The sequence below is a fragment of the Dermochelys coriacea genome, chromosome 10, assembly GCF_009764565.3.
Source record: "Dermochelys coriacea isolate rDerCor1 chromosome 10, rDerCor1.pri.v4, whole genome shotgun sequence".
Taxonomy (NCBI): Eukaryota; Metazoa; Chordata; order Testudines; family Dermochelyidae; genus Dermochelys; species Dermochelys coriacea.
In genome coordinates this window covers 30,672,888-30,728,227 of record NC_050077.1, presented here as the reverse complement: position 1 = coordinate 30,728,227, position 55,340 = coordinate 30,672,888, and the positions used below count along the sequence as shown (strand labels likewise).

The 55,340-nt window shown below is 52.5% G+C and overlaps 1 protein-coding gene across 3 annotated transcripts; it reads left to right on the top strand.

Annotated features, from left to right (window-relative positions):
• Positions 1 to 33,653: 33,653 nt before the first annotated feature.
• LOC119862265 (galanin receptor 2b-like) lies at positions 33,654 to 52,265 on the top strand. Of its 3 annotated transcripts, none has more exons than XM_038418661.2 (3): positions 33,654 to 33,784; positions 44,157 to 44,557; positions 50,213 to 52,265. In XM_038418661.2, exons 2-3 carry the CDS (start codon positions 44,184 to 44,186, stop codon positions 50,961 to 50,963), a joined length of 1,125 nt encoding a protein of 374 aa, XP_038274589.1. In that variant the 5' UTR covers positions 33,654 to 33,784; positions 44,157 to 44,183; the 3' UTR covers positions 50,964 to 52,265. The 3 variants fall into 3 exon arrangements, with proteins under 3 accessions (XP_038274589.1, XP_043349400.1, XP_043349401.1); XM_043493465.1 differs by lacking the exon at positions 33,654 to 33,784 and adding an exon at positions 40,506 to 40,559; XM_043493466.1 differs by lacking the exon at positions 33,654 to 33,784 and adding an exon at positions 40,527 to 40,562.
• Positions 52,266 to 55,340: the final 3,075 nt, after the last annotated feature.

The following is a 55,340-nucleotide window of genomic DNA, read 5'->3' as shown; positions in this document are numbered from 1 at the left end:
GCAGAGCGCTTCAGCAGCGGGGGATGGGGGGTGAGTTCTGCTCCAGCTAGACCCATGGCTGCCCCCACTCCAGCCTGGCTATAGGGGCTGGTGGTGCCCCACTCGCTTCCTGGCACGGTCTGCCCATGTTCCCGGCCGTCCCAGGGGGTCAGCTCCTGGACCCCCTCCTGGGGAGGCTTCCAACAATGCACCGATTGCGGGCCGCACGCCCACCTACACCGATAGCGGAGGACGCAGGCTGCCCTGTCTCCGAGGTGAATCAGCCCCCATGGCGCACAGTCCCAGAAGGGTTTAGGGGGAGCAGAGATCTGAGTGCAATAGGGAGAGAGAAGACGGGCTCGGCTCGACAAGGCAGGTATTTTCCAGCTCCAGAGCCCACAGGTCGAAGATCACCTAGCATTTCTTGACCTCCTCCACCCCCATCAGGGAGGGACCCGTTCTCAGCTCGGGCCCATCCTCTGCAGCCAGACTGGAGTAGGACTGGCCTTACTGCCCCAGAGCCAGAATCAGTTACAGGGCCTGACCTGGGGCAGCCATGGGAAGAGAGATGTTAATCAGGGATTCCCAACATCCCCCTCTCTGGAATCCCGGAGGGGGATTTTTGGGGTAACCCACAGTTTGGGAATTCTCCTCCCAGCATAGCTGCTGCAGGAGCTGACAGCAAACCAGAAATGAGGGATGTCGGGGTGACAAGCTTTTGCCGCACCCTGGGGATTTACAACACCCCACTAGCCTCTCACTGCATAGAGCATGGGGTGCAGTGGGGTGGGGAACAGCAAGGGCATTCTTCCATGCTCCGCCCACGAACAAAGCTCCCCCCACAGTAGATTGTGAAGGTGCTCAAAATAGGATTGAGGATGCTCTACCAGGCTCCCTGGGCACAGCTACCATTTGGGGGGGGGAGGGCTCCACAGCATCACTCCACTCTGCTAGGCTCCTTGGGTATAGCTCTTCTTCACTGGGTCTCGGACGCCCTTCCAGGATCTGCTGGGCTCCTGGGGCTTGGCTTTTCCTGGGTGAGCCTCAGCAGCGCACTTCCCAACAGAGCACCTAGCAGACAAGTCGGCTTCTTCTGCCCGACAGCCCCCACATCTGCGGCTTGGGGCAGTTCTGGAGAGTTGCTGGCTCAAGGAGGTGGCGCTAGCACAGGCCTACGGGCGGGCGCATCATTCTCCTTCTCTCTCTTTGCCTGTGGACCGGTCTCTCTCAGAGCCCTGGAAGGGCTCCCTCTCCCTTCGATTAGCCAAAGGAATATTGCCATCGACCACAAAAAGCCGAAGCCTGGCCAGGTCCGCCAGGGACCCTAGCACATGACTCCACACCGGGCTCAAGTGAGGTGGCCCGCGCTAGGCTAACGAGGGCTGCTGCTGCCAGCAGGAATCAGTGCCTGCCTCCTGCGGCTCCCCAGAGCTACAGCAAAGGCACTGTGAGTGTGTGTCCGGCAGGGAAAGGGTTAGCTCTCCTGCCGGCTTGCGGCTTGTGTGGCGTCTGTTGGTGAGGGGGTTCACAGCCAATGTGGGAGGGGCAGCGAAATCCCTTCTCCAAACACAAGATCCCCCTGCAGAGGCTTTCCCCAAACTACCCAGCTTGACACCTTTTAATTTAGTGGCTCAGTTGAAAGTAAACAGCCAGGGGCTTAAATGGATTCTGGGGCCCCTCCCACACTGGGGCGGGAGGTGAGGCCCCATTCCACAGGGAGTGGAGCTGTGGGACCGGGGGCTTTTTGTAGGGAGGGAAAAAGCTTCAAACTTGTCAAAACTGACCCTTTTGTACACAAAAAAGTCTGGGTTTCCTATCTGAAATGACTTTTCATCTCATAATTTAAAAGGGTCTTGTCCCCAGAATACAAGGAAAGCTCTGTCTGGAGAGCAATGCCCCACTCTGCCTCCGAGTGGAGGCTGTGAGCCCTCCTACGGCCTGCCCGCCGAACGGATCTGCTGGCTGGGCCACCTTCTCCCTGAGCACATCCCAGCTCAGCGAACACACTGATTCCAGGTTCACACTGTTGTCATGAATCCAGCCTGCTCCTCTGATAGGGTGAAGTCCAGATACCCAGAACCTCTTATTAACTCCAGAGGTGTCTAAGCCCTTGAGGGTCTTCTGGACACTCGTTTCATGAGCTGCCAGTTTTCAGCAGAGCGCTCTGTTGGGGGGCTCCCTGGTTTTCCCTCCATCCTCATCTCCTCTAATCCAATAGATAATTAACTTGATTTTTTCTTGCCTGAAAAGACTGGAGAAGGTGACTGTGAGAACACAACTAATGCCCCAGGAAAGGGCGAGGGGGCAGGTAGGGAGGGCCCCAACCAGCTGTGCATTGATGAAGTAACAAGGACTCAAAGGACCCCCAGAACAGTACAACGGCACTCACAGAAACGTGGCCTCTGGGCAGATGCAGCATTCCCTTTTCTAATTTGTTAAGCACCAGCAGTGTGCTTGGCCCTGTACGTACGATACAGACAGTCTCTGCCCCAAGGAGCTTACATGGGAACGTGAGATCTTGGTGGGACCTAGGAGGTGGATGCAGAGGGAGCAGGAAGCACAAGGAGGACAAATGACTTGCTGCTTGTTTGGATTTGTTCAAGCACAGGAGACTCGCTCCTTGCAGCTGATGCAGAAGCAGTGAGATCATTGGAGGGATCTGAGTGAGGTGAGGAGGATGGCTTGGTGGGTAAGGTGAGCAGACTCTGCAACTGTGGTCTCAGCATGAAACGCTGGGGGACAGAGGTGGTGGGAGGGGAGATGGGTCCATGAGAAGGCTTCTCTTACCAAGCTAAAGGGTCAGCAAACCCTGGCTGTAGGTTTTGCTGGGCACCGACGTGCACCACAGTCCCTCTCTCAATAAGTGGGGCCTGTCCCACAAGGTGCTGTTTACATCTGGTCGAGTTTTATATTTCACCTCATTACAACTTACTGCAATGGTGCCTGCTGCTCTGCTCTCTGGTGTCTCTGCAAAGGACACTTACAACATTTAAAGAGCCCACAATCAACAGGAAAGTATAGAGCAGGATTTAAGTCTCAAATCTCCTTCGTTAGCATAGGGCCTGCCCAGCCCTGGATGGCCAGGAGTACTGGTTGCTATGGGACTGCAGCCTTCAGCCCTATTCCTGTCTGGTCACCATGGCTTTTGTTGGCAGGAACAAAGCAGCCCATTCTCTCAGCGCAGACACTGCTTCCCCACCTGAGCTGGGGTAAGGTAGCAGAGCAGATGTCCTCTGAAGGCGTGTAGGAGAGGCCAGGGACACCTGCCATGGAGCAGCAGACAACCCCCCAGGTCACTCTCTGAAGTAGCTCTGCCTGATAACATGGCCTCTGCCACCCGCTCACCAAGAACTGCAGCTCATGAGGCAAATTCCGCTCTAGCCCTGGCAGCAAGCCATGGTAATGCCAGCCAAGAGCAGGATTTGGACCTGTATGTTTAGCCTGAGAAAGGGACAGCAGGGGGGAGTTTTGATTTGAGTTCCTAGAAGATGGGGCCTCTCTTCAAGTCATGATGGAAGAGCAGTCTGGAGAAAGCCACACTAGGCAGTGTTCCCTCTAAGGCAGATTTTGGGTGGTTGGTAGAATGGCAGAGGGAAGGCCAGTTACAGGGGACAGAAGATCTTGTATTAGGGATCAGTATGACATACCCTTCTCTTCTAAGGGGTGCCAGGACTTTCTGTCTTTAACCATTTCCCAGGATATTCATTCAAATCCAAAAAAATGCCCATTGGCTTTGGCTGGCTGCACAGCCACATTTGCATTTACCTCCTGCCAGCTTTCTAGCAAACCAGCATTCTGGCAGAAATGCTACAGCAACATCAGCAAACAGTCCCAGACAGATGATTTTGGACTCCAGCATGCGTATCAGCACCAGAGAACAGGGTGTAAGCAACACACCACATGACCCACGAGTCCAGCCAGAACAGCTCATGCATGCTCACACGCCACTTCTAGATAGACGCTCAGTCTCTGGTCACTGATCTTGTTCAGCAGCTAATTCTCAATGATAAACAGGTTAGAGGCAGTCCTGCACTGATGGGAGACTGTTCGGAAAGAGGGTGGAACAAAGGAACATAGACTCAGCGAGGAGGGGCAATTCAGCTCAGCTATCGCGCAGATAGGAGCAGGACCATTAATGGGGCAAGGTCTGAAGACCAGGAAGAGTAAATTTCCTCAATCCCAGCCTTGCTTTTTCCACCAGTGTTACAGTCCCAACAGATGCCCACTGCCTTCCACTGGGAGGGCAACTGTGGTTTGGACTTTACTCTTCCCTGGTAGTTTTCAAGGCCCATCTGCTTCTTTCCTAACTGAACCATGGCTCCTCCTGCTAGCCTTACCAAGCCAGCAGGAAGCTGGATCCTTACTCAGCCTTGGGCATCTTCCTCCAAAAATTCTTTGCAGACAGTTTGGTACTGACCACAATGCAAGAGGCAGAAAAATAGCCCGATTTTTCCATCCCAGGTGGAGTTGGCAGCGTCTTTTGCCTCATAAGCTGCAGCCCATTGTCTGGGACTCACTGAAGGAGGGGGGAAGAATCCTGCAAAGTCTTTTTAATGAGCCACTTTCCCCGGCTGCTTTGATTTTCAGCCCTGTTTTGTCCTTCCATGGCCCGTCACCAAATACCTTTCAGACTGGGAAGATTTGTCCTCTTTACCAACAGTGCTTCATTCCCAATTCCTTTGCTTCATGCTCCCACGCGATCGCCTGTTCAAAGGAGGAAGGCTCTGCATCAAGGCCAGGAAGGATTGTCTTGGGCAACACAACCCCAGCATAGCCATCTGTCTGCCTGGAAGGAGCATTTCCAATGGCCAGACAAGCCAGCCTCAGAACGAGGGGTCTCTCCTCCAGCTGCCAGCACAGGTCAGCCAGGAATTTCCTATATAGCTCCTGCCACTCAAAGAGCAGGGCCAGCTAGACATGCCCCTCTCACACAGAAGAGAAAATAGGGGCTCATTGGCTAAAGATCTCCTTCCCCTTCTGCCCCATCAATAGCAGAGGATTTCTCTGCAGGAAACCAGTTACTGATCAATAGCAAAACCATCCCTGATGTTAACGCACGAGGGGTAGGCTGAAAAGTCTAGATAAAGCTAGAGATGTGAGATGCCCGGGGGGGGCTCAAATGAAGTGGGAGAGGTGATGGACCAGCTGTTTGTCTGGGTTCATTCTATTTGCATTTTGCTTTGACTCCGCACCTTGGAGGGACAACTCCACGGAAGCTACCAGCGTCGGCAGTGGCTTCCACCCCAGACCATACGTGCACAGGCCCAGCTTCTCAAATCAATGGGAGTTAGGCACCCAGCTATCTTTGAAGATCTAGGCCTTATCCCATCGATAGGTCTCCATGATGGGCACGTATCGTTGCCCACACTTTACAGGTGCAGGAACAGAGGCACAGGGAGGGGAAGTGATTTGGCCAAGGTGGGACTAGAAGCCAGGTCTCCTGGTTCCCCGCCCATTGGATCACGTTGCCAGTCTAGTCATCGCAGCTTCAGAACCAGCTCCAGAGCCAGGCAACACCTGCCCGGGTTCAGGTGTGCTAGTAGGTTCCACACAGCTCAACCCAAACGCTTGCCCCTTTGCGGGTCCTGGGGCTGAAATACACCCCCACCTTCAGGGCAGAAGAAAACTACCAGCACACCTGCACTCCGAGCTGAATGGCGGAGCATCAGTGGCCATATCCCCACAGCTGGGAGAGAAGAGACTAGCCCATCTGCAAGCATTTAATGCCATCCCAGCCTTCCTCTTGTCTTGTTCCCTCAACAGCAGAGACCAGGAGCAGAGGGAAACATCGAGTGAGGAGGGGGAGGAGCGGCTCCGGGCCCAGCATCAGAGCGACCAGAGGCTGCACACTCCCATTTGGATAGGAAGAGTCTGTTGAGCTCATCATCCCGTTGGCAGGAGAGTCTCAGACGAGTGGCAGGCTGGCTCAGGGCTGAGGAGAAGGCAGGCTCCGTCACTGTGAGCAAGGCGGTAGAGCAGCAGTGTGAAGGCCAGTATGGACAGGACCATACCTGGGCCCCAAGCGCTAACTGAGCGGGTGCCCCGAAGCCCCAACATGATCTGGAAAAGCCCAGAAGGCCTCTCTGAGCTGATCTCTGGTGATTCCCCCTCTCCACCAACTTTAAGGGGAAAACACCCCGTGTTGACTACATACTGTTGAAAGAGGCCTGCGTGACAGCCCTGAAGCACGCCGGCCGGAAGCCAGCACAGCCCTATTGACTCGTTGACAGATTCCCCCACCAGGCTTCTGCACTGTGGCTCTGGAGCCAGGGACTTCTATCAACCTGGGGAACTCCTGGCCGCTCCGCACGCCAGCTCCACCGTTAACCATGGCTGGTGAAGCCCTGTTCCAGGGATTCCAGAGACCACCAGGCTCTAAGTCACTGAGACTGCGTTCCCCTCCTCCCCCCTGCCCCGGGAAGGGTGGGAGCGTGAAGCAATTAAGCCAGGTCTCTTCCTTAGTATCTGTTAACATACCCAGCTCCAGGGGATGGCAGCTGCACCAGCTGCAGGAAGCCAAAGGACAGCAGGGGGAACTGCTACTAGTTCACATTGCCCCCTGTTGGCAGAAGTGAGAACTTCCCAACAGGAAGAACTTTCAGGAGATTCAGCCAGGGCCCTGTTTGCTGTGAGGGTGAATTGCCTGGTAGCTGCCCAGCAGCGCACTTTGCGAGGGGTGTCCAGCTCCAGTGCATTCCTCAGGACAGGCAGCAGCTGCCCACCCTGCTCGCTGATAGGAATACCCAGGCCGTGTTCATGTGGAGAGGGAGAGCTCACGAAAGTGGCAGCAGCCAAGTGCCCTGCTCATTACGAGCCGATGCCTGGGTCGGCTTTGTCCTGCACTCCTGAAGTGCTGCCATGCAGAGAGAAGTTTGGAAGCAGCATGGAAAGATGGCTTGAGATCCCCCTCATCCCAGGGGAGCTTTGAACTGGATAGTCCTCTCACTCGGCCCTCCTTCTCCCTTTGGTCTGGAGCTGGAGGTGTGTAGTGATCTCACCGGGGAGTAGAGCTCAGACCCACAAGGCACATGGGGAGGGGCGGTAGAGATACCCTGGTCGATTGATCCCAGATCCCACTCTTTGCTGGTGTAAGCACATTAAATACAGGCTGACTCCCCATCCTCCCTTGTCAACTCTCCTGACATCAGAGCCCAGGCTGTTGCCTTATCCTAAGGCCAGCAGGGACCTCTTGGAGGATAGCAAGGCCAGAGTGCGGAAATGGAGCTGCACCCAAGGTTTCAGACTGCTGCCGACTGGGACAGAGCCACACCACCCACAGGCGCCTTCAGCAAGTCAAGGGAGCTATACTAGCATGGGCCAGCTGAACATCTGGATGGTTTGGGGGATTGCTCTCTGGACAGAGAACAGTTCCCATTTAGGGCATCAGTTTGGCCAGCTCAGGCCATCTGCAGGCCCCATAAAGCACCCTAGCCCAGTGGGGTTGGTGGGAGGAGTCTGGCAGTCATGGACAGAGCTCAGTCCGGTTACAGAGAAGAGGTCTCCATGTTCCTATTCTCCACTTCCCAGAGGCCAAGGACCAAGTGGGCCATGAGGCCTGAACAACCCTGTCCCAATAGGTGGTTCCCTCCGGCTGGCCTCTGCAGCAGGGGCTGGTAGCAGTTTGGTGGGGAGCTAGGCAGCTCTGGGCTCCAGGCTGGCACCTTTGCCAGCGCCACATGGGCCTCTTCCACTGAATCACTGCAGGAGGCAGGATGCTTTTCCACAGCCTGGCAGTGTGCATGACACCCCTCCTGGGACTGGGTCTTTGGGGAGCTAGGGGGCTCCGAGGTCTCCTGGGGTGACACTGCTGGAGGCCCCCTGCCCAGCTCCCCAGCGGCTAGCGCTGCGTCCCATGCCCTAGCGTCAGGTGGCTGCTGTGCTCCTCCTGCCAATGCCCTGTCTGATTCAGAGAGCCACACAAAGCAGCCTCTGCCTCTAAAGCCAGAGGCTCTCTCCAGGAAGTGCCTTCTGCCACTGTAGAGCCTCTGGACAGCTCCCCCGGCCCACGCACAGCCGCCAGCTCCACACAATTTGACACCACATGTCTGCACCGAGGCCACCCTGCCTCTGCTGGGTTATGGACACAGCCATGAACAGGGGCACAGGGACAGCTGGTAACAACCCTCTAAAGCCAGTCTGTCAACCACGCCACCAGCATGGGGCTCTTTCCTGGGCACATGTCACTGGGGCACAGAGGGGCGGATTGCGACACAGAGAGGGACCCTGCCACGGGGGAGTTTCCAGGGCAAGGCAAAGAGACTTGCTCCAGCCATAGATCCTGGAGACTGAGAGCCGTCCCCACACACACATGAAAATAAACCTTGTTATTTCCCATAAAACTGCAGCTCATCAGATACACTAGGGGGGCTCTCTCACCATGGCATTCGCCCTGTAGTTCGCAGGGAAGCTAGGAAGTGGCACTGCAAGACAGCTGACTGGCTGGGGAGGCACTGGAACTACTTTGCTCCACTGGGACCCCCAGTGATTAGTGTTGTGTTGGGCCAGGCCCCTGCTCCCCTGAGCAGAGTCCCCCGGACTCCCAACTGTTCCATGGCAGGTTTGGGAAGCCCAGCTGAGGCCAAACTCAGGCAGCATTAATGGGATATGGAAACCACTGCCCCAGTGCAGGCTACCGATGGGGCTCAGCAGGGAGATGGAGGGGCTTGGCCCTGGGCTGGTCTCCCACTCCCTCTCTCTGACTCAGGGGAGGTGGAGATGCAGCCTCTGGAGGGCATGGAAGCCTGCCTTCCCCTCACACCTCTGCAGGGCCCTCCCAGCCCCCACTGGGAGCAGGCAAGCAGCCCCGGGGGGCCAAGCAAGACCAGGGTACTCACTCTCACCCTTCAATAACAAATGGCCCACTGTGGGGCATCTCTGGAGGGCACAGGGCATGCCCTGATCAGAGGGCCATGCTGGCCTGGGAGCTGACAGCAGCCAGGCTCCTGTATGAGGGAAGAATTAGAAGTTGGCCCAATAAAACCCTTAGTGTTTAATTTGTAATGAAAGAGGTGCCGGGGCTCAAGGAATTTTTTTTACATTCATAACTGATGCAGCAAGCCTAGAGGTGCTGGGGCTACAAACTGCCAGTCCCGGAGGTGCCGGGGCTATGAACTGGCACAAATTAAGCACTGAAAACCTCCTGATGCAACACGTGCCATGGAAGCAGGGGCAGCTTCAGGAGAAGAGGGAGGCGCATTGGCTGGGCTCGGGGAGGACTGGAATGGCAGGGGGTGCTGCGGTGAGGACTGAGGGGCACTGGCAGCACGGTTGGGGGAAGGGGCAGGATGGGGGTAGTGGGAGTCTCTAGATAAGGACCCAGATGCATTAACCACACTGGTCTGGGAAGCAAGACAGCAGAACCAGGGGCTGTTGTGGTTCATAAGGACAGGGCTGGATGGAGCATTTGTATGGGGGTTGGGGAGGGGGGGCAGAGAAAGCACACGTTTGACCAGGCAAGTGCTGCCTTGCACTGGCATATTTGCTACTCAAAGGCTCGGCACCTCCTTTGCTTCCTAGAGCTCTCTCCTGGGCACACGTCCCTGAGGGGCACAGCAAGGGGCAGATTGCGACACAGAGAGGGAGCCTGCCACCCTCCAAAGCAAACCAATCCCAGCACTTGTGCAGCACTTCGGGAACCGATGGTGCTGAGTGCGTGAAAGTTAGAGATTATGCTTTCTTCTCCCCAGTTCTATGGCATATTCTTTTGGGGAACAGCCTTTGGCTAAGCTCTTCACTCTATCTGAGCTCTGCTCAGCCCAGGGGGATGGGCAGGATGGCAGCAGGGAGCCAGCTGCTGCTCCGTGATCCTGGGGGCCCATCTGGGCGGGTTCAGCTCAGGCACAAGTTACAGCAGCCTGTGGGTTGCTCTAATTTATGTCACTGGTTTAAGGTTCCTAAAAGATCCTACAGCAGTGGAGGATCAGCATAGCAAAGCTCGGACACACTCTCTGCACCAGTGGGTGTATGGGTATGGGGCAGATGACATAGATGGTAGCTCTGTGAGCTTGATGGAGAAAGTTTCCCTCCACCAAAGGGAGCCCCTCTTTGCACCCCCTGAGCAGTGCAGAGGGGCCAGATCATAATGAAAAACTGGACTCCTGGTTAGAGGCAAAAAGAAAAAGCAGCTACAAGCAGAGGGTTAAACAAATGCCTAGAAACCGATTCATCTTGAGGGATATGTCCTTGTAGCTGGTGCTGAAGGGCTCTCAGCTTTCTGACTGCTGCTGGGAGTGAACACTGCTTCTCCTTCCGAGGGTTTCCAGGCTCCACAGAGCGCTGAAAAAGGAGCCTTGACCCTCAAGGCTGTTGGGTGGCTAAAATAAGCTGCTTTGAAAATCTCTACAAGATGCTCATAATGCTGAATGCACTAGGGCACATGGCAGGGATATAATGAACAATGAGAATAGGTGCAAGAGGCTACAAACCATCTCACAGCATGGCCAAGATATCCTGGGTAGAATCCAGGCTGGGACTTTGGAGCAACTGAGCCATGCCTCTACCAATAAAAAGTCTGGTGCAAGCTAAGCTGTGCTGTGTGCAGAGATAAGCCGAGTGTTTGCTGCAGGTTGCTGCCAGCAATGTGAATTTCATTCCTGTAGCAGACAGACAAGCACTTGACAGTTTGTATCAGTTACCAGAAAATAAAATTATAGGGCTAGACCCTGGTGTAAAGCCGCACTACTCCACTGAAGTCCAGTCAGGTAGATTATTAGGTCAAATGTACATCCCAGCGAACGTGTGGTTTTCCTGCAATCCCTCCAGGCCGGCTAACAGAGACAGGCCAGGAGCCAGCGTGGAGGTTCAGGTCAATGACTATTTAGCAATGCCTAGCAAGTCCTTAGCATAACTAGATAAACAGCTGAGGGAGAAGTTCCAGCTTGGTGAGCACCACCGCTCATGGCAGGCAAGTGAGCCCAGGTATACTCCAGTCCAACCCACGGGGCAGCCGCTGCGTCCATCCCACTCGCCACCCAGCCAGGGCTTCGGCTGTCCGAGGATGCCTAGGGTTCTGCCAAGCTGCCCATTCTGGGCCACCAGAGGGAAAGCGAGCTCTGCTATGTGCTAGGGGAGGAGTTGTCCTGTGTGAGAGCCGAGACTGTCTAGGGCAGGAAACATAGTAGCAGCCGTGTTAGTCTGTATTCGCAAAAAGGAAAGGAGGACTTGTGGCACCTTAGAAACTAACAAATTTATTAGAGCATAAGCTTTCGTGAGCTACAGCTCACTTCATCGGATGCAACCGATGCCAGCCCTCAGAAGTAATGATGTGGGCTATTGAAGGATGGGTGGACAGGAGGATCCTGGGTAGGGGGGCTGAAGGATAGGGCTCCCCCACAACTGGAGACACTGACGCCCTCTGCCAAGCATGACATACCAAGGCTCCCACATAGACAGATTCCCCCAGAATTAGAGACAGCCAAGCCCTTTTCTCCTGCTTTGAGACACCTGCCTCCATGCGCTTCCTGAATTAACCTCCCATATGAACGATTAAAACAAATTCCAATTGCCCCAATGGGCACTGAACACACACCCAGCAAGATACAGGTCCTGTCCCGGACAGCTTACATCCTACCCAACCAAGGCCAAATTCCCACCCCCACTACCCACCTGGGGCACTGAGAGACCAAAAGTGACTTGGCCAAGGCCACACAGGGAGTCTGTGGCAGAGCCAGGAACTGAACCCAGAACTCCTGACCTTCACCTTAGCTCCCTGGCACTTTGTGGAGAACCAGTGTGCTCTCCTTGGTGCCCCCGGCTGTAGAAAGGCGGGACCCACTGCTGAAACAGATTATTTCAAATTAAAGTAAGGGAGGGGCCCTCCCAGATATTTTAAAAGCAAAATTAGGAGCATGTTTCCAGCAAAGATAGGCAAGGTCAGACTCCCTGGCTTTCATTTTAGGCCTTTTTACCTCGAGGGCCACTTTGCTTCAACCGGTGGCAATGGGCCATGAATCAGATGGAAAGGAGAGTTCAGTATAAATAGCTGCATAGCAGCCATAAACTCGCCTCTTGCCATTGCAAGCCTGAGCCAATAAAGACTAAAGCCTGCTGGCACCTGCCCCCCAGGACAGCGGTTTGACCAACAGGGTGGGATGGCTTTTATCCCCATGTCCCAGCCCTGGGACCAGCTCGGTCCTTCATGTGCATTGCCAGCTGCTCTCAGCGTTCCTCCTTGTTCCCGTGATTCCAACAGATTGCACCATTCCTGGCCCCATGCTATGACAGAGGGAATCAGTGAGTCCTTGTATCCCCAGCAAAGTAACTGTATTGCATGCACAATGACGGGGAGATAATTTTAACAAGCTGAAATGACCAGCAAGTCCCCATTAACGAGGCTGTTAAGTCAGTTAGCCGATAATTACAGCTCTGCTGCAGCCAGAACTGGAGTGACTTTGAGAACTCATTTGTCTCCCTCAGTAATGAGATCAGAGAGCAGGGGAGAGGGGGTGTTAAAAGTTTTTTTTCCCCTCACACAGTGATAGAGATCTCCAGTTCGGGCTGGAGCAACACAATCTTCATTAGCCCTTATGGGGATGCTCCAGACTTCCTCTCCCACCGAAAGACTGTGTTGGGGAGACTGGATTGGTCCTTGGAAGAGAGAGCCTTTCCTATCCTTCCCACCTGGGGTTGGAATTAAGGTATTGGCCAGAGATCTGGGTTCAATTCCGGCTCTGCCACAGACTCCCTGGGTGACGCTGGCCAAGTCATTTGTGGGCCAGATTCACAATAGACATAGACCAGGGTTGGCAACCTATGGCACACGTGCCAAAGGTGGTACGTGAGCTGATTTACAGTGGCACTCTGCTGCCAACCTGGGGTCCCAGCCGCCAGCCCCGCTCAGCCCGCTGCCAGCAGATGGATGGGCTGGCAGTGGGCTGAGCAGGACTGGCAGCCGGCTGAGCAGGACTGGCAGCCGGCTGAGCAGGACTGGCAGCCAGGACTGCAGCTGTCAGGGGCCGGTGAACAGAACCCAAGACCAGCAGCTGACTGAGTGGCTCAACCCACTGCCGGTTTGGGACTCCGTCCGCCACCCCCACTGCCGGTCTGGGGTTCTGTCCGCTGGCCCGTATAAATGAAAAATGTATTACTGGCACTCAAAACCTTAAATTACAGTGAATAAATGAAGCCTTGGCACACCACTTCTGAAAGGTTGCCAACCCCTGACATAGACATTGCAACACCTGACCCCTGGGCACCCAGGGAAAGTCTCAGTGCCAAGTTAAGTGCCCCAAACAATGACTGGGCAGAGTTCAGTACCTAAGAATGGGATCCTCAGAAGCCAGTAAGCTGAGTGGGGAACTGCATTGCCCCTCCATCTCTCAGCAACCCGCATCAGGCCTCCTGCCATAGGTGTGTTCAGAACATGTCTGCAGGATTGGGCCCCGTTGATGAGACAGGCTAGGGCCATGTAGTTTGGGCTGCAGCTTGTGCTGGGGCACTGAGCAGCTCATTAGTGGTAGCAGCAGGGTTTAAGCAGCATTGTGCATGCCCACTAGCAGAAACTTGGACCCCATGGGGCCTTGGGTGCCCCTGGGTCAGGCAGTGGCTGAGCAGTGGTGTTTGAGAATTTCAGTAGTGCCAAAATGTTGGACTTTAGGTTCCAAAGTATCTTTGTGAATCTGGCCCTTGGTCACTCTGTGCCTCAGTTTCCCCTCCCTTTGTCTATTCTAAGCTCTTTGGGGTAGTCCTAGCTCTTACTATGTGTATGTACAGCACCTAGCACCATGGAGGACAAGTGTAGAATTATTGACCTAACTCCCTGAAGAGCTTGGGTCCTCCCAGCTGGTACAAATCCAGAGGGCTGCCACCCCAGAGGGTCCAGATCTTGCATTTCCAGGCACGTGGGTGTAGCGCTTTCCTCTCTGCCTTTGAGGACTGCACACAACAGCTCAGCTGCAGCACTGCTGTTCTGGAGAAGGGGGGATTGTTGCAGACAATCTTCCACAACTACATACAACCACCCAAAGAGCTCTTGGCAGGCAGCTAACAGATAACCAACCTGTTTATCAGGGCTTGGATTGGCCAGGTGCCTCCCTCCAGCCACTGGTGAATGTGGGAGCAGCCCCTTGGCAGCCTTCCTTCCCCAGCCTGGTAGGTACCCACGGCCTTCCAGGACCCCCTCAGCCCAAACCCAGAGGAGAGAAAGCAGGATAGGGGTCCGTAAGAAAAGCTTCCAGATCTAAGGCTTTAACTCACAGTGTCCTGCAGCCAGCTGGACTCCACAGCTCTCCCTCCAGCCCAGTACAACAAACCCCACCTAGAAGACTGGCCCTCCCTAATTTCTCCAGGTCAGGTGCTCTCCCTTGTTGTGCAGCTGTTAACCCCTTCCTTGCCTGGCTCCCACCACCCTTCCCCTAGGGCCTGGGCTACACTACAGAGTCTTGCCAGCAAAACTTGCCTTGCCAGACAGCCTTGCCTGCATCCACTCTCAATTAAAAGTCCTGCCAATAAAACCCTGCCTTTCTGCTGGTGAATTTAGACCAGTTCCCCAAGCAACATAAGTCCTTTACCACTACTGTTCTACCAGTATGATGTCTGTGTGGATACCGAAGTACAGGTATTACTACAAGCAGTCCTCCAGCAACAATCCCACTGCTGTCCCCCTGGCAGGGACCACTGGTCAAATGTTTGAATTCAGCTGCCCAGGAGTCACAGTGTCTGGAAGTCCCCCCCGCCCCCCAGTGTGTTTTGGAAACACCTCTTTTCCTGCCAGTGCTAGCCCACCTTTGCTACTGCACACATACGGTTCCAGGCAAAACTCCAGCTAAACCTCATTCTGCAGCCCCGGATGGTTTCATCCTGTGGCGGGGAAGGAGCAGTGCAGACCCAGCTGCAGGACTCTCACAGGAATAAAGATGTCTATTGCAATATTGCAAAGGAGATGCAGAAGCAGGGGTACAACAGGATGAGTCCTGCTTCTGGGCAAAGGAGAAGGAGCTACATCAGGCTTATCAAAGGGCAAAGAACAGTGACAAAAAGTATGGTACCATTTCCCAGACCTGCTGCTATCATGTGGAGCTAAATGCCAGATGGAGGTAGGATCCCACTACCAGGTGTTGTGCAAAACACAACATGCGGCGGTAACAACAGGACCATTTGGCTCACTGAAATCCAGACTACTCATGAGGCATCTCCACCGGCCCTACAGTCTGTCAGAGGCACTCTCCACAGTCACCCTGCCCCTGTTCAGGTGGTAGTTACATCTTTCCTCGCTGCTGTCCAGGTGCCCGGTGGATGGCTTCATGAGCCAGGGAAGCAAAGAGGAGGCTGGCTCCCTGGGAATCACAGTAGGCATTGAAAGAAACCCCACAGATAGGAATGTGCTGGTCCAGGAAGAATGTCCCTGCATGCGGCTTGTCAGAAAGTCCTGTGTTCCTAAATACATCAGTGTCCTGGACCTTTCCTGATCACCCAATGCTAAGAGTAGTGAAACGGTCCCCGATGAGCCGCCAACACTTAAATAAAAAGGGAAAGGTCTCCCCTTCTGTTTATGTGCTCAGAGGCAAGGTGGGGAGGGGGGTTTCCCATCTGTTGTCCCATCCGAGTTCAGGAAGCCCAGTTCAGTGACTCCACCTATTATCTCCAGCACACTGTCCAGTCACAGTGCTGTGCAGAAGGAGGTGCTCGGTGCCCTTGCACACCTGGATGATGACTGCCCCCACTGCAGACTTTCCAATGCCAAACTGGTTGCCCACCAACCAATAGCAATCTGGGGTTGCCAGCTTCCAGAGCATGATGGCCACCTATTTCTCCAGTCAGAGCAGCTTTTATGTTGGTGTCCCTGTGCTGCACCCAGCACCAGAAACGTGGCCTCCGTAGACAACACTTCTGCTGATCAACCCAGATTTGCTTAATGATCCAGTGCCACCATTTGGTGCTCATTTCATGGGCCCGAACCATCACTCCATTGTCAGGAGTGCCAGAAGCTCCCTAGAAGGAGGGGGCCACCAGTGCATGGACCGTGGCCCAGCCCCCACTCGGCCTCTTCCCTGAGGCCCCACCCTAACTCGACCTCTTCCTGCCTCCATTCTGCCTCTTCCCCTGAGACCCTGGCCTCACTCCGCCTCTTCCCACCCCTGCTCCGCCTCTTCCCCCTGAGGCCCGGCCCACTGCTCGCTCCAGTCTGCCCCTTGCCCCCCCATGTTGCTCGCCCTCAAGGCCCCCTGACCCCCCATGTTCAGGTGCCCCTGTCCATTGCATGCATCTGGTCAGTGAATGCCTACAGTGCCTGGCCACTTTCATTCACGATGGTAGCTGTTGTGGTTCCGCAAATACAAAAGCAGGAGTTGCCCTGTCTCTAAAACAGACAAGAGAGCTCCGCCAAGCCATTCAGCATCCCTGTTTCCAATGGCAAGATGGTGGAGAGGTTGCAAAACAGTGTGGAAACAAGCAGAGTATGGGACTGACCAGAGGGAATGGTGGGAATTTGATCCCAAACCAAGAATGGTGCTGGTCTCCCACAATGCATGGCAAAAAATCTCCCACAAGGCGATGCACTGGAGCGTGGTGTGGGGGATGCTGGGATGCCTAGCCACCACGCCACACAGTCTTTTGCCGGTATAACCTGACACTGCAAGATGGCAGCCAGATGTGAAAGCCCTCAGCCAAAAGAGCTGTCAGTAGCAGTCCGCTGGCAGGACTTTTGCCAGTGAGATGTTCTAGCATAGATAAGCCGTATGTGAGCAAAGAGTTAAGAACTCCCCTGCAGCCATGGTGCAAGAGTCACCATTGGAGTGGATGAAGGGATTTGTGGTGACTGTGTTTTAGCTGTCCTGGATTTCAAACCTGACACGGATACTGGGAGCACACAGGTCCTGACCCTCAGTAACTGCACTGGGGGCAGGAACTAGGGGGCAAACTTTAAGTCACCTTTGTGCTCCTGGTATTTTGGCGCCACCCAGAGCCTGCCCCAGGCTCCAGCTGCTCTAATTCACACCCTGCTTCTCATGGTCCCCTGCAGGCTATGGGGAGCAGAGAATAAGAACATAAGAATGGCCCTACTGGGTCAGACCAAAGGTCCATCTAGCCCAGTACTCTGTCCTCCAACAGTGGCCAATGCCAGGTGCCCCAGAGGGAATGAATAGAACAGGGAATCATCAAGTGATCCATCCCCTATCACTCATTCCCAGCTTCTGGCAAACAGAGGCTAGGGACACCATTTCTGCCCATCTTGTCCAATAGCTATTGATTGACCTATCCTCCATGAATTTATCTAGTTCTTTTTTGAACCCTGTTATGGTCTTGGTCTTCACAACATCCTCTGGCAAGGAGTTCCACAGGTTGACTGTGCATTGTGAAGAAATACTTCCTTTTATTTGTTTTAAATCTGCTGCCTATTAAAAGGGTTAGCTGTAGTGCAGCACTGTGAGGGCAGATGGGCCATGGTAAAGTCCTTAGGCCAGTTTTACATTGGCCTGAGAGGCCTTCTGCATATGGTATTCTCAGGATCCCATTTCCCCCTCAATCTGAGGCCCCTTTATGCTGCCAGGGTGGGGTAAAGGGGGTTTGACATAACTGAGAATCAGGCTCTGGAAGCTTAAGGGTAGGGGAAGAGAAAGTAACCAGTTGGGAAAACAACCCCTCCAGTGCCCTGTTTGTGACACAGAGATCATTCGTTGCTGACAGAGAAAGTGGGCTCCATCTGGGCCCAACAGGAATTCTGCCTGGATAGAAAAATACAGAAGCAGCCCTGAGCTCTTTCACTGGCGTGTGGGTTTCGTGTCATTTATGATCATATTGTACTGTGGGAACAGCAAACCGAGGGGATGCACATTAGCACTGGCCTTGTTCTACCAAACAGGAGTGTAGTAAATCTAACCAGCTTGTGGGATAACACAGGCCACTGGAGTTGTGTGCACTGCAAGGTATCTTCCATCAGCCCCATGCTGCACAAGACACTGGTTGCACGGGAGGCAGAAATGCAACCAGGGAAATATACCAGCATTTGTGTGCAGTGGAGGTCTCTGACTTTATGACATGGAGGTGCCAATATAGTAAATGTCATGGGTCTGATTCTCCTTTCACTTACCTGGGTGTAACTCAGGAGTGGCTCCACCAAACCCAACAGAGTTGCAGGAGGAGAATCAGGCCCATAGAGTTCAGTGGAGTCATTCCTGATTTATACCAGTGTAAACAAATGGACAGTCAGTTCTAAAAGCTTCCCTGTGTTGTGTGGTCTTGGCTTGTGCCCGATATAAAGATGCCCAAATCACAACCCACTGGCACCCCAAGCACAGAGGATGAAGACTGGGGTAAAGCCCAGCCCCCCAACTCCTGTGCGCCTTGTGCCACGGGCAGTCGGAATGTTTCTTCACGTGCCCTTTAAGTGCAAGATGCACAGAAACCACAGTGCTGCCTGTGGCACTACACACCCCAAGGGGAACCCGGCAATCCCCCTACCTGCTCATTGGCCCTGGGACAACTGCTGCAAAGAGCAGTTCCCAGCCTGCACAGGCACCCTGACTCCAGTCTCGACTAGTGGAGCCGCGCATCCCCACTGTGCATAGCCGCCAAAGCCATCATGGAGCCCTGAGCTAGCAGGTTTTGTTCTGAGCTCTTTGGCAGCACAACCTGCTGCCTGGCTTACAAGGGGAAAGGAGTCCGATGTCGTAGGCACAGGCAGATTTCTCTGTTAAATGGCGACTGTTAAAACATAGCCAGAACATATCACTGCTGGGAGAACTTCCTAGTACCGTTCCCCACCTGAGCAGTGCCAGACGGGCAATCGGACGTGGGGGCAGGGCACTGGCACAGACTGAATGGCGAGAGGAGAATATCACCCCAATGAACCATGTTGTTCAGTCCAGTGATAGGTAGACCTGGTGCATTAACACACTCCCAACGTGCGCCGTACTGAGCATGTTAACACATGTGACCTTTCTGCCGTGTGTTTCAACGGTAGGCAGGGCCAGCTGCCACAGAACACTCCTTCACTCATCCTTCCCATGGAACGAAACACTTGGCTCAAGCTCCCACCAGACAGACATTTGCATCCCAAAGTCTGGGACCTAGGACATACAATGAAAGACCCTGGCTTCCCAAGTTGGGGTATCCCACCTCCAGGAGTGCTGTATCAAAAGCCAACCTCTTTGATTTATATGGCCTCAGTGCTACAGCACCTGAGCACCCCACATCTCTAGTGTAGTTATCCTCACAACACCGCTGTGAATTAGAAGGGTTATTTTCTCTATTTTAGAGAGAGGACATTGAGGCCCAGATCCTCAAAGGACTGGAGGCCCTTAAATCCCTTTGTGGATCAGGGTCTACGCAACAAAGTCCAGGGTAGAGCTGGAATTGGACCCAGTTCTGGACATCATGTAGGCAGAAATGTAGCCAGCTGCTACGTTCCCCCACAAAAGTGGCTACAGCATTCAGGAGTCTCGGACGGGAAGTGAGAATGAGCAGTATCCCACTGAAACTGCAAGGGGGACGTAGGTACGGAGAATGAAGTCACTTAGCTGGAATTTGGCCAGGAAAATGGTGTTAAGGACACTCCTGACCTCGAAAAAAACATTGTCCCATCAGAAAACAGGAGCAATGACTTCAGGTCCTGCAGCATCGCGATAGTGAGATGCAGTGTTCTGGAGCATTGCCGTAGAACCCGGTAGAGTTTCGTTTGTTCAGTAATGACTGAGTTGTATCGGCTTTTCTTGGTGCTCATGACCCTACTATGTGAGCAGCATACAGTCGTGCAGTTCACTTCACAACATGCCCAGGAGTAGGGAAGTATTAGTCCCATCACAAATGGGAAACTAGCACAGAGAGATTAAAGACCCAATGCTATGTTCAGTGGAATCATTAGACAATTAGCCATTGACTTCAATAAGACCAAAGTTGTATTCCCACGGACTGCCTGCAGCTGGGAATAGACCCAAGCCCTCCTGACTGTCAGTCCAATGCCTTAACCAGAAGGCCGTCCTTCTCTCTGACTCAGCCAGCTACTGAACACACTGGGCATTGGTTTGCCTACGAAAGCTGACCTCACAACACAGGACGGTACAGTGTGGCTAGTGGCAAAGCTTGAAACTGTGCTTAAAAATAACAATATTGATCCTATTCCTCTGCATAGCATTTTGCAAGTCAGTCTTGGGTTTGTTTCTCCCGCTCTCCCTCAAACACTCAGTTTCGGATTTAGACGTCAGCGGTCACACTGGTTTTAAAAAAATTAGTTTGGTGCTTTCAAAGATGCAGCAACCTGCTTTACCCTAATTACCAACCTCTGTGGATGGAGAGACAACATCAGCCAATGGTATGCTGAGTTAATACACAGTGAGAACCTGAGAAAGCCATTCCAGAAGGCATGTTCCATGGGAAATACATCATTCAACAGGAGGTGAGAAGGACTCTCAGCCCTCACACTTGTGTATAGAGAGTGCAGGTAACAAGTTTTCTGGGAATTAAAATAAGAATAGTGAGAGGACCTTAGTTTGGGCAGGTTCCTTCAGAAATTAAACAGAGCAAGCTTTATTTCAGTTTAATTTAGAAAGGAATCTCTCTCCAAACAATAAACCACATCAGGGCAGAATTGCTGCTGCAAAGAGGGTACCAAAGACACAGCAGTAGCTCACAAGTGGGTTTGCATTTTGGAAACGGGGAATTTCCTTTTGATTTGTATTGGAGATGGTGGGTGTAAACCCTCAGCTTGTGTAAATTGCCAGAGGTCTCTTGACCTCCATATAGCTCTACTGACTTCAACAGAGCTATGCCAGCTGGAATCTGCCTGATGTTCACAGCACAACTACTGAGAACTTGCTTGGCTCTGCTGCCTTGTCAAAGGTTAAGAAGAAAGTCCCTGGGTGAAATTCACTCCTGCATAGAGGATCAACACAAGCCCTTAAATCACTGAAGCCAATGCACACAATGGAATAACAGCAGGCTGCTACTTCTCCCAGATGGATCTGTGGGTGTTTATCTCCCAACTCACCCCTGGCCACCCTCCCTGTTACTTTGGTAGGGACACTGCTCCTGTGTTAATTCCATTTCCATCTCTAAGTTCCTCTCTTATGCATGTGTAGGGAACATACTGCAAAGAGATCATAGAATATAGTGGGCTCAGAGCAGGTGAAGAACTGGGGCAAAAAATCATGACAAATTTCAAGATTGTGTCATTTAAAAAAAATGATTAATTTCATTTTTTGAAAAACAATTGTTTACAAAATGTTTATTGTAATATTACATTTCTCACTTCAAGTTTACCATTTTCCATTTTGACAAATGTTTCAAAAAATCCCACCAGGTGATGCCAAAAAAATTAATCTTTAAAATAATTTCAACATTTAAGAATGTTTTTGAAGATATCTTATTTCAAAAATGGAAAAACCATAAAGGAAGATTTTTGATAATTTCAATCAAAATGTTGCAGGGGGAAAAAAATCCAGGTTGAAAGACAGGCACTTTTCAACAAGAATACCTTTTGTTCAAAAAAGATGTTGCCTAGTGCTAATTAGGCCCAATTCACCACAGGCCTGGTGCTTGTTTGGTCACTTACACATACACAAAATGAGCACAGGACACTACCACACCAGTGCTAGGGCTTTACAACCACTTTGGGCAGGGATGACAGCAGGCATGTGGCAGAGAAGGAAGACCCAGGTGAGACATCTCTTACCATCCTTAGCTCATTTAAGGCATTGGCGGCCCCTCAGATAAGATTTTTGAAGAGTCTTTTTAAAACTTTATATGAAGAAAATAAAATGAGCCCAGGTATGGTAACCAACGTCTATTTCAAGTAAACATTCTGCCAGGAACCAGGACCTGCAGCATTGCTGGTGTCCAGGCAGCCTCGTCAATACAGCTGGCTGCTGAGGCCAGCAGGCTAGCTTGTAAGTCAGCAACAGCAGCAGCTCGCTGGCTTCTCAGTGCTCATGCCCTCCACTGTGCCCACGCCACCTTGTTCCTGCCTCTCTTGCCTTGCACCTAGTCTTGCCTCAGTGCCATCCCTGCCTCGAGCCTTTCCTTAACTGATCCTCTACTTACTTCAGTTCCTGACCTCCGGTTCTGACCCATGGCTCAGGCTCCTGATTCCAGACTCCGGCTTGACCCCCTGGCTCTGGTATCCCATTCCTGACCTCCGGTTTTGACCCTGGCTCTGGTGACTGACTATGGTTCTGATCCTGGCCACTAGGCCTGCTGCCCAGCCTCATCCTGGTCGGCTGACACGTTCACCCTTTCCAGACCAAGAAACAACAATGATGGGCACCAATATTAGAACCTCTGTCATCCACCTTCTCCATTAGAGAAGGAAGTTACAGATCAGAGCGATTGCTGCATTGAGCGAGACAACCTTGAGAGGATAGTGAAGCAACAGGTAATGAAATTCCCACCCAGACTGCATTTATATAATCACTCCGCAGACACACAGCTCTAAGGCTTTCATTTTTTGTTCCCGGCGATTGCTCTTGCAGTGAAAATATTAAAACAAAATAATTCCTCATCTCGACTATGTTACTGTAAACAGAGGGGTGGGCAGAGAATGCAATCTCAGGATGATGGCACCCAAAATACCATTCTGCTTACATTTTAAATCACCTCTGATCTCCACATGGGCATATTCAGATCTGGTGTGTGTGTGTGTTATAAATAAATTTTAAAAAATCTCAAGTAAAACATATGAAGTGGGAAGGGAATAAGCCAGGTTGGGGAAGGCTGGATGGACTGACCGGGAACATAGATTGGCTATACCTGCCTGTAGGAGCCTCAAAGGCAAGACTGTGGCTTGAGTTAACAGCCAGCTAAGGACACTTTGCTTCTAAAAGAGAACATTCACATGAGCGCTTCATGTGTTTTAACCAGTGTATATTAATTTCACTCCTTTAGTTAATTCACCTGAACTCGCCGTGTTGACGAGCCCTAAGACGCACAGCAGATGAAGGGTAGAGGACAGGGATATATAACATACGAGCAAATGAAGATAGTAAAGGTTTGGCACAGCTTGGTTAATTACATGTGGTAGTGTTGGATTCAGTCTGGCCAGCTGCAGTCATTGAAGAAATCAGGAGACAGCCCAACCTCCTCTCTTTCCACAAAAAGTCAAGAGAGATGATTTTTAAGCCAGAGATTTAAAAATACACTTTGGGTACTTTTCCTTTCCCTTCTGGTGTCTGAGCTGGTAGAGTGCACTAGGGCCACCGTTTCCAGCTCCCCCCACCCCCTCATGATGGCTAGAAGCTTACCTTTTATTTAAGGAAAGCTGAGAGCTCTCATGCAATGTCTTACTTCTAGGAGCTGGGGTTTTAAGAAAAAAGTTGGCAACACTGAATTGGAGGTAGAGGTACAGTGAGGGGTGGGGGGTAGCAAAAGAAAGGAAGTGGGAATAAGGGAGGAAGGGGAAGCCCTCATGGCCAGGCCAGTGAAGAGTTTGGTAGGCCCCACCTGACAGAGCAGTGTCTTAAGGAGATTAACTCTTAGAGCTGGTCAGAACATTTCCCCAAAAAAGATTTCAATTATTTTTTTCCATTTTCTTTGGCTGCTTGGGGTGGGGGGCTCCCAGAAAAACCAAAAGGTTTTGATTTTCAGTAAACCAAAGTTATAAATGTAAACTGAAAAATCTGGTTTCTCGATTGCTGAATACACAAAAAGTTGGGGGAGGTGAGGATTCAAAGTTTCTATGAAAACCTGAACATTCGCACCGAATTTTTCATCACAATTTCCACTGTGTGCCAAAAGTCATTTTTAATTAAAGAAACAAAAAACCAAAGTTTAATTATTGACTCAAACCATAAAGCAGCCAAAATTCACAAACATGATTCCCAAGAGGTGATTTGGCTAGCTCTAACAGCAGCTGAATGGCAGCACTCAATCCGCAGAGGCTGAACTACCCAGAACGCGACACGCAACTGCTGCATTATTCTCTGGGGAAACGGTTAGGTATAAATTATAACTGTTCAACAAGAGGCTGGAAATGTGACCATGCCCTTGGCTGTGCCAGCCCCTGCTTTTACTCACTCACCATTGAAACAGTTCAGCACAAACTTTGCAGCAAGTGATTAAACCTCCACTTAGCGCTTGAGCGGATAATGGAAAGCCACGTTCCAGATGGGATTCCCTGTGAACGCCAGACGTCTTAAGGAAGCAATGGTGCGAGGTGACACATCAGAGTGTCCTCAAGATGCAGAGGGAAGAGAATTATACTGGGAGCACAGGCAGAAAGGGAGTCTTCCAACAGCAGGAGGCTTACACAGATTGGAAGGCATTGAGAGGCTGAATGGTAATAATGACAAATAAACAGAGCTGTAAAAAGACTCACCCACAATGCCAAAAGCAGGGGTAAATGCAGTGGAATGATGTTAACAAGGGGAAGGCACATGAGTTTAGCACAGCATGGAGTCCATTTATGGCCTGTATGGAATGTCTAGTTAAGGAATTAGCTCTGCTATTTCCTTCAGCTCCCACAGAGAATCCAGCGGCCCTATGGATATAAAAAAAACACAACAAAAAGCAAAACACCCACTCGCTCACAGCACAGAGCTTAGTGTAAACAAGTGCTTGCTGATTGGGTAGGGTTTGCTTTCGCTTTACTTCTTCTTATCTTACGCATCAATGAACCACCTCCAGATTGAGCTAATGATTTTGATGATCAAGTAGTTTGTCTAAAATAAATGTCTTCTGGAACTGTGGCTTTTCCATCTGGTGAAGTGGTGGGGGAGAGACCAGAAATATGGGGTGGAAAATCTGAATGAGTATTTCTGAAAACACAGTCTTCTACTGGTAAAATCAGCCTCTGTCAAACAGGCAGCTAAGATTGTTTCAATTACATGTTAACAGACACTAAAATCATACTCAGTCCTGTTTGCAAGCCTATAGGCTCCTGTGCTTGTACATTGGAGCTTCCCAGTTGGTTCCCCAAAGGAGTGGTGAGTCGCAGGAGGATTGTTCGGGGCCTGCAGAGAGTTAGGAGACAGGAGGTCTCATTCTCTTCTTGCATACACCAGTTCTACACTACTGGCTTCAATGGGGTTACTTCAGTTACACCGATGCGAAAGGAGAATCAGGCCCAGAAATTCCAAGAATTTTTTTTATAGTGGGGCCTGGGTGTGACAATCACAAAAAGAGGAGGTCAGCCAGTTACAAACAGAAAGCAGAGGGTCCCCGCCCTACTGTCACTAACCCCCGTGCATCCCTAGTGAATCCAGTCCTTGAACTGAGAGTGCTATGGCCAGTAGTCTCTGGCGCTGAAGGCCCCCTGCACTGCTCCCCATGTAAGCTTCTTGTATCCCACCATGGCCAGTAGCTGCGAGGTCATAGCAGACATGCAGGGCCAGATGCTTAGCTGTGATGTGGTCCTGGTCCATGACTAGAACCCCCAGGAATGACAGTAGTGCAAATAAATAAATAAGGGCAGTTTTGGACCATTTCTCTAGTGCCCAGTGGTCTGAAAGCCAGCTCAGCAGGCTATGGGAAGAATGCTGTATCATATAGGGCAGGGGTTTCTATGTTACCTCTGTCACTGGGGTCAGTTTAGGGAGTTGTGACTTGGGAAAAGGGGTGCATCTGGGGCATCCCTGTGCTCAGTGATTGCTGGTGCTGTAACAGCTGCTTGGGGCTCTTGGCAGCGGCACAACTTAGAGCTCCCTTCATGGGGGCCTGGCCTGGCACAGGCTGGGTCACCGTCACAGGAGTGCAAGAGAAGATCCCGTCCTCAAAAATTCATGTCAAATTTTGATTTTTTTGTTGAAAAAACCGACACCCCCAATTTCAGTTTTTGATGGGGAAAAAGATTGAGGAAACCAGGCACTTCCCCTGGCAAGTTTCACTTCATCAAGCCTCTGTGCACCACCCCGATTTCCCAAAGGACAGAAACATTTCCACCAGCCTTAAGGACAGGTGTCTGTCCCTGCTGTGTGGGCAGAGCTGCTGCTGGCCGCACCCTGGCTTTCCTGTGCACCTGTCACTTCTGCTGCTGAGCAGCCTGCCAGCCTGGATTGGATGTATCACTTCAGCAAGGGGTGCTAATTGGCTTGTTTCTTCTGCAGGAAGCGGGCGGAGCTCTCTCGGCAGGTGATCTCTAGCGCCTTTCTCAGGCTCTCGCCAAGGAAATGTCATGCTGGCAAGTGGCGCGCTGGCCCTGGAGAGTGCATTCCCCAGCACTAGTGAAGTCTGCACAGGACCAGCGTCCCAGCACCATCTCACCAATGCACCCCAGTGCTACGTGAGAGATCAGAACCTCCCTTAGCCCAGGTGGCCTTTGCTGTCTCTCCTGCTAGCTATTGCCCATCACATTGGGGCTTTTTATGATGTAGAAACTTACCCCTAGGAATTTGGCTGAGTCTACATAGGACTACAAAGCTTTGTCATGGCCACATTGGGCTGGCTGGGCAATCTGGCAAATTAGAAAGGAATGCCATTGTGTCTCAATCCCCTGCCACAGGCAGTACCCTAGGTTTGCTGGCAGTCTTCTCATTTCCCTGGTACCTGTTCCTGAATTGCTCATCAGATCACCCTGTGCCACAGGGGCTGGTATTCTTAACAGTGCAGTGGACTCATTTCCATAGGGATTCCTTAGCTATGTGTGCAAACACCTCCGCACAATACGTCAGGCTTAAACATCTACATGAACGCATTCGTCATGTCAAGTGTCACAATGCCGCAACTCCTCCGACGGCTTAATGTGTCCACGAGATCCTGCTCCCTTACACGGCTTCACACCATTTGTAAATCACAACACATTTAGGCTGTTAGCCACTTGACATTTCTTTCACATCCCTAGGCACATGGAGACACATGCCAGAGACTATTCTATCAGCAGGGTGTTAACACATGTCAAAGGCTTGTCTCTGCCCCTTTATTTCACGAGAATATCTATTAAAAATTCCTTTCAGAGTTTGCACAAATGAGGCATCAGGACAGAGCCCTGTTGAGATGCACCGCTGGGCTCTAGGAGGTACATTGAATTGTAACCTTAAGAGTTTGGGAGGGGGGCAAGACAGCAGTATGATGAGGGTGATAAAAGTGCCAGAGAAAGAGATTTGTTCTATTGCTTGTTTTATATTGTACAGAGATTCTTCTACCATTTTCAAGAGATGGGAGCAGAGTGGACCTGCCCCCCCCCCGCAGTCTGAAGCCCCCTGTGATGGAAGGCCCCAATTCAGTTGTCTATCCCTACTCAGAAAGGCACTGCTGTGCTTAAGTGGTTTGCTCTACAGGGATGGATTTAAGTCAGTTCTTAAATATTTTGCTGAATTTGGGGCTAGGAAAATTCAGATTGGGAGTAGAGGGGGATATCATGTTCATGGCACACCCAGAGATGTTAGATAATAAAACATAAAACACCCTTGGTAGACGGTGACAATTTAACGCTGCTCTATTTCTTAGAATTCACCAGAACCCCAAAAACAGAGTGAGACAAAACAGTTGCTCCTTAAAAATAGAGTGACACAATTCACCCCACCTTCTTTTAATCTAGGTGGTCTGCAGACTGCCTCTGATCATACACTTCTGTACAGAGCCCCCTGGCTGCAAACAGGACCGGGAAAAAAACCCCTGCATTTTAAGTAGTTTTCAATATACAACAGGGGAGGGGACTGACAAATCTGCCGTATTCTCAGTTCTGTTCCTGGGCCTGGATTCAAACTATGTGACTCAAAGATTCTCTGTAGATTAGTGGAACTAGAACACATAATCCCAACAGCCTCGGCCTTTCAGGTAGTTCTGATTTGATTTCAGAGAATTCTGCTGGAGCAACCAAGACACAAAAACATCCATAACTCAGAATAGGGAGTGAAAGGGAAGAAATATCCAAACTCACTCCTAGTTTGTTCACATTTATATGCACTGGGCCCTATTGTGGGGGGTAAATGAGAACAGAGTTTGGCCAACTAATTAGAAAAATATATCATCAAAATCTCCAGATTATAAGCAATATGTTGAATCCTTACTGATTTGTATATGGTGCAGTAATATAAGCCAGGTCACGCTATATAATGCAAGAAGAAACTGGCATACAGAGTATAGCTAAGGAGCAATGATTAGGATTTCTGACTTGTATCATAATACACAATAACAAATGTATAAACATTTTATATTCAATGATTCTTAATCAAGTTTATCGGATTCCTTTCCTGTTGAGGGCAGCAAAATAGACCAACATAAAAAAGACTAGGAGTACTTGTGGCACCTTAGAGACTAACAAATTTATTAGAGCATAAGCTTTCGTGAGCTTCAGCTCACTTCATTGGATGCATTTGGTGGCTACTCTGAAACCTATAAAAAAGACTGCAAATTCAGTTCAGTTTGTTACAATCTGCAAAATGGTTCTTTTTATAAAGCCACCAGATGTGCTCTAAATCAGGCCATTTTCAAATAAAAAATATTTGCATTATAGGCCTGTGGCAATTCTCATGTTTGCATGTGTCTGATGCGAAGAGTAAATGACACTGAAATGTGCTGAAAAGCTAACATGAAATCAACCAATCCAAACTGGTGACAGCGCTCCCATTCAATGCCATGAAAAGCTGTTTGCAGTTGTGTGCAATAGAGACCTGTGGCTACACAGGGAAGAGTATAGTCCTGGGGTGCAATTTTCAAAGCTGAAGAAGGGACTTGGGGCCACATTTTCAAAGGTATTTAGGCTCCTAAATACCTTTGAAAATCTGCCCCGTGGATACTCAGTTCTCACTGATTTTAATTCAGTGCATGGGAACTGTCTACCAAATTAAAGGGTTAATTACAGCCAAAGGAGGATGATGTGGTTGAGACACTGGACTGGACTCAGGAGACCTGGGTTCAGTTCTGGGCACTGTCACAAATTTTGGGGCTGATTTTCAAAGGCATAAATGGGAGCTAGGATGACCGTCCAGAGCAAGGGTGGGCAAACTTTTTGGCCCGAGGGCCACATCAGGGTTGCACAACTGTATGGAGGGCTGGGTAGGGAAGGCTGTGCCTCCCCAAACAGCCTGGCCCCTGCCCCCATCCACCCCCTCCCACTTCCCACTCCCCTCAGAACCACGGCCCATCCAACCCCCCCTGCTCCTTGACCCCTGACCGCCCCCTCCCGGGACCTCCCACCCCCTGACAGGCCCCCCGGGACCCCACCCCCTATCCAATGCCCCCCACTCCCTGTCCCCTGATTGCCATGACCCCTATCCACACCCCCACCCCCTGACAGGCCCCCCGGGACTCTCACACCCTATCGAACCCCATCACGTTTCCTGTCCTCTGACCCTCCCCCCGGAACCTCTGCCCCAACCGCCCCCCGGGATGCCCCCATCTACACCCACCCACTCCCTGTCCCCTGACTGCCACAACCCCTATCCACATCCCAGCCCCTAACCACCACCTGGAACCCCATCCCCTATCCAACTGCCCCTGCTCTCCATCCCCTGACTGCCCCCCCGAACCTCCACCCCATCCAACTGCTCCCTGCTCCCTGTCCCATGACTACCCCTCGGGATCCCCTGCCCCTTATCCAATCCCCCCGCTCTCCGCCCCCTTACCATGCTGGAGCCAGCCATGCTGCCACGCTGCCTGGCAGAAGCAGCTGGCCAGAGCGCTGCCCGACCGGAGGCGTGGCTGCAGGGGAGGGGAGACAGCGGGGGAGGGGCTGGGGGCTACCCTCCCCGGCCGGGAGCTCAGGGGCTGGGCAGGATGGTCCCACGGGCCAGATGTGGCCCGCGAACCATAGTTTGCCCACCTCTGGTCCAGAGGGAGTCGGTGCATTGGTGTCTTTGAAAATTCCCCTTTCTCATTACAGCAGAGTCCAGAGGACACAGTCAGGAACAAACATCCCACTGTGCTAGGGGCTTTACACACACAATGAAAAGACAAGTCCCTGACCCAGGGGGTCTTACCATTTGGAGGAACCTTGGCCAAATCATCTAGAGTGGGATATTCAAATCAGCCTAAGGGAATTAGGTATAAGTCCATTGACATGTACTGAGAGTTGGGTATCTAAGGGTACATCTACATGGCTGCTGGGAGCAGGCTTCCCAGAGCAGGTGGTAGACAGACACACGCTAGCTCGTCTCGAGCTAGTGTGCTAAAAATAGCAGTGTAGCTGTGGTGATACAGGTGGTGACTGGGACTAGTCACCCAAGTACAAACCCAAGGGGTCAGGCAGGTTTGTACATGGGTGGCAAGCTCAAGCCCTTACCCATACTATTGCAGCCACAGTGCTATGTTTAGTGTGCTAACTCGAGCAAAACGAACCGACCTACTTTTAGGTTCCTCAGAAAATTCCAGCCTCAGGCTCTGCTGCTCAGTTTCCCATCGGTCACAACACGGATAAGACGCTTTCCTTGTCCCCACTCTTTGTCTGTCATGTCTCTTTGGGGTATGGACTGTCTGTACAGCGCCTAGCACAATGGGGACCTGATCTCAGCTGGGGGCTGTGGTTGTTACCCAATACAAATGGGGAACAATCAGGAGACTTACCCATGCTGAGCAAGTTTTACAAACAGCAGAAGGTAAAAATAAACAAGAAAAGAAACTAAAGCTCTAGGAAAAAATCTATCTGACTGAGCTGACAAGCAGCCCTTTGAATGTGAATGCAAGCTCCAGCTCCGCTCCTTACGGGGAAAACCAGACACAGACAGCACTGTTTGCCCAATAGATGAAGAGAATGACAGGCAGCTCAGGGGAGATGAAAGGAGCAGACAGGAAACTTTCGCTGCAGCCTATGGATGGTTGCAGGGGAGCGGGGTGTCAGGGAACAGCTCTACAGCTACCAGCTCATAAACAAAACCAGCATTAAACAAAACCCTCTGTAGGCAGGGCAGCACCTGGGCAGGCTGCTATCCTAGACCAAAAGGGATTGGCACTGGGGCCACTGTTCAGCAGCCCAAACCAGGCCTGATCACAGTGAGGCATCTCCAAACACCAGGAGCAGCCATGTGTGACACTGTACAGCGATAAGGGAGATGCTTGGGCTATGCTATTTGAGTGAGTGAAGGAGGGAGAGGGGGAGCCAGGCAGGGCTAGGGAGTGCTGTAACAAACAGATAGCTTACCAGGTGCCCAGGCCCACGGAGGAACCCTGTCTCCTAATACCAGCCCAAAGGGGCACCCAATGAAACAGAAAGGCAGCACATTCACAGCTGATACAAGGGAATACTGTTAACACAGTGCCTTACTAATCTGCGGAACTCGCTGCCACAAAACAGAACTCAGGTGAAGAGCTTAGCAGGATGTGAAATTGCATTATACATGTACATGGATAATGAGAATGCCACACCCCCCACCCCACCCCAGTTACCTTAGCTAGGGAAAAGGAGGCTATCGACTCTGCTGCTTTGCAGCATCAGCTACCTGATGGGGGGACAGGAAGAAACATTCCCTATTCTGTAATTGTGCATTGCAGGGTTTTACCTCTTCCTCTGACGCAGCTGGTGCTGGCCACTGTCACGGACTGGAGACAGGATTAGAAGGGTCTTGGCTCTGATCCAGTCTGGCAGCTTCTATGTTCCTCCGAGCCTGGGCCAAGGGACAGTCCTGGCTTCACACCTTGCTGGGAAAGGGTGCAGTGGAAGCCTCTGAGATGCCATTAGTCTGCATCAGAAAGCAATGCTCCATGGGCAGGTGGGAGGGCAGCATCCCCAGCAACCCTAAAACAGCCTTTCTCTCAAAGGCTCCCCCCCGCCCCCACAACTCCTGCCTGATAGAACAATGAGACAGTGAGGGGGACAATATCAGATCTCACAGCTCCCCTTGTCACAGAGTCCACCTGCCCTCCTTCCCTAGCCAAGCGCTGCCCCCACCCCCCTCAGCACTGCCCCAGCCTTCACTCTCCAAACACAAGAGGAGGCTTGACATACCCAACTACCTTGTCTATACTTCCAAAGAGCACCAGACTTTGCCTCCAATCTCAGCAATCTCACTTTGGGGAGGATCCTGGAGCCAAATGACAGAGGCCTTTCAAGCTGGGGATTGTGTCAAAGGGAAGGGCCTGCTGGCAGATAGTGTGTTTGAGGCAGATCCCACCTGGGGTGTCATATGCTGTTAACATCTGGCAGCTTTAACAGAGACATCTGGGGTCAGCTTTGTACAGGACCAGCTCTAGGCACCAACAACGCAACCACGTGCTTGGGGCTGCACTTTTCCAGGGGCGGCATTCCGGCCATCCTTTTTTTCCTCCAGCCCCGCTCAGTCAACCAATGAGCCCCTGTGTGGGTTGGGGCGGCAGGCTCAGTGTGGGGGTCCTGGCCCAGGGGCGGTCCCTTCCCTGGCCCCCCGCCTCCGGGGGAGCGGGGCAATGTAGCTTCTCCCCCCCGCCTGCCCTGCCACATGTGTCACAAGTGGCAGAGTTGCCGGAGCCGCGTGGAGGGGAGCCCGGGATCGGGGCAGGACCTGCAGCCGGTAAGGGACTTGCTGACCCAGGCGACTCGGCGCTGGGCAGGCGTCCCGATCCGCCCCCCTCCCCGCAGCTGACCGGCCCCCTCAGCCACTCTATCAGTTACTGTCCCCTCTGTGGGGGTGATGCTGGGTCTGAGATCGGGCTCGGGGCCCATGGGTGGGATGTACAGCCCAGAGCACCTCACTCCAAACACTGCGATAGATTTACGCAGTCTTTGAACATTACCAGTATCAGCAGCTTCTGGTGAGCACAGTTTCTCAAAACCGAAATTATGAAAAAATTATTTGAGGTCCACCATGTCTCAGAATCGTTTGTCAGGACTGGCATGAATTTCAGTTGAAAGGACCATCGCAAAAAATGTAGATTTCACTGAATTATTAAAGGACTACACAAGTACAAAACCCACAAACATTCAGTTCACATAAATTCTTTTAATGTATGAGAAACTGGGCGCACGGGAAGGCACTTAACGTTTTTCGTTACAGTGTATAGTTGAGCCCGAATTGTTTGTAATTGTGATTTTGTTAAAATGAAATGAGTACACCAGTAGGAAATTGTTTTATTTCACTAACTACAAATTCTGTTTTCATTTTTTTTAAATTTTAAACAGTCAAAAAAAAATGGCAAAGTGCAAACATGTGTAAAAGCCAAAACACGGGGGGGGGGGGTCAATTTTTTTTTTTTTTTTGCTTGGGGCAGCAAAAAACCTAGAACCAGGCCTGGTTTTGTAGCTGCCCTTTGCTCTGGCTGTGCCCATAAGCAGGGTCTCAGTGAATAGCGACAGCACGGAGAGCCAAGTGCAGAACTAACTCTGCCAGCCTCAGCCCCCTCCCGCCCCCACGGCGGGGGCCACGTGGGGTGGGCTGGAGGAGGCAGGGCTGGGGTGGCCCTGCCAATTCTCTTGCCGCCATCGCAGCAAGGGGCTCTGGAGAGGAGGGTGCTCAGCCCTGTGCCAAGCTCCAACCCGCCCCTTGGGTTGCCAACCCTCCAGGATTGTCCTGGCGCCTTCAGCAATTAAAGATTAACATTAAATTAAAGACCATGCCCGTGGGATGAAACCAGAATGGGCAACCCTACGCCCCCGACCCTCCCAGGGTCGGCCCGTGCTCAGCTCCTGAACTGGCTTTGCTGCCTCCTGGAGAGAGAGATTCTGGTCTCAGGCCCCCGGGGGTGAATCCGGAGTGACTCCGCTGAAGTGAACGGGCTTCACACAGGGTGGGGGGGAGCCCCCAGCAGAATCTGCCCCCCCCCCACGCCCCAGGATTGCGCCGGCAGCACGGCGCAGGGGAGGCTCGATGCCCCTGCGCCCCGCGCAGCGCCGCCCGCCGAGACCCGCCCCGAAGCGGCGCGCGGCGCCCCGGGCCCGCAGGAGCGAGGGGGCGGAGCGAGCGGCCGGCAAGGGCGGGGCTGGGGAGCGCGAGGCGGGAGCGGCGTGGCGGGGAGCCGCAGCGCAGTGCCCGGGACGATGCCAGGCGCGCCGGCCGCGCGCTGAGCGCTCGCGCCCGCCGCTGCTGCCCGGCAGGAGGTAAGAGCGCGGGGCGGCCCCAGGCCGGGCTCGGTGCTGGGGACAGGCGGGGCGCGGCGCCTGGCTCCGGTCCCCGGCGGGACGGGGTTGGCAGGTGCCCCGGGCGTCGCCTTCAGCCCGCGGCTCCGGGCTCCCGCCGCGCCCCATGGCAGCCCCGAGCCTGGCCAGCCTCCGGGCTGCGCGCTTGGAAAGGCTCCGGAGTTTATCCCCCGGCGGGCCAGGCGTTGCCGGGGGCCGGCCGCGCTGCCCCGGGAGCGGAGAAGGGGGCTGGGGTCCGATCGGCTGCCAAGGGCTGGAGGAGGGGGGCAGAGTAGGCAGATCCACTCGCCCTCTCCTCCCCTGAAGTGAGGCGTTACAGCTGGCTTGTGCCAGCCCTACCTAGCCCAGAGGTTGCCCCTGCCGCCCCCCGCTATTTGGTCCGCCTGGGGCCACCCCCGGTGATGGGTTCCCCGCAGCACAACACGCCCTTGCCGCCCCCGATGAGATCTGACAACGCCAGCAGCTTTGATGGCCCACGGACCCAAGGGGTCGACTCTTGCCCGCCAGCTCCGCTTCCAAGGGCCAGGCAGAGGGAGGCTGGGTGGAAGAGACCAAGACCCTTGCAAGCTCTTTAACAGGCGAAGAGACAGAAGTGCCCACAGGACGCCCCTGAGGGGGGAGGACGAGCCAGATGATTGTCCACGGTGCCCTCTGGGCAGGGCCGGCTCTCGTTTTTTTTGCTGCCCCAAGCAAAAAAAAAAAAAATGTGGCCACCCCCCCCCCCTCTTTCTTTTGGCTTTTACACACGTTTGTACTTTGCAATTTTTGTTTTGTTTTGTTTTTTGACTGTTTAGAATTTAAAAAAAAGAAAACAGAGAATTTGTAGTTTGTGAAATAAAACAATTTCCTACTGGTGTACTCATTTCATTTTAACAAAATCACAATTACAAACAATTCGGGTTCAACTATACACTGTAATGAAAAACGTTAAGTGCCTTCCCGTGCGCCCAGTTTCTCATACATTAAAAGAATTTATGTGAACTGAAATGTTTCTGGGTTTTGTACTTGTGTAGTCTTTTAATAATTCAGTGAAATCTACATTTTTTGCGATGGTCCTTTCAACTGAAATTCATGCCAGTCCTGACAAACGATTCTGAAACATGGTGGACCTCAAATATTTTTTTCGTATTTTCAGTTTTGAGAAACTGTGCTCACCAGAAGCCGCTGATACTGGTAATGTTCAAAGACTGCGTAAATCTATCGCAGTGTTTGGAGTGAGGTGCTCCGGGCTGTACATCCCACCCGTGGGCCCCCAGCCCGATCTCAGACCCGGCCTCACCCCCGCAGAGGGGACAGTAACCAACAGAGTGCCTGGGGGGCGGGTCAGCTGCGGGGAGAGGGGCGGACCAGGGGTGCCTGCCCAGCACCGAGCCGCCCGGGGCAGCAGGTCCCTTACTGGCCGCGCGTCCTGCCCCGATCCCGGGCTCCCCTCCACTCGGCTCCGGCTCCTCCGCTGCTTGTGACACGTGCGGCAGGGGCTGGCGGGTGGGAGGAGCTGCATCGCTCCGCTCCCCCGGTGGTGGGGGGCCAGGGCAGGGACCTGGTTGACTGAGCAGGGCCAGGGGTAAAAAAGGATAGCCGGAATGCCGCCCCTGGAAATGTGCAGCCCTAAGTACCTGCTTGCTTTGCTGGTGCCTAGAGCTGGTCCTGCCTCTTGGGGTGTTCACAGGAGGCTGGAGACAGATACCTGGTCAGGTAGGGGGTGGGTGGGACTGGGGGAATCTTGGCTAGCTGGGGAAGGACTCTGCTCTTGGTCCACTTTAGGACTAGGGTGGGAAAACTTTTTGGCCCAAGGGCCACATCTGGGTATGAAAATTGTATGGCAGGCCATGAATTCTCATGGGGTGTGGGAGGGGGTGCAGGTTCTGGGGTGGGTCCAGAAATTAGAAGTTCAGGGTGCGAGAGGGGGCTTTGGGCTGGGACAGGGAGTTGGGGTGCAGGGGTGGTGATGAGGGCTCTGGCTGGGGGTGTGGGCTCTGGAGTGGGGCTGGGGGTGCAGGAGGGTGCTCTGGGCTGGGACCAAGGGGTTAGGAAGGTGGGAGGGGGAGGGCTGGGGCAGGGGGTTGGGGTCCCCCCTCTGGCTCCTATGTGGAGGTGCAGCTAGGCAGCTCTGCATGCTGCCCTGTATGCAGGCGCCACCCCTGCAGCTCCCATGGGCTATGGTTCCAAGGCAATGGGAGATGCGGGGGCGATGCTTGGGGCAGGGGCAGCGTGCGGAGTCCCCTGGCTGCCCCTATGCGTCAGAGCCGGAGGAGTACATGTCGCTGCTTCTGGGAGCCATGCAGAGCCACAACATGTGCAGCGTGGGGGAGGAGGACATGCCCCTTCAATTTGAGGCAAGCCAGGAGTTTATTTGCTGCTGGGTCACAAGAGGAGCCTTTCAGGGGAAGCGGGTGTTTGAGTCAATACCACCTTCGCTCTCCCCTATAATAGAACCACCAGTCCCACTTGGCACTCAGGCCCCGCCTTTCAGCCGCCCATCACAGCGCTGCACAAAGGTGGGCAAGTGCTGTTATCCCCACTGTACAAAGGGGAAAACTGAGGCAGGGGGAAAGGAAGTGACTTCCCCCCCAAAAGTCAGTGGCAAAGTCAGAGCTAGAAACCAGGAGTCCTGACACCCTACCCAGTGTTGTGGCCATTAGCCCACAGCGGCCCCCTCCTCTCCTTTTTCAACTCTCCCTTCTTCTCCCCCTCTATCCCCTTCCTCTGTATGCCTCCCTGTCCTCTGCCCCTGCTGGTTCTGAGGCACCTGTCCTGGTGCTGATCCTGCCCCACTCTCACTGGTCCACCTGGCCCCTTGGCCAGCCTGCTGCTGCATGCCCCTCTCCTGAATCAGTAACTGGCTGAACTGACTCGAGTGACCCCTGTGCTGGCCTGTGCCAGAGCTAGAGAGGTCTCTGGCTGCAGCCTTTTGCAACTACATCCCGCTGAATCCCAGAGCTTTTGCCTCATTTTCCCTGATTGCTCCCCCCTGGGGCCCTGCTGGGGCCCAGGGATTCATGCTGGGAGGAAGGGCACCTACTGCTGCAGAGAGCAGGGCTGTGCCTCCAGCTCCCCGCTCTAGGAAATGGCCTGGGTTGGTTCATCCTTGCACTTTACTCCCTGCGTTAGGCACCCCTTAGCTGGTGCGGGAATATCAGAGACCCTTTCCCTCCCCAGCCCATTGCTCTCTTTCTCTATTGGTCCCTCACTATGGGAGTCAGGACTCCCAGGCTCTGTTCCTAACTGCCATTCACTTAGTGGGCAGCCTGGGGCATGTCACGTCACTCCTTGATTGCCACACTTGTAAAATGGGGACAATGGGGCCTCCTGGAGGCTCGGGTACCATGGTAGGGTGCTTGGGACAGTATCCCAAGGGTCTGCCTGTGGCTCCGGATCCCCCTTTTCTCTGTTCATTTCTCTCCCGTCCCTCCTACTTCTCCATTCAGGCATAGCTGTGCTTGCTGTCAGAACCAAGTGCAGGCACCGCCACACCCAACCTATTAAATCCATTAATCAGACATGGGTGGTGGGAAATACTTGGAAACCTCTTCACCCAAATCCCCTGGGAGCAGCATGTAGAAGGATGAGCCGGTGACTGAGGTGCTAGAGGGAGACCTGGGCTTAATTCTCTGCTCTGCCACAGTCTCCATGTGGGACCTTGGGTGAGTCACTTAGTCTCTTTGGTGGGACAGATCAGTATTGCCCCAAATGAGGTGCTAACTAGTATCTGGATCACTGGACTAGGAAGGGAGGAAGGGTACCTGGATATTGAAAAGGATTTAAGGGGTTGAGGGGTGTAGCCATGGCCACTGCCATGGGACACACACATGAAATGTCTGGGCACATACTGATACAGGTGATTCTGGAGTTCTGGCTGAGAGCTGTAAACTGGGCTCTGATTTTGCTAATAACCCTGCTCAGAAGAGTGTATACAGGGCCAGGTGTGGCTCTCAGTCACTGCAATGTAAGCACACAGTAATGCTATGGTCTCTTGATTTACATAGGTGTAAGGCCGATCAGAATCTGACCCATTTAAAGGAAGATGAAATAACTGGGGGCTGGCTGCATCCTCTCCCTCACCTTGTTGCACCATGGAGTTACCGTTTTATGGAGAAACTCTACTGGGGACAAGTTTGAAACCAGTATGAGACCCCATGTGAGATAAGAATGTTACACCAGAGTGACAGGGCCACACCCCTTCACCTCTCCATCCCCAGAACAATAGCTATTGCTGGTGCCCAGCCCTTCCTGGGTGTTCAGGTGCTGTGACCATATCCCTCAGTTGAAATCTCTGTACATTCATGCTCGTCGATGCCTGCTTATTCTGTTAGGGCTGTACATGCGATGGAAGCACCCACAGCTAGAACAAGCTCCTACTCTGCCAGTTTAATGAACTTTGTTCATGCAGGGAGATCATACTGAGTGCAAATAGGGGGGCCTAGTTTTTAGCGCTGGCCATCCTGTCTTTGCAAGTCTCTCTCTCTAGCTGCTCTCGCCTCCCCCAGTCTCAAATTCATTCATCTCAGCCTTTTAAAAAAACCCGAAGAGCCTGAACTTGGACTTGGACTGTGGGAGCCAATTTCGTAGGGGCTCAGGGTGAAAAGCTCCATGTTCAAATCATCAGCTCTGGAGCCCTCGTTGGGAAGTTTCTTCCCACTCTCATTCTTGGCATGATCACACTCAAGTCGGCTGAAGTTTTTGGGACTAAAAACTCTCCCCCCACCCCAAAGAAAAAAGAGCCAGTTCAGGTTGACTGAAACAGTTCGCAGATTTGTGGCAAAGTTGCTGAATTGTTGGGCCAAAAAAAAAAAAATCCCCATAGTGTCTAAACATTTTGATTTTTCAATTCATAACAATTTTGTTTTGAATTTAACTTTGATTTTGGGGGTTTTTTTAAAGTTAAACCTCAAAAACTGCATGAAACTCTGCGTGTGTGTGTGTGTGTGTGTGTGTGTTGGTTTGAATAGTGTTTTGTTTGACCCACAACAAATTGTCTCTCAATGGCTTTGGTGCGGCCAGTGAACTGAAGAAACTCAGTTATTTGAATTAACTGACGTTGCAAAGGAACATCTACACATGCGCGTGAGTGTAGCCCAACTGCCCTCCTGCACAGGCGCGGACTTTTATTTTTGCTGGCGGGTGCTCTTCTCTGCCCCCTCCCTTCCCCCTCCCATGCGAGGGGTGGGCGGGATCTCAGGGGGAAGAGGTCGAGAGGGGGCTGGGCTTCGGGACAGAGCGTGGACAGGGCCCTGGGGGTGTGAAAGAGGCTGAGTAGGGCGCAGAGCACCCACGGAGTCAGCACGTATGCCCTTGCGCAGGGCCGGATTAACCTTTTGTGGGCCCGGCGCCAAACATATTTGTGGGCCCCCATGGGGGCAAAGGAGCATGGAGTGGGGAGGTCAGTTCCCAGAGCAAGGGGTCAGCCAGGGGCAATGGGGCACAGCATGGTGGGGCCAGCCCCGCTCCACCCAGCCCAATGCCAGGGTACTGTATAAAACCAGCAGTTGCCAGATGCACACTGGCCTGCCCAGCCCTGTGCTGCCAGCGTGCCCCTTCCCCTCAGGGGTGGACCCATGCCATGCCACACAGCCCCCGACTCCCTATGCCCAGCATCCCCTGGAACTGCCATGGCCAGCAGCTCACCACACAGACCCTCCACCACAAATGCACAGTGGCCTTCACACCACCACCCCTGCCCAGCACCCCCACACACACCACTACTGCCCAATGCACTTCTCCACAGCCCACCACCACAACTACACAGCACCCCACTCAGACCCCCCACTGCCCAGCATCCCAATGCACAGATCTCCCCTGCTATCCCCCAAGAGACTCCCCTCTGGCCACAGCCACCGCCCCCAACACCTCCAGAGACCCACTTCCTCACACCCGGCCCCCTGGCCACACTCGGCGGCCCTGCTGGAAGGTGACGGCGTCTGCCAGGCTGAGCTGGCAGCACGGCCAGGGCCGGTCCAGTGCCAGGGCGGGGAATCACTCCAGCCTCTCGGGAGTGGCGCGATTAGCCAGGGCAGGGTCTACCCCTGCCCTGGCCGGACTCCCTCAGGACCCACTTGCCTGGAGATAGGGAGACCATACGTCCCCATTTGGCTGGGACAGAGCTTAAAAAGGGAATTTTCCCTGACATCCTGACTGTTTTGACAAAAACGGGCATTTATCCTGTTTGCTCTTGCCAACTGATTAGTTGGCAAGAGCAAATGAACAAATGCCCAGATTACCAAAAAAGTCCAGTGCGCCCCCCTAGCGGGGTGTGGAGGAACGTGTGTGCGCAGGGGGTGGCGACACAACGTGTCAGACAGCAGGGCTTGGGGGGTCAGCCCCAGCCAGAATGGAGCTTGGGGGGGTTAGGGGCTAGCCCCAGCCCCTGGCAGCGGTGTGGGGAGGGTGTCAGCCTCAGCTCCTGGCAGTGGTGTGAGGAGCTGGGATGAGGGAGGGGTCAGCCCCTGTCCTGGCAGCGGTATGCAGAGCTCAGGGGGTCAGCCCCTGGCTGCGGCATGGGAAGCTGTGGAGGAGGGGTCAGCCCCAGTGGAAGATTTAGAGTTAGTGGGGCCCTGTGCTCAGCTTCATTTTTGGGGCCCCTCCTTGGGATCCAGCCAAGAAAAAGAACATTCTCTCTTCTCCCCCCCCCCATAAGTAATAACAAGTAAATGAAAACAAAGTGAGGTAACTAATTTTTCCACAGACCACTTGAAAATCGCTGGGGGTCTCGGTGGATCACGTAAAGATCTTTCCAAATGTTGTTTGTACCATTAGCTAACGAGTGTAAAGCGCTTGGGATAAGAGCCCTCTATAAAAAAAAAACGTAAAAAAAGCTGGGGTGCAGGGTCTGGCCAGGACTTAGGATGCTGGGGGGGGCTCAGGGCTGGGGGTGCAGGGTCTGGGAGGGAGTCAGGATGTAGGAGTGGGCTGGGGGTTGGGGTGCAGGGTCTGGCCAGGAGTTAGGTGCGGGAAGGGGCTCAGGGCTGGGGGTGGAGGGTCTGGGAGAGAGTCAGGATGCAGGAGCGGGCTGGGGATTGGGGTGCAGGGTCTGGCCAGGAGCTAGAGTGAGGGAAGGGGCTCAGGGTTGGGGCAGGAGGTTGGAGTGTGGAGCACTTACCTGGGGCAGCTCCTGTTTGGTGCGAGGGGTGCAGGTGGGAATGGCAGGGGTGCAGGAGCTCCCGTTTGGTGCTCGGGGGGGGGCTGGGTATGTGTGGGGGTGCAGGAGCCAGGGCTGTGGTAGTGGGGGTGTGTGAGGGGGTGCAGGACTCAAGGCAGAGGGCTGGGGTTGTGGGGTGCTCCCAGCACCCTGCCCTGAGTAGCTCATGGAAGGGGTCTGGAGAGGGTATGTGTAGGGGGAGTGTGGGGGCCCCACCTTTGCTCCGCCCTTCCCCAAGGCCCCGCCCCCACCTCTTCTCCGCCTCCTCCCCCAAGCGCACTGCGGCCCGTTCCTCCCCTTCCTCCAGGAGCACCGGCAAGCAGCTGTTCAGTGGCGGGGAGGGGCAGGAACAAGGCAGGCTCGGGGAAAGAGGCGGGGGAAGCTTAGCTGCTGGTGGGGGCGGGCAGAGCCTGCCCCGCAGCAGGATCCCCAGGAGTCGGCAGGACCAAGTTTCTGCCCCCGCAGGAGAGAGTGGTGGGCGGAGAAGAGCTGGCGGGGCCTTGGACTGCAGCCCAAGCAGAGCGGGCTAGGCCGGGGCCCCTTTGGAGCCTGGTCCCGGCACCATGGCACCATTGTAAACCTGGCACTGCCCTTGTGGGTCACTGTAAGGGATTGAATCCAGGACTTCAAGTGCTAAAACCATGAGCCTTTAGCATGTGAGCTAAAGGAGTAGCTCTTCTAGTGAATACATATCCTAGACTTTTATCCTTTGTGCACCAGCAACTAGCGAAGGACTCATCACTCACTGAAGAGTAGGTTAGAGGTGCATGCCAAACAAACATGGAACACTCTCACATTCATGTCTAGGCCTTTCTGTCTCAGAGATTTGTACCAGTGTAGCTACTTCACTTATGCATTCCTGCAAACCCACAGGGTAAACGTGCTGTGCCGCTGTGAAATGGGGCTCACTCTAGTTTCAAACAGCTTCATCGGTGTGGCTACACCTGTACAATTATCCACACTATAGACTGGGGTGGCCAAACTCACTGGCCTTCCGAGCCACATACGACAATCTTCAGAAGTTTGAGAGACGGAGTACACCTGCTCCACTCCTGCTGAAGACCCGAACCCCAGCAGGTGCGCCTGCAAGGCTGAAATCCCAAGGTCTTCCTCCCCCCTGGACAGACGCCCTTACCCCACCCTCCCATTGCAAGACAGAGGTTTCGATCTCTCCCCCTCACCCAAGTCTGGTACGCGGAGAATGTGGGGGGCGGAGGAGGCTTACAAGCCATATTTTAATAGTAAAAGAGCTGCATGTGGCTTGCGAGCCACAGTTAGGCCACCCATGGTATAGACAAAGCCACATCTGCCTTTCCTTCAACACGCACAGCCCGTGAGAGCAGCAGATACAGCTCTATGCTTTTCTGTGTTGATGCTGTTCCCCCGGTGGGGTCAGCAACACTTCAGATAGTCTAGTGCCTTCCCCAGGAAGAAACCTTGAGAGCCCATCAATTCCCTGGGTGAGGGAGAGAAAACAATGGAGAGATCTTGACTCGCTGCAGAAGTTGACAGATGAGGCACCATACCTATTGGCAAAAAGAAAAGGAGTACTTGTGGCACCTTAGAGACTAACAAATTTATTAGAGCATAAGCTTTCGTGAGCTACAGTTCACTTCATCGGATGAAGTGAGCTGTAGCTCATGAAAGCTTATGCTCTAATAAATTTGTTAGTCTCTAAGGTTCCACAAGTACTCCTTTTCTTTTTGCGAATACAGACTAACACGGCTGCTACTCTCATACCTATTGGGAATGAGATAAAGGTGGGAGACATGCTGTTGCTGCAAACAAGTTTACTGGTATGAACATTTGCAGAAAGGAGATAAAGGGAGCTTGTGGGTTTGAAATAAGGATTACTGTTTGCAAAGTGTATCTTTGCCGGCTTCCCACAGCTCCAATGAGGAAGGACAAGTGGCTACATTTTCTTTGCAGAAAGCATCCCACTTTAATAAGTATAGGAGATCAGCTTGTGAGATTTCAAGCTTCTGGATTTAAATGCTAGCCCCCATTCAACCCCAAATGCCAAACCTTAATCCAGAAGCACATGTGCATGTTTCCAAGTACTATCTACACAGCACAGACACACTCCATTCTCATCATCACTCATCAGGTCTGGGGTTTATTTTAATCTCAAATAATTTCCCAGCCATTATGGCTGTGCCAAAACCCTTCCAAAGGAGCCTGGTGCAATGCTGTGCAGCCAGACAACCTCTGAGGTGTGAGCTGCCCTCTTTAGTACAACCATTAACTCTGAAACCTAATGATCGCTTTAATAGCAACATGGTTGACTACTTCACTGCTGATCCCTTTAGCAGAAACATCTCCCTATTCTGGGATAGGGTAGAGGGCCACCATTTCACCCCACTCCCACATATATCCCTCAGATCTCTTCGGGGAATCAATCCCCAGGCCCTCACCCCTTCCATTTATTCCCATACACAATGTTACACTTTCAGGCTAAGCGGCCTGTTTTAGAAGCAGGGAAACCATACAAAACACAAACAAGAAGAGCAAAGTTGCCATGTGTGGGAGAGTGAGTGCCCACGCCTCTATAACACACTACATCAGCTCAGAGCTGCCCCTACAGACAGGCCAACTCCTTTACATTCACTGTCGGGGAGAGGCATTTATAGCCCTGTGTTTTGTGGCACTACAGTTAATCTAGCAGAGCAGGGGTGGGGAAGGAGGAACACCACACTCTGTATTTATATAGTGTAATAAAACTCCCTGGCTTTGTGAGTGTGTTGATTTACCACGAGAGTCTCATTGCTGTCTGGGAGGCAGAGCTGCTGTAAAGGCCAGTGTGTGTAGATCTCAGCTCTTCCATCCCAGAACAGGGGAGCCCTGCTTTATTTGTGCTGGGGGTAGGCAGGGCTCCCCAAGGAGATAGGGGAAAGTCTCTCCGTCGCTCTTTCCAGGAGTGCGCCCGGGTGTATGCTGCAGCTTTATCCCGGATTCAGATGCATGGGGGAGGAATTGAGAGCAGAGGCTCAGAGACACTGGCTTTGTTAAGACAGAGCCCAGTCTCATGCCATGTATTCTCTGAGCCAATAGTAACTAGCAGATTCTGCTGAAGAGCACTTGGCCATAGAGTTGTTAATGGGGTCTCATCCTCCTAGTCCAGTCAGACAGAGTCAAGGGCTCTGGCTACAGTCTTCCTCATTAAGATCTCTTCCCTTTCCCTCCCTCTGCACCCTCCAGGTGTCCTGCATCTCCCCTGAAGGCAGGATGACAGAGCACGAGGACTTTGCCAGCCTGGCTGGGTACTGGAACGCCTCAGACAGCTCTCAGTTCAGCCCCGCCAGCGTCATCATCCCAGTTGTCTTCTCCCTCATCTTCCTCCTGGGCACGGTGGGCAACAGCTTGGTTCTGGCAGTGCTGCTTCGCAATGGACAGATGGGCCACAACACCACCAACCTCTTCATCCTCAACCTCAGCCTAGCCGACTTCTTCTTCATCATCTTCTGCGTCCCTTTCCAGGCCACCATCTACTCACTGGAGGGCTGGGTCTTCGGATCCTTCATGTGCAAGGCCGTCCACTTCTTCATCTACCTCACCATGTATGCCAGCAGCTTCACGCTGGCCGCCGTCTCAGTGGACAGGTAAGAAAGACTGAAACCTGCCATGGGGCTGCTGGGCCCTACCAGATGCCCTGTGCCTGGCCTCGGGAGCTGGGAGGCTCAGAGAATGGGGAAAAGGGGGCTCATCACCACCAGGTCAAACCCAGCTTGCACCAGAAATGACTTAACGCTGTCCCTCTGTGGTCTGTGCCAAAAAATGCACCGAACGTCAAGAAAGAGATAGATAATAAGATAGAAAATATCATAGTGCCTCTATATAAATCCATGGTACGCCCACACTTTGAATACTGCATGCAGATGTGGTCGCCCCATCTCAAAAAAGATATATTGGAATTGGAAAAGGTTCAGAAAAGGGCAACAAAAATGGTTAGGGGTATGGAACGGCTTCTGTATGAGGAGAGATTAATAAGACTGGGACTTTTCAGCTTGAAAAAGAGGCGACTAAGGGGGGATATGATAGAGGTCTATAAAATCATGAGTGGTATAGAGAAAGTAAATAAGGAATTGTTATTTACTCCTTCTCATAATACAAGACCAAGGGGCCACGAAATAAAATTAATAGGTAGCAGGTTTAAAACAAACACAAGAAAGTATTTTTTCATGCAACGCACTGTCAACCTCTGGAACTCCTTGCTAGAGGGTGTTGTGAAGGCCAATACCATAACTGGGTTCAAAAGGGAGCTAGATAGATTCATGGAAGATAGGTACATCAATGGCTATTAGCCAGGATGGGCAGGAATGGTGTCCCTAGCCTCCATTTGCCAGAAGCTGGGATTGGGTGACAGGGCATGGATCACTTGATGATAACCTGTCTGTTCATTCCCTTTGGGGCACCTGCCATTGGCCACCGTCAGAGGACAGGATACTGGGTTTGATGGACCTTTGGTCTGACCCCGTATGGCCATTCTTATTTGTTGTAAAAGGGTTGGAGGAACATAGTACAGTTCCTGTTAGGTGTCCCCTTCACATGTTCTTACAGGCTAAGGAGGCGGAGCCACTGTGCTCTCCACCCTAGAAGTGGCCCCGCCAGGGCAGCTGCATAGGGAAGCTTGTGCTGCCACTGCCTGTGTTTTTCTAGAGGAAGGATGGTCTAGTGGTTAGGACACTAGCCTGGAACGTGGAGGACGGGATTAAATTCCCTGCTTTGCCACAGACTCCATCGGTGACTTTGGGCATATCACTTAGCAGCTCCGTGCCTCAGTTTCCCCATCTGTGCAATGGGATAGCAGCAGTGCCATCCTTCATGGAATAAATACACTAAAGCTTATGAGGTGCTCAGCTGACGTGGTATTAGGGGCTAGATAAAGTGTCTAAGATAAACAGATTCTTGCTCTGTGGATTAATAGAGGACTTGCCTTTCCACCGCTGTCAGACCATCACTGAAACACATTGACGAATGATCAGTTTAGAAGCCCCAAGATCTGTGCCAATAATACATTGCACACATGGTGCAGTCACACTGGGGGCCAAGCTTAGTTCCTGGTGTAATCAGTGATGACTCAGTTGTCTCCAGTACAGGTATACCTGCTTATAACAGGGTCAAATCTGGCCCTAGCTCTGTCTAATAAGGGACCCAGTGTCATATCACAAAAATATTAGGCCAGATCCTCAGCTGGAGTAAGTCAGCCTAGCTCCCCTAACATTAGCAGAGTGATGCTGATTTACACTAGCTAGGGATCTGGCCCATTCTGCCTTAAATGCAATTCAGTGTGTGCGTTCAATGCAGAATTCTGAAAGCATGGTTTGATTCATGCTACGTATTGGGCCTGATTCTGATTTCATGTGGACATGCAGCAACATAGCTCTAATGCCTGCAGCTGAGCTATTCCTCATGTACACCTGTGTAACAGATCAGAATCTGGTCAATTGGTTTGCAACAGGACATCTGCCCAGTTTTGGCTGCATTGCCCCAACTTCCCCCACTGTTTTGCAGGTAGGGGTGAAGTACATGCTCTTCCTATGGATCATGCTTTGGCTTGGTTGGATCACCTCATTTTTCCTGTTTGTTACATTCACTGCTGATAGGTGGTAAGGATGGCAAATTACCCCTGTGATTAAGAGACCCCACACTAATATCAGGGACTGAAGACAGAACAGTGTCAAGAGTCCTGCAGACAATACATCAATTGGTGCTGTATAAATATTTACAGATCGATCAATCGATCGATCTGGTCCATGCCTCAGTTTCCCTATCTGTAAACTGGAAATAATGATACTGAACTTCTTTGTAAAGCACTCTGAGATCTACTGATCTCTATAAAAGCTATATTCTATACACAGGTAATTAATGACTATTGCTATCTTATCTTACATATCACTTTTCTTTCTGAACCATCCCAAACTACTTCCCAAGCTATATAGGAAGCACTATTACTAATCAATTGGAATTCTTTGAGGGGGTCAACCAACATGTGGACAAGGGTGATTCAGTGGATATAGTGTACTTGGACTTTCAGAAAGCCTTTGACAAGGACCAAAGGCTCTTAAACAAAGTAGGCAGTCATTCGATAAGAGGGAAAGTCCTCTCATGGATCAGTAACTGGTTAAAAGATAGGAAACAAAGGGTCAGTTTTCACAGTGAAGAGAGGTAAATAGTGCAGTCTCCCAAGGATCTGTATTTGGACCTATGCTGTTCAATATAACAGGAAAAACGGGTGAATAGTGAGGTGAACAAGTTTGCAGGTGATACAAAATTACTCAAGATAATTAAGTCCAAAGCTGACTGCAAAGAGTTACAAAGGGATCTCACAAAACTGGATGACTGGGCAACTAAATGGCAGATGAAATTCAAAGCAATGCACATTGGAAAACATAATCCCAACTATACATACAAAATGATATGGTAATAGGTAATTTAGACCCTTCTAGAAAGAGATCTTGGAGTCATTGTGGATAGTTCTCTGAAAACATTCACTCAATGTGCAGTGGCAGTCAAAAAAGCTAATGGAATGTTAGAAACTTTAGGAAAGGGATAGAGAAGACAGGAAATATCATAATATAAATATATATAATATAAATCCATGGTATGCCCACACCTTGAATACTCTGTGCAGTTCTGGTTACCCCATCTCAAAAGAGATTTATAAGAATTGGAACAAAGGCAACAAAATGATGAGGGGGATGGAACAGTTTCTATTGGAGATTAAAAAGACGGACTGTTCGTCTTAGAAAAGAGACGACCAAATGGAGATAGGTAGGAGAACTAGGGCTCGCCCAATTATATTAATAGGTTTACAAAAAAACCAGAAGGAAGCACTTCTTCACACAACACACAGTCAACCTGTGGAACTCGTTGCCAGGGGAGTTGTGAAGACCACAAGTATAATTGGGTTCAAAAAAGAATTAGGTAAATTCCTGGAGGAGAGGTCCATCAATGGCTGTTAGTGAAGGTGGTCAGAGAAACAACCCCATGCTCTGGATGTCCCTAAGCCTCTGACTGCTTGGGGACTGGATGACAGGGGACGGGTCACTTGATAACTGCCCTGTTCAGTTTATTCCCTCAGAAGCATCTGCCATTGGTCACTGTCAGAAGACAGGATACTGGGCTAGATGGACCATTGGTCTCACCCAGTTTGGCCGTTTTTATGTTCACTTCACTCACCACTGAAATACCACCCCTTCTATAGGAATGCCCGTAGCAGTTATTGGTATTACTGTAGTGCCAGGAACCTAGTTAGGCACTAGGATCCCATTGTGCTAGGTGCTGTCTGGGGGTAAGAAGAGAAGAATAGCATCCCCAACTGAAAAGGCAAGGGGCATTAAGATAGCCCCGAACTGGACCAGGACCTCAGGGACACTGCCCCAGCACTCCTGAGAAAGAAGCTGAGAGAACTTTGAAAATCAAACGTAGCCAGGTGCTTAGTTTTATATCTGATAGTGACTGATAAATCACTCGGACCACTTCCCACAGCATTTACTGTAAGCCATCTTTGGAGGTCTCCCACCCAAGTACTGGCTCCAAGCTGACCCCAGGTAGCTTGTGAGATCAGACTGAAGCTTAACATGAGGAGATATGGCTGATGGTACTTCACTGCAGATGGAAAGTAGGAGTTCAAGGAGTTGCAGTGGGAGACGGCATCTCTCCAGCTAGCTCAGACCCAGGGACAGTCTCTTAAAACCCCTACAGCTCCCCAGCATGCGCCCTGGCACAGCGTCCTGCCCATCTGGTTTCAGCTTATTCTCCACCTCTCCTGCTACATACTGTTGCTGCTGAAGAATGTGGTTGTGTTTCACCCAAGAGGTGGCTGCACTTCAGCACAGGATGAAGCCATCCTTGTACCTCGTCTGGGAAATGCTTTTGGAGCTTTCCAGATGGACGGTACAGCAGAGACAAACTATGCTACTGCTTGGGGTGATCCTTTATGCTGGCTGAGTTATTGTCTTGGGCTGTTGGCTGCACTCTGTTGCCAGGGATGAACTCCTAAGGCACAGCGCGTGGCAATGAGCATCGGTCCCTGCTTGATGCGGACAGGCTTAGACTGGAGCAGTGAAGGGCTTGTGCCTGCATTGACAGCTACTCCCCCTTCCCTGCAGTCTCCTGTCCACAAGTCAGCTAGGATCCCAGCTGTCTCCCTTCCTAGCTGTCACCCGCACCAGGGACCCTACAGGGACTGTCACACTGAACATGTTTCAGCTCTCCTGGGGTGCTGCAGACAGATGTTCCCACTCGGCCGCTCTCCCTACTGATGCGTGTGAGGGAGCCGGGCTCAGCGCTTCTGCATGCCGCTCTGCTCTTTCAGCCTCCCGGCGCCTTCTGGAGAGCCAGAAGCAGCACTTTCAATTGTGTGGTTTAACCTGGAGGTGCTCTGGTGCAGCGCCAGGGGAGAACAGACAGGCAGCAAATTGCTGCTAGGACATTTATCAGCCCCAGAAACCAGCCCAACACTGAGAGGAAGAGTCATCATTTTTAGGACCTCCAGCTCCCCATCTCTGGGCCAGCACAGTCAAGACCCCAGTGAGCAGATCTACCTACCTCTGGGCCAGATCCAAACCCCATGGAAATCAATGGAACGACTCTCATTGACCTCCTGGAGCTGTTAATTGCGACCCATATCCCTACATCCATCCCATCCCTGGGGTGTCCAACAACTTAAGGATCCCAAAGGCCTCAAACCAAGGCTCAAGGCTGGGCCTGAGTTTGATCAGATCCCAGCCTCAGTCTCAGCCAGGCAGAGGCACAAGCTCTTCCTTTCAGCGGGGGAGGGACCCTGTGTCAGCATGGGCTGCCACGTGAGGGGTTTGGCCCTGCCCTCCCCTGCTCCAGCTGGGTGTGGGAGAGCCATGGAGGGAACGTGCTCCATTCCTGGGGAGAGAGAGCATCGTGTGTTACTCCTAAGTGGCCTCCCCAACCTCACCTCTCTGGCCAGTGCTCAGGGAATTGGGCCGAGCCCTCCGTCTAGAGGGAGGGGAAGGAATCTGGGTTAGAAAAATACTGCTGTCCAGGAAGAATCCCATGAGAAATCAAAATGCTGCCCTACACAGGGCCGTATTCTAAATGGTTAAGAGGGTTCGGCAGGGTGAGGACCCTTCCTTAGTGATGTCGCACCCATTTGCTGAGGCTGGATGGAGGCAGAAGGGGAGAGAGGGAACCACTGCCACAGGAATCCCACAGCGACTGCGTGTCCAAGGCAGAGTCCTCTGCACCCCTAGCTACTGCCCGTTTGTTTTCATCTGCAGGTACCTGGCCATCCGCTACCCACTGCGCTCCCGGGAACTGCGGACCCCCTGCAACACGGTTGCGGCCTTGGCTGTGATCTGGGGTCTCTCTGTGGTCTTCGCTGGTCCATACCTGAGCTACTATGACCTGATCGAGTGGGAGTCCAGCTACATCTGCATGCCTGGCTGGGAAGAGTGGAAGCGCAAGATCATAGACACCAGCACGTTTGCCTTTGGCTACATGATCCCCGTGCTGATCGTGAGTCTCTCCTACACCAGGACCATCAAGTACTTGTGGACGGCCGTGGACCCCCTGGAGGATATGTCAGAGTCCAAGAAGGCCAAGCGGAAGGTGACCAAGATGATCATCATAGTGACCATCCTCTTCTGTCTGTGCTGGCTGCCCTACCATGTGGTGATCCTGTGCTACTTCTATGGGGACTTCCCCTTCAACCAGGCCACCTATGCCTTCCGGCTGCTCTCCCACTGCATGGCCTACGCCAACTCCTGCCTCAACCCCATTGTCTATGCCCTGGTCTCCAAGCACTTCCGCAAGGGCTTCAAGAAGGTCTTCAGCTGCCTTCTGAGGAAGAAAGCCCGCAACAAGGTCCATGTGGTGCATGCTGCCCACACGGTGCCTGGCTTCGAGGCGGGCTCCACTGAGGTATCCCAGATGAACGAGGAGAACAACGGGCAGCAGGACGGGTGCGAGCTGGATGCAGGATCCCTCATGGTCCAGTCGGGCTCCTCCAGGCCCCTTCACCTCTCCTAGAAGCGAGGTTCCATCCTCTTGGGCAGCCGTGCTTTGTTGCCAGTGGCAGGGAGAGGCCTCCCCTTCTTGCTGGATGATGGAGAGGACACGAGGGACAGCCCCAGAGAATCCTACGCTTACCCCTGGACTTAAATTTCTCTTGGCATGCCACAGGCCTGTTGTTCTCCAAAGCACTGCATCCGAGCCCCCAGACAGCGTGCGAGAATGGGCCTGCCCGTCGGAGGGAACAGACCCCGGCTCACACCGGAGCCACAGCTCTGCTGGACTAAAGCTCATTGGACCCAGTCTTTGCGAATAGAGCAGAGACCAGCAGCACCAGCCCAGCTCTGATTGTGTCTGGGTTGGTTGTCAGTGCTCTCTGCTCCTTAATACCAGCTAACGCCCATCACTGCCTTGCTCTAGTGTAGTCCTGTCTAGGCGGTTCTGCTTTTTGCTTCATTTATGTGGCTTCTCGGGGTTAAAACATCCCCTCCCATCTCTAGCTCATGGCACAGTGTCTGGAGGCAGATTCCTAACCCACTGATCCATCTATCACAGGTGAGGGGCATTGCTCAGAGAGGAGAGCACAGAAACACAGCAGGCAAAGCTGCCTGGCCTGCTCTATCCATCTTTCAAACACACCCTGAGGGAACAGACAGGGTTGGCCCATCCCTCAGCCTCTGCTTGGGGCACTGTTTTGTACCACTCCGTTTGCCATGTGCATTTGCAACTGCCCCACTGACTTCATTGTTCAGTCATGTGCTTCATTCAGCCACGTGCTTGTCCCTTTGCACCCAGGACCTTGGCCATGTGCTCATCTTTGATCCATGATACCTGCCCACCTACCCCCCCCCACCCGCTCTGTGCTGCCTACCAGGTGCGTGGTGTTCACCATGCAATACCTGACACAAGGTCACCACTTGACACTGTCCCAGGTCTAGGTGCTGGGAGCATCATCAGAGCACAGCCCTTGTGTGTGAGCTGCTCCTTTCCCCTGTGCTCACTGTGCGACCTTCATCAGCGCTTGTGTTCCGCATAGCAGGGGGGACCATAGCGTGCAGACAGTCCAGAATCGGTGCTGGTTTATTGATTATGCCATGGCCAAATCATTCACCGTAACCAGAGTGTCCTTAAAGCAAGTTGTATTCACGGCATGGGTGCACGGCTGCCTGTGGGCGTCTGCTTCTGGTGCTCACCATTCTAGTGTAAGGGGCTCTCCTTCACACATGGAGCACTGGGGTCTGCGTGAGGGAGACGGAGCTGTACATACTGTAGAGGTGTCTTTCTAACCAAATAAATATGTTTTCCTAATTTGGGAAGCAACAAGGTCTTTGTCAATATTTCTTGTGGGATAGGCCCCAGCTGCAAAATCCAAACCTGGGTTTGGCTCCCGGAAGGTAAAAAGGAAAACAGGAGAAGACTTTTTGAGTGCTGGATCAGCCTCTTCCCCTCCACCCCATTCCTCTCCACCCAGCTCCCAGGAGTGCCAAATCCCTGAGCAGGCAGCCCAGGGGGTAGGGAATAGATGGCACTGCTTTGTGAGAACCCTGTGCTTGGCCCATGCCATATTGTGTGGATCAACCCCTCCCTGGCCCCCACTGCACATGGCAAAGCGCCTTTCTCAGATCAAAGACTTTTCAGTCTCCTGCCAGCCTTCACCTGTGCAAAGCGCAGAGTGCACCAGGCTAGCAGACACCTGCAGGGCCACCTCCTCACCTGGTGTAAATCAGAGCTCTGCAGAGCTCTGATGGCTCTGCTATCCACCCAGCCCTTCATCCTCTGGCTACAGCTCACTTGCCTTCCTGACACAAACACAGTTAGCTGACAACCTGGTTGACAGCCAGGGAAAGCTGGAGTCGATGGGATGGGCAGCTTCCCAGCACAGTGACCCTCACTAGGATAGAGGAGCCCAGGGTTGAGGTGTTCTCGCAGGACCCTGGCTGTTCGAACTCAGGAGGGGGCGCAATCATAAAGCTCAAGGGGGTTGCAGACAGCAGGTGTTGGAGCAGGAGGGGGTGTTGCCAGCTGCTTTCTTTCCCTGTTTCTTGGATGCCAGAAATCATGGTCACCCCATACATCAAAGAGCCAATTGCAGCAGCACCTTCTGTGAAGCATGGTGGGAACTGGTGCAGAGGCCTCTGGGGCACTCCTAAGGTGGAGCAATTGAGAGCGAATCAAAGTGGGGTCATCTTATAATTGGGGGAAAGACACCCAGAAAGGAGAAGGGTCAATGGCAGAGGTGGGACTAGAGCCCATATCTCCCAATATTGGGCTAACCCAGGTGCCGTTCAAAGCCGTGAAGGGACCATTTCCCTTCTGCGAATGGGTTATCCGCTGATTCAACTGCCAGACCATTCACCCCTTCCCCCAGCAAGACAGGGCCTCTCCTGTGCCATGGCCCCTCCACTCCACATGGTTACAGACTGCAAAGGAAAGGCAGAGAAGAAAGCCCCAGACGAACGAGAACGAGGCCAGCCGACAGAGAGGGGCCATGTGCCATGGAAGGCACACGGCTGGCAAGCGCTTGATGAAAGAGAGCCGAGAGAAAGGCAGGGCAGGGGCAGTAATTACTCCAATTGGCTGGTACTGTCATGCAGGCCACATGACAGTCGCACACACTCCCTACCACAACTTGAGGAGAGAGCAGTGGTAATTGGGTCAGCAGTGGTGAGAGATGAAGGGTCCCTGCTCAGCATCAGACCAGAGCTGCTGACAGTGTGCAGATGCCTCTCTCTCTTAGTTCACCATCCAGTTAAAACAGTCAAGCACGGCGCAGTTCAGAAAGCAGCCTCGCCACAGTGCAAAGCCCCGCTCGCTCCTGCTGGTCCCAACAGGCTGTGGAACAGAGCAGCCTGATGAGCACCATACTGCGTCCTTCAGCTGAGCCCAGCAGCAACCAGTGGGGGCTGCTGGCATTCAACTGAGGATGTCACAGCGCCACTGTCCTTCAACAGCCTGTGTCCCCCCCCCAATTCCAGACAGTCACATGCACACACACACCCCAAGTCACACTGCACCACACACAATGGATCCCCTTCACCCTGACAAACGCATACATACACCACTGCCCCTAGCTCTCACCTCCTTCACACAGGAGGGGCCTGGGCCTGACAAAACATACACTGTGCCTCTGTGCACAGACACATTCACACACCCACTGATGGACACTAGAAACGGACACTATACAAACCCATTCATGCACCAGCACCCTGATGTATGTCCACAGGCAACCTGCCCCTCACCTCTGCAGGTAATATGCAACACACCCTGGAAAACTACCCATCCAGAGAGTGGCACCTGCCAACACTTGGAAACATGCACACACACTCCCCACCCTACTCACACACACACCGCACCGAAACCCAACTCCTTCGCGACCTAGGAATAGTACTTCCAGCTAGTCAACCATCCCCCCATGGCATACAGAGAGACACCCAGCACCAGTCTGCTATTCTGTGGTGTCGGCATGAGGACAAACGGAGCCCATTGCAGACCTCAGCATCTCTCCTTGCAACACTCCTGGGCATTGCAATGGTGCCTCGTTGCTTCAGCCCCACTCCAAAAGATTCTTGCACCCTCACCTGTGCCATCTGATCAGCATCTCTCTTTTGGTTGGCCGGTCTCCTTTGCCCTTCTCTTCAAAACATTCAGGGGGTTTCACTCCAATCCCTCACAAACACAGCTACTGATATTTAACCCCTCACCACCTGCAAAATCCACTCCTTTCATTTCCCCCAATTTGCTACCCCTGCAGATTTTGTCAAAGCCCCTTGGAGGGTCAAAGAGAAGCAGGTGCTCAAGAGCAATGGGAGCTGCTAGTGTTTGGTCTGTATGAGAGTTACTCCAGCTCAAAGCATGTGACCACAGGACTCCAGTGGTGTGGCTGAGCCCCTCCCCGGGGAGAATTTCTCCCTCCCAGGAGCACAGGGCTATGAAAGATCAATATCCACTGAACTGAGCTCTCAGAGATGGTGCTGAAAGCCCTCGGCACCCCCATGTTATAAAGGTATTTATGAGTACAGGCCGACACTCAGCACAATTTCAACCTGCCTCTGCTGGGGGAGAGGTGCCCAGGGATGCTTTTGACATACAGACGTTATGGTTTTTTTTGGCAGAAAGGCTAATTAAACAGCTGATAAATATTAATAACACCAGGTTCCCAGAGAGGATACAGCTGGGTCCAAGAGATTTATTAGGAGTCAGCTGCTTTATGGATTGGAAAAATGTAAATGGCGTGGCTCCGGAACCAAGAGCTGCTTGGTGATCTCTCCAGATTTCTTTTTGTTTTTGCAAACGTGCCCCCACCCCCGAGGCAGAGGTGTCTTCACAGCAAACTGCACAGTAAAGTAGCTTTAATTAACTGATCGGCAGCTTGTAGAGACAACCCAGAGCTGCTGG

Excerpts from the sequence above, each read along its gene's own strand:
- LOC119862265 (XM_038418661.2), top strand. The coding sequence starts at position 44,184 with ATGACAGAGCACGAGGACTTTGCCAGCCTGGCTGGGTACTGGAACGCC. Across the intron at positions 44,558-50,212 it reads GCCGCCGTCTCAGTGGACAG|GTACCTGGCCATCCGCTACC; the intron begins GTAAGAAAGACT and ends TTTCATCTGCAG.